The following is a 71216-nucleotide window of genomic DNA, read 5'->3' on the forward strand; positions in this document are numbered from 1 at the left end:
GCAGTGTGCATTGGGAACCTATCACTCGATTGAGCTTGACACCGTATCGGTACGACACGTATTGCGAGCATTAGATGAAAGGCTTCGGCCTAAAAGAGACCGGGTCAAGGACCGGACTATACACCAGACAAACCCAATGGAGATTATTCTAAAGTTTGGTGCGCACTATTCTACTCAATTGATTAAGGTCAAGAACCGGACCTCCTTTTCCCTTGGGGTTTGTTGGAGAATAGCAGAGAAGCTAGATATTGCCGATGAAGGACCACCGGCTACCCTCTCATAGGGAAATATAATAACACTCGTCACCTAGAATCAATTGTCAAGTAGTTATCGAGACGTATGGGTTTGCAAGTGCTTGCTTTACTAAATTATTCGAGAAATTCGACAGAAAGAGATTGGTTTGCTGATCTTTTTCTTTTCCTTCTGTGCTCTAATTAGGTTTTTGTCTCGAGTGTGGTTGATAGGGAGCGTTGGTGTGTGTGTGTGTGTCCTTTTGCATGCTGTATATGTTGTTGTTGCAGGCCCAGCTTGCCCTCAGGGACATGCAAAAGATCAATTTGTAGTGGGGAGGACCACAGGTGCACTAAATTTCCCAAGTTCAGTCGTCACCCTCCATCGACCCTGCTTGTCCTGCATGCAATTGGAGACTTGAGAAGGAGAGCAATGAATGTCATGTACATCAAGCTTTGTCAATGAATAATACTAAAATTCACCGCAAGGTAAATAGGTTATTGGGGAGGTAAAAAGGGGTCTGAAAATATTTGAACTCGGTTGCTCCTGCCTTGATAGAGGGAAGCGTCGAGGAGCTTCTTTCTCGATGTGAACTTAGTTAGCGATTAGACGAACAATGTTATGCATGTTAAGATCATTTGGATAAATTAGCATATCAAGTAATGTGCTAATCTATAACTGGGAATTAAATTTAAGTGGGTCATACTTAAAATCTCGTAAAAATATGTCACATGTCACGTGGCTTAATACGTATGCCGGTGATCAAGAAGGAAAGAAGATGGGCTCTTCTTTCTCTTATCGTAGCTATTCTTCTTCTACGTGCCGAAGAAGAAAACTTATATGTAGAGAACAATCGGTACGAGGTAACCCATCGAGGTTTGCGTCACGACTGGTTGCTCGGTGGGTTGCCATGTCGAAGAGTCGCACCAACTGCTTATCGATTTGTTTACGAACGTCATGGACATCATGAAGAAGGTTCCGATGGGGGGAATCTTTAGTTTAATCGCTACAAAACCCTAATCTTCCTGGCTGGTGAGCTGACAAGCGACATCCATGGTCAACACGCTTTCTTTTATGATAGGATTAATATCACGAAAAACTCCAAACTGGTACACCTATGATAATTTTACCCCGAACTAATTTTTAAACTACCAAAAATCCCAAACTATTACACATGTGACAAATTTACCTCGAACTATTTTTTTGACCACAAAAAATCCTACACTGGTACAGTTGGGACAATTTTACTTCGAACTAGTTTTTTGACCACCAAAAACCCCAAATTAATACACCTATGACAATTTTACCCCAAACTAATGTTTTGACTACTAAAAACCCAAAATGGTACATTTGTGACAAATTTATCATCCGTTAATGTCCATTAAATTAAATTAATATCACGAAAAATTACAAATTAGTAAACTTATGACAAACAGAGGGGTAAAATCCCAAACTGGTATACCCATCAACTATCACGTGCCATCAAACTTAGCAATTTGACAGTAAAATTTAACGGAAACTAACGGAGGGTAAATTTGTCACAGATGTACCGGTTTGGGGTTTTTGGTAGTCAAAAAATTAGTTCGGATTAAAATTGTCACATGTATACCAGTTTGGGATTTTTGATAGTTAAAAAATTAGTTCGGGGTAAATTTGTCATAAATATATAAGTTTGGGATTTTTCGTGATATTAATTGGACACTCCCATTTCAACCAGTCCTTTCCTCATTGGATGCTCTTTCCTTCCTAGCTCGAAGGCTCATTGAATGAGGAACAAGAAAGTGGAGATTGGAGACATTGGAGGGCATTGCCCAAGTCAAAAGAAGCAGGAGGGTTAAATTGGCATCGACGAAAGTGAAATCGGAGGGTTTTTGGTGCAGAAATCGAACCTCGCTGGTCTTCTTGACCAATGATGATTTTGCCTCGGCCGACAGTCACCCTGTCGGCAGTGGAATCATGAGGGATATTCATGGCCTTTGCGCCACACGTGGCCGGGCGGAGGGGGTCGGATTTCGCCATTTGTCCGTTTCTCGAAGCGTTCCATTCGCGAGCCCCACAACCAACGTCTTCATGTATTGATGGTGTTTTAGCAAACTGAATGTTTTCTCGTTTGACATATCGAAATGGCCCGTTTCGTGAAGCACGAAGGATCTGATTATGGCGCTAGCTACGAGGCGAAGAAATCCGAGCATTCGTCGTGTGGATCGTAGCGTCGAAATCCCGGTTGCGAGGGTCTTTGTCCGCTTATTAAAGTTTCGGGAAGATGAGCCCAAAACAGGAGCACCTTTCCCCGATTGTCGTCGTCACACTTGCAAATCGGGATCGAATAGATTTTTTTTGTTGGGGGGTTGATAGGGATCGAATAATTGAGTTAGGTGCTTTTTTGGGGACGATTATCTACGGAGCAGAATACAACGTAATTGGAGAGCATGTCTAAATCATGGAAAAATTGGGGGGTGGGCTCGTCATAAAATTTCCTAAACCCTCCCCAACCATCACGACAAGATAGCTCAACCATCAGAAATAAACAAATGCCATCGTTCAATGAGCAACATTCCTCCAAACTAGAGATTAGTCAGCAAAGACAAGAGCTTTGGAATAATTTAACAAGGGTTTGATCATCATCATCCATTTGGACGTAAGCCCTTTTGGAGCTTCTGATTTTATTTAATCGCGTGACAATTTGCGACCCATGGTGTCGGCCATGGAAAGAAGATTCAAAACGAAGAGGGAAAGAAAGAAAGAGTTGGGGAAAAAACAGAAAAGAGATTAGTTGGAAAGTGCCTGTTCGAGTGAGGCCCATTGGGACAAAGCCCATCACTTCCTGTCCCTTTCTTTCTCTTTCTATCCCTTTTCGATGTCAAATTTTTAGTTTTGGGCCATCGGACAGTGCTTTTCAAGACATTGAATTGATTTGTCTCCTTTCAAATGTTGGTCGATCGCAAATTTCATCACGGTGCCGAAGATACTTTCTATACGGACTCGGGAGAGTCCGTCGATCCCACGAGCCTCTCGTCCATTCTCGTTCGATCACGAGACATGTCTCTTTAGGAAACTCGGCGAAATAGCCCACAAACAATCGAAATTCAGTTTCTCGATCTGTATCTTCAATTATACTTCCATCATATAAAGCTGAAAATCAAGTGATGCTTGTACCTGGAGTCGTTGATTTGATTGTAGGTAATCCTCGATGGTAGCTTGCTAGGGGAGGAAAATGCAAAGGGACCGTGAGACTTATCATCGATAGGGGAGGAAAATACAAAGAGACCATGAGACTTATCATCGATGACTTTGGTGTACAAAGGAAAATGTTGCGCAAGGAAAATCGTTAGATGACATTTCACACTTGCCTTTCTACTTATTGAATTTGCACGGCGTAAATTTAGAGAAGTAATGACTTATGCGCTCACGCTTTGCACGGGCTCATTCCAAAATTTCGCTTGAAAAACGAAATCGACGTAAACAATGCCTCGACTTCTTGAATTTGATCTTTGTCCATTGAATTGGATGTTTATTGATATGAGTTGTCTTGTTTTCAGCAACAATTATCAATAAGGCCGCAAAGAGTATGTCTGAAGATGAGAAAGAGGAATTCTTTTGGGGAAAAATATCACCCATCTCGAACCTAAACTACAGGAATGCAACTACAACATTCGTGCATGGACAGCATTTCTATGTGGAATGGTGCGTCATTTGTACGTGGCCGATGATTTCTAACATTTACTTGCGCAAAATGTGCTTCCTACATGAATTGAGGTGATCTAATTATGTTTGGACTTTAAGCAAATTGGGAGCAAATTATATTAAAATATGGTGTTATAAGACGGGGAGGCAAAGGGAAAATCAAGCTAAAGCTACTCGTGATCGCACCACCGGCATTCGACGAACTGGATTGAAACGGGGCGATTCAAATAACTTGCGCCTCGAGTAAGAATTTTCAGTCGACTTTACTTCATAGTGATAAGGTGATCGTGTGCAATGTGCTAGTCACGTTTGTTCCGATTTCTTCTTTGATCGAACCACCATCCAACCGTCCGAACCAAGGGGCTCTACAAGCCTTTAGCTTGTCCAATAAAATACAGTCAAGAATTGGGTCGGACCATCACCATTTTTATAGAATCACCACCATCAATTGTCCCCTTTGTATTGTAGCATTATCTTCTTTGACATCAACAGCATACCAAAAGTATACGTCAAGTCAAATCCCGGGAAAAGTGTCAAAAAAGTCCTTACCTTTTGCAGTAGTATCAATTTAGTCCTAAACTTTTTTTTGGTGTTAATTCAGTCCTAAACCTTTTGTATTAGTGTCAATTTAGTTCTAAACCTTTTTTTGGTATCAATTCAGTCCTAAACATTTTTGTCTTTGTGCCAATTCAGTCCTTCCGGCTAATTTTGGCCAAATTTTGCTGACGTGGACACCGGTCGATCATCGGCGCTAACGTGGACAAATTTTAATAATACTTTTAATATTTTTTGAATTTTTATTTATTTATTCTTTTTCTTTTTTTTTTCCTCCCTCCTTCCTCCAGCCGGTCGCCGGACCGGCGACCGACCACTGGCGCGACCTCACCAGCCACTGGCGAGGCTCACCCTCGCCAGTGACGGCGAAGGCAAGCCTTGCCATGATTGGGCGAGGCTGGACCTCGCCGGATCTGGCGAGGTCTTGCCTTGCCTAGCGGTCGGCGAGGCTCAAGCCCTCACTAGAGGCCTTCGTCGCGGCCTCTGGTGACCAGTCGGCGTCCACTTCAGCAAAATTGAAGGGCAAAATTGACCGGAAGGACTGAATTGACACAAAGACAAAAAGGTTTAGGACTGAATTGGCACTAATACAAAATGTTTAGGACTGAATTGGCACCAAAAAAAGGTTTAGGACTAAATTGGCACCAATGCAAAAGGTTTAGGACTGAATTGGCACCAAAAAAAGGTTTAGGACTAAATTGGCATAAATATAAAATGTTTAGGAATTTTTTGGCACTTTTCCCGTCAAATCCCTTTGGCATAGCCTGTTCTGCAATGTGCATCCTACCAACTTTATTTACACCAAGCGATGTCCGGTATCTTTGTTTAAGGTTATCCACGATCAGTTCACAACATGAAGTTTCTCACCACCCTAGATGGAATTATGAAACAGCATAAATTAAATTTCTAGGAACAATATAGAAATGAGCTCGACGAACCACTTATTCACTCATAATCGCACTAAAGAGAACGACAATTGGAGTAGTCCGACTATAACATAATATATTTAGAAGGAAGGGAGGTGACCCCATGCTATGGTCATGGCATACCACATGCCTAAAAGGTCTTAGAGTTGATCTACAGGTCCTATAAAATATATTTCTAACTAACTGAGAAAATGGCTAATTTAAATTGAATCTTTTCGTTTCTTAACAATTTGAATTTGCTTCCTAGAATAAGGCAAAACCAATTATTAATTCCCTTTTTTTTTTTTTCGGTTTACGCACCCGGATACGTGTTTCCCATTTTTTGCTAGTCTATATAAATTGACTCGTTCCAAGGTAAACGAGACTATGGAGAAAGAAATTCATGATTGCATAAAGTAGCACTGATAGAAATAGGAAACGTTTGCATTAATCTCTCAAGTGGAGCTGGCTTTCCATCTTCAACTAGCAAGCATACTACATGAATTTCTTCATTCGTGTAAAATCAAAATATGTATTTCAGTATTAATAAGGAAAATGGGATTACCTCACATTTTCACAAATAATAAAACTTGGTGTGTTCTTTTTTAAAATACCATAATTTGGCCAAAACAAGAGGGAAAAAAAAGAAATTTAAAATTACTAATGAACAAGGTTCGGATAATCGCAAATATGTAATAATATTCATTTCATCTAATTCTTATATTACAGCTTAAGGTGATTTTTCTTTTGTTTTGTTTACGCTACTCTTCTATCACATTTTAAGCAATCAAACTTTCATTAATTATTTTACCTTTTATACGAGTTTGATACTCTAATGCCAATTTAGCTTTCTAGTATAAAAATTATGAAATGGATGAACTTGAAGATAGTCGTTCCGAGAACAAAAATTAATATTATAATAACTAGTAAATAAAATACGATGTTGAAGTACTATCTACTGGTATGTGAGTAAAGTTAATAAGAGATTTGTAAGCTCTCTTTTTCGCAAAGAGAGACTAACTTGATTTTTAATATGTAGATAAAAGAGCTTAGTTGTTGTGTTCGTGATCAGAAAACGTTAAAAGAATCGAAAGTACACAAGGCATACCTAATATTTACTTTTCTCGTTCATCAATGCTCAAATATTAATATTCTTTTCTCTCTCTCTCTCTTTTACTTTGCAATATTGACCTAAAAATTACGAGATATGAAATCGAACACGTTTGAAACTATTGTTTGATATTTAGGCTGCGCATGACAACGATTCTGTGCCCGGGAAAATATTCTGCTCAGAAATGATTCTTTTTGATTCTGTGCTCGGAATTGATTCTGAGCATTTTAAGGCGTTTGTTAACGGCCCAAAATTTCATCCCTGGAATAGAAAAAGAATAGAAATGCGTTTGGTAACGCCACAAAATTTCTTTTTATTAATAATATTTTTAAATATTTTAATATTTCTTTCTTTTTTTCTTTTCCTCCTTCTTGGCCATAGCCTGCTCGCCGGCCATGACCGATAAAATATTTTTTTATTAATAATATTTTTATTAAAAGTATTTTTTCTTTTTTTTGCCATGGCCCGATCGTCGACTATGATCGGTAAAATATTTTTTTATAATATTGTTTATTAAAATATTTTTATTAAAAATATATATTTTTATTTTTTTGGCCATGGTCACAGTTGGCCATGGCCGGTAAAATAATTTTTTTATTAAAATTTTTTTATTAAAAATATACATTTTTATTTTTTTGGGCCATGGTCGGTAAAATATTTTTTTTATTAAAAATATACATTTTTATTTTTTTGGGCCATGGCCGGTAAATTTTTTTTTTATTATTTTTTTATTAAAATATTTTTATTAAAAATATACATTTTTATTTTTTTGGGCCATGGCGTGGTCGCCGGCCATGGATGGTAAAATATATTTTTTATTAAAATATTTTTATTAAAAATATATATTTTTCTTTTTTTGGCCATGGCCTGATCGCCGGCCATGGCCTGTAAAATATTTTTTTTATTAATAATAATTTTTATTAAAAATATACATATTTATTTTTTTTGGCCATGGCCTGGTCGCTGGCCATGGCCGGTAAAATATTTTTTATTAAAATATTTTTATTAAAAATATATATATTTTTCTTTTTTTGCCATGGCCTGGTCACCGGCCATGGCAGGTAAAATATTTTTTTTATTAATAATTTTTTTAATTAAAATATTTTTATTAAAAATATATATATTTTTCTTTTTTTATGGCCTGGTCACTGGCCATGGCCGGTAAAATATTTTTTATTAATAATATTTTTTATTAAAATATTTTATTCTCGTCAGATCCGGCGAGGGCGGTCCTCGGGCCGGACATTAGAAGCTAAATTAAAAACCAAGAAAAGGAAGAAGAAAAAAAAATTGATTCTCAAAATTGTTCCTAATCAAGAAGCTACTTTTTTTTTATTCTTGATTCTGCTCCAAAACTGATTCTGGGAACAATTTTTGACAAAATTGTGCCCAGAATAAAAAAATTAAACAAACGCGTTTCTGTTCCCAAACTGATTCTGGGAACAAAAGAACAGAATCAAACACTGTTTGGCAAGTTGTCATGCGCAGCCTTAGAGGATTTGGCTAGCTTTGGTATTTACTGTTAATCTCAACAGTACGAAACTAATGCTCCGGTTGCCCACCCTAAGCAAAAGAAAATTTGTGGTCCTACTGGCACCATTACTATTTGTCGGTGATGATGCTGTTATGCTAGCCCATCCTCTATAATAATTCGTTGAAATATTTTTGTTTGATATGAATCTTCCTCTTTTAAACAAAAAAAATTCTCAGTTCATATTGCTAGTGTTGAGTGGATCAGAGAAGGTAGGGTTCCTCTACAAATTCAAGCTAAAATTGATTATCGTTCCCGGGACACTCCCCTGTCCTAAGCCCCAGGAATTCGGTTACCTTTGCAATGTAGAATATAAGGACTCGATGATGGTTAAATATTCATAATTATCGTTGTTATGTGGCATAAGAAGAATTCATATGCAATCAATAACATGCGTGTAATAGCGAGATAAAATAATAAAAATCATCTAAAGAAATACTCAATAGGAAGAGCTTGCAACATGAAAGCTCATTAAAACCAATGGGATTAAACGAGACAAGCACGTAGGGAGGGAGGAACCCTACTTATTATTATTTTTATTATTTTATTATTATTATTTTTGGTCCGTTGGCGGAACCCTAGTTAGAAATAAGATGAGTGGTGAGTGTAAGGAAAGTTCTCATTGCGAGAAGAATGATCAACATCTTGCAAATTATAGATTCAAAGTGGCACTCATCAAAGGTACCGCATGATAACCATTCTGGTTCAGTCCAGAACTGGTTTTTTGTTCCCAGAATCAGTTTTGGACCAGAAACCCGTTTGTTAACGCAATTTCATTTTTCTATTTCCGGGACAAATTTTTGTTCCAAAACCCATTCTGAACCAGAAATGAGAACAAAAAAAAAGTTGATTTTTCATTTCTTGAACAAAACTCAGAACCATTTCTGAGGAACAAAGTCAGAATCATTTCTTAAAAAAACATGTCTGTCTCTCGTCTCCTCTCATCTCTCTTATCTGAAGCCCGTCTCCTCTCATCTCTCTCTCTGTCGCCGTCGAGAGGAAGCCAGGGCCGCTCGCTCGCTCGCTCCGGCCGAGAGGAAGCCAGGGCCGCTCGCTCGCTCGCTCGCTCCTGCTCCACGTAAGCTTCGATCATGTGCTGATCTCCTCTCATCTCTCTCTTTTCTGGATTTGGAAGTCGCCGTGATCGGGAGAGTCAGCTTCGGCCTCGCCATGGCCGCCGGTCGACTTGGTCGACCAGATCTGGGCGACCGCGAGGTCGACCGCCAGCATTTCACCATTTCCATGGAGGTTTTTTTCCCCTTTATTTTTTGTTCATTGAATTTCGAAATCCTTAATTTTTACGAAATGGGTGCGTGCGAACGAGGTTGACGTCTTGAAAATTCGCCGGCTTTTTTACGTGGTGGGTTTTTGCTCGCGCGCAGGGCCTTCATATCTCCTGCAGGAAGAAAGATCGTGAAAGGGATAGTCGCCACCCCTACAAGGTTGTCGAGATCACCCCTCCTCCCGGGAGTCTCGGTGTCCGCTGCTTTCCCTCGGTAAGTTTGGAGAAAATTCGATTGTTTTTAGTGTTTGATTCGGGGGCTGATGCTGTCGTGATTGCTTTGCATGTGTCCCCTGTTTTTTCAGTTGATTGAATTGCTGTCGTGGGATTTTAGATCACGGGTTAGTTGACGTAGCAGATCTTTCTTATTGCTTTAGATCAGAGAGAAGGAATGAATCACCAGGGATGTGTTATCTTAGCTTCCATAATGACTTCCTGCACTTTTTTTGTATGGCTTCTATTGTTTATATGCCGTCTCTTTATGAACCTGGCAATTAAGGCCACTTTGTCTCTTTCTTGTGACATATGTAATAGCAATACTTTTGTGAGCTTCCACCCGGCGTCTTGTAGACCTCACTCTCGTGTAATGCTTTTAGAGTACCTGGATAGTGTAGTAAGTTTTAGTTTTCGTTTTATGTCTTCAATTTTGTGAAGTAGGTCTAAATGAGCTAAGAGATTAAGTCAATTCTGTACTTCCTTGTCAAGGTTGGAAGTTCTTATAGTTTGTGAGAACGTTTCTTTAGGTCCTACTTTTTAACTACTGATATCGATTTAAAGCAGCTTAGAAAATACTGTGGCTGAATTACATGATCTGTTGGGCGTTCGCAAGTCAAGGCGATTATTTAGTTGCAATTCTCTGAACTGTCTTGCCCCATGGATGGATCAGATGACAGTTGCAAATCCTAAATGCTGGTTTTCCTTTGAAATTTGGTGTGATTTTCAACAGTTAGTTTTGCTGTTTATCCCCTTTGTTGCAGTTGCTGCACTAGTAGCAACTTGCTGTCTATGCTTCGTCGTTTACAAGGACATCCAAGTCTTTTACCGGTGGATTCCGTTTTACTTATCTTATAGAAAATATAAACAAGAAGAAAAAGTTGGCTTTATGTGCAGAAGTTATTACTAGCTGCCATTGCAGAACTCTATTTGCCGCTGTAACTTTCATATGGTGCTGTTCTTATGGCATGTGAACCTTATTGAATTTCAAGAATGCTGAAATATGATTGATGACTAGTACTATGCCATTTTCTCTCTTATACTTTTCTGCGATAGTGCAACTGTAGCTTCATACTATAATTAAGCACAACAGGAGAGAGGAAAAAAGCAAACTTCATTTCTTGATCAGATACAAAAACTGATAGCTTTGACCCTTTAATTTGGCTATTGCCTATATTTTCACCCAGAGAGATTTTACATGTATCTTCAGTATTTTAGAGAGCCATCTAGTTATTTAAGGGCGTGGTTAGATAGGCTTATATTTTTTACCATTTGCTTAATCTAAATCTTACGGCGGACACAATTTGACTTTATCTTGGCTCCTTGAAACTTTTGCAATATACAAATGCTGACACATACATTTATTTATAATTATTTATAATTTCTTTAAAATTTGTATAGTATTTACGTTTTTGCTTGAAAATAAAAAGTTGCTACTTACTTTTAAAAAAACATAAACAAATAGGCCCTAGTCTAAACATCATTCTATAAGCCATTCTATGAAGTTTTTAAATTTTTAATTTTTAAAGGTAATTTTTTGTCCTCCCCTCTAGGAACTTCAAAGATTCAAGGTAATTTTTTCGACTTTTGTGAGTAACTTCAGGCTACACAATGAAGGCATCAACGCGGGACACTTCAGTCATATTTTCCTCGTCGATGCATCATCCACTTCTGAGCCAGAGGCAATGATTGTGCTAGCTAATTTGGCCAACGAGGATACAACTGTTATAGTCACTGGTGCGCAGGGAAATCGCTCAGGGTGGGTGCGATCCCCAATTGCTCAGAAGAATGGTCTCCGGATATCATACTTTGAGAGGCTCAAAGAATTTACACCGTACAAGAACCTCGACCCTGCATTCATCGCCCGATTGGACCCTGAGCCGGAATCAGACGAAACTAACAGCTATTGAGTATCAGTTGATGTTGGATACAAGCTCAATAATGCTCTCGATGTGCTTTGTTTTCTCATTTCCATGTTTGAGCTGAGTTGCATGAGAAAGGGATAAAAATTATGTAGGTATGAGTATGTACACAATTTGCCCTTAATAAATCGAAGCAGGTTGGTTTTCTGTTTGTGATTCAGTTGTAAAGGTTCCTTTTACGTAAATTTCACAGCTTCTCTTCTCCTATTCTCGAGTATCATTTAAAGTAAATAGCCGTTTCCTTCGAAATTTTCTCCTTTAGTTCTCCAGAAGCTGCCAGCACCTAAAGTTCGCATCTTCAAGTTGTTTGACGAAAGACAACAATGCATGTCTCGGGCCTTATAGCTAGGAATTGATACTACAATGTGGAGGAACAGGGTGATTGGATTGATTAATGGAAGATCACGGGATGATTCTGATGGCGCAAATGCACGGCACTTGGCTCGAACCAAATCAAAGGAGCTCCTTTAACTTATAGTGCGACATACAATCAAGTCTCGTGTTAATTTCGAGTGACAAGGACAAAAGATCTAAATCAAAGGCTACTGTCTGTACCTCTCCGTCTCATCTTGAGAGAAGTTACCGGTATCAGCTCCAGCACTCCCGTACTGAATTGGAGATCTAAATAACAGGGAGGATAACCGGAAAAATGCTAAAAGACACCAGAAAAATTAACAAAAGAAAAACATACTAAGGAAAATCACGAATGATTTTCGGACATCTAACCACTTCTAAATAAGAATGACACAGGATGAGCCGTAAGAATGATGCAGCACGAGCCGTAGATACATATTTTTCGGTTGAAATGAGCCGTAGAAATTTGAACAGCTGATATCCCACATCAAGACCTCTGCTTCAGCCCTTTTCTTTTACCTCGAATGACTTCAATCACTGTCCTAATGCACTAAAACTTCTGGGATAACCTTTGACCAAAGACACGAGCAGTTTTCTCCCGGCATAATCGAGATTCGCTGATATGCATAAATGACATGTTGTCAATCGGGCCTAACTTGTCGGAGATGATTGCTTCAACTTTGCTGGCAAGATTGCCCTGGCTTCACCTGCTATGCTTTTCTTCTTTGATGCAACCTGCCATGTCATTTTACGCAACAAAAACAGTCAAAGGAATGCTCAGCAGAGAAAGTGCATAAACGAACGAAACCAATCGATAAGTAATTCCATCAAGCAAATGCAATCAGAAGCATCGTGGGTGGCCACAGGTACCTAAAATTTTTTTTTAACTTTTAAAAAAAAAAAATTTTCGGTACCTAAAAAAATTTAAATTTCGCTCAAAGTGGGTAGCTACAGGTATTCTATAAGCCATTCTATGAAGTTTTGAAATTTCTAATTTTTTTATTTTTTTTTGGAAATCTCAAAAAAATTAAATTTCTCTTGAAATGGTTGGTCACGGGTATTCTAAGCCATTCTGTGAAATTTTGAAATTTTTAATTTTTTTAAATTTTTTTTGGGCATCTCAAAAAAATTAAAATTTACTCAAAAAGTGGGTGGCCACATGTATTCTAAGCCATTTTGTGAAATTTTGAATTTATTTTTATTTTTTTGGGCACCTCAAAATATTTAAATTTTACTCAAAGTGGGTGGCTACAGGTATTCTAAGCAATTCTGTGAAGTTTTGAAATTTTTGATTTCTTGATTTTTTTTGAAAAAATTCAACAAATTTCCTATTTTCCCAAAATCTGAATTTTTTTTTATTTTCTCGACATTTTGATGATTTTTTCTTGAATTTTTCAATTTTTTGGGATTTTCAGAATTTTTTTTGAGATTTTTATGAATTTTTCGGATTTTTTTAATTATTTTTATTTCATTTCTAAAAAAATGAATTTCTGTTCATGGAAATAGAATTTTCTGTTGTTTATCAAACGGGTTTTTGTTTCAGGAAATAGAAATTTTGTGCTGTTATCAAACGGGTTTCTGTTCTAGAAATAGAAATTTTTGGTCGTTATCAAACGGGTTTTTTTTCTCAGAAACTCATCCGGGAACCAGAAATAGAAAAATCTATTTCTGGTTCAGGAACTCATTCCGGAACAGAATGGTTATCATGCGGTACCTAACGGGGAGTACTTTGTAATGCTACGTTCATACACAAATGAAGGAATTGGAGTCCCCATCACCTAAGTAGTAAAGGTATCAGCGATATAGCGATACAATTTAAAGGGGTGATGGTGAGTGAGATGTTAACGCTCCATCATCAAATTGGAAATATGCACTCACAAAATCACAATGGGCTGGGCCCAACTATATCTTACCGAAACATTCATTTCAAGCTCAATGGACTCCATTGTCAACTTGCTTTGTACCTTTTCTTCTTCTTTTTTTAATTTTCTTTTCTGGGTGACATATGGCTAGTTTGGGATATCAATCAATTCTATATATCTTGATTTTTCCTATATGATGCAATTCTTTCCCGTGAGTCACAGAATAATATTTATACCCTAGGCTCTATTTGTTTTGCGAAAAATATTTTCCGAAAAAACATTTTCCTCGTTTTCCAGCGTTTGTATCGCTTAAGAAAATAAGTCAACAGAAAATCCCTATGTAAAAATTCAGCAAAATGATTTCTTCTTTCAAAAAATTAGGAAGTCATTTATTGAAATATGACTAAACTTCGGCACTTAGACGAAAGACATGGTGATTGGGTATGGGAATCCCAATGACCATTACTGGGACTTTGGTAGCGGGGCCGGGTCCATCGAGGCTAAGCTCGAGTCCAAAGAGGCTGGGTCCAAGGCTTCTGTGCCTATGCACGGCTCCCCGATGATCGGGCCCGGGTCCATAAAGGTTGGCCTAGGGACCTTGGCGCTCAAGCTCAGGAAACTGGTGTCTGTGCCTAAGACAAAGTCCATAGAAATAGGCTTAGAACCTTGGTGCCCATCTCCTGGACCCCAACGCTCGTGCCGGGGATTGTGGTCCATTGAGGCCGTACTTTGATCCTTGACGCTTGGGTCCAATCTAGTGAAGTCGGGCTCGGTTCCATGGAGTCCGTGCCTAAGTCCATAGAGGCCAAGCCTTAAACCCCAATGTCCGTGCTGGGTCCCCAACGCCTGGGCTCAAGTCCCTGGCACTTGAGCTTGGGTCCATTGGGGCTAGGCTAGGGACCTCAACGCCCGTGTTTGAGCCCCCAATGCTCGAGCCTATGTTGATCGAAGCCATGCATGGGTCCCCGATGGCCCAAGTCTCTAGCGTCTAGGCCCAAGACCTTGGTGCCTATGCTCGAATAGCTAGCGCTTGGGCCTTGGAACTAGCACTTATGTTCGGCACCTCGATGCTAGGGCTTGGTTAATCGAGGTTGAGCCCGGGTCAATAAAGGCCAAGCCAGGAACCCAATGTTAGTGCTCAAGTTCCCGGTGCCTAGGCTCAGGTTCTTGGCACTTGAGCCTGAGTCCATCGAGGCTGGGCCCAATACCCTGCGCCCATGTACATGTCCCCAATGCCTTGGTCCAGTTTCAATGGATACTACGACCCTAATGCCTGTACCCTAGTCCTCGGCTCTCGGGCTCGGGTCCTCGACGCTTGAGCGTGGGTTCGTTGAGGCCAAGCTTGGGACCCCAGTGCTAGTGTCTAGCTTCTTGGCTTCTGAGCCCAAGTCCATCAAGGCCATGCCCAAGTCCTTGGAGTCGGGCCTGGGTCCACTGAGGCTAGGCCCGGGACCCTAGTTAGTGCCCAGGTCCTCAGTGCTTGGGCCTAAGTCCTTTGAGGTAGGGCCTTTACCCTTATCCATGAGGGTTGGGCATGGGTCCACAGAATTCGGGCTTGTGCTCAGGTCTCCAACGCTCGGGCCTAAGCCCATTGAGCTCGAGTGTGGAATGCTCTTGGGATCTCGATAGGCCTCAATGGACCTAGGCCCAACCCTATGGACCCAGGTGCCACCTCAATATTCTCGAGCCCAAGCGCTAAGGTATGTAGGCTAGCCTCGATGGACGTGGGCCTGACCTTTGTGGACTTGGGTGCGGCCTCCATGAATAGGCTTGGGCATCGGGGTCCTCGGCGCCAGTGCTGGGGTTTCGAGCTCGGCCTCTGTGGACGTGGACCCATTTCCAATCCTTGGGCTGCCTTGCCTAAATCACTTTTACCTGAATAGTGCATGTCTATCTACAAAAATGAAAGTAATTTTTCCTTTTTATTTGACAAAAAACAATTTCCAGTTCTTTAGATTTTAGCAAAATATCAGAAATTATTGTCATTTTCCTAGAAAATGACTTATTGAAATACACTTTCAAGAAAATGTCAAATTTTTTTCAAATATTCCGTACTGCACTCACTTTGGTGCCAAAAGTTTTTTTAGATCATTTAAGTGCCACTTTTTAAAAGAAAAAAAATCGGGATAAGGACACTAGGAGTGCCATAACTTTTGTACGGCGCTCACTTGAGTGTCATAACTTTTCTTTCGCTCACTTGAGTGCCACATCGGAGTAAAATAGATCATTTGAGTGCCACTTCCGGCAAAAATAGATCACTTGAGTGCCATTCTTGGCAAATGAGCTGACGTGGATTTTTTAATTAATTTTTCATCCGACGTAGATTTTTTTAATGTTATTTTATTTTATTTTATTGATTTTTTTAAAAATTTTCTTTTTCTTTCTTATTTTTCTTTTTTTCTTTCAAGGTTGGTGAGGGTCGCCAATGACCCTCACCGGAGGCGTCGCCCTTTGCCAAACTAGGCAAGGGCCACCTCGCCATCGGTTGATATGGCCACGAAGGCCCTTGGCGAGGCCATCGCGGCCTTGCCGCAGCGAGCGAGGCGGCGAAGGCTCTCGCTAGATCCGGCGAGGCCGTCTCGCCAGCGGCCGCGAAGGCTCTTGCCAGATCTGACAAGGCCGCCTCGCCTGCGGCCGCGAACGCCCTTGGCAAGGCTATCGCGGTCTCACTGGCTGCAGGCGCGGCGGCAAAGGCTCTCGCCAAATCCGGCGAGGCCGCCTCGCCCGCGTCCACGAAAGCCCTTGGCGAGGCTGCCTCGCCTGCGGCGGTGAAGGCTCTCGCTAGATCTGGCGAGGTCGCCTCGCCCGCGGTCGGCGAGACGGCCTTTGCGACCAAGGGCAAGGCGGCCCTCCCAATCTGAGCAAGGCCTTCACTGCTGGCGAGGGTCGCTGGTGACCCTCGCCGGCATTGAAAAACAAATTTGCAAAAATAAATAAAAAAATTAATTACAAAAATTCAAAAATTCAAAAAATATATTAAAATATTGTCTACGTCAGCTCTGGCGAAGCCATGTCGGATTTTCCAGCTGCCAAATGGCATTTGGCACTCAAGTGATCTCTTTTTCAAATTTTTGGCACTCAAGTGAGCGAAAAAAAAAGTTATGGCACTTAAGTGAGCGCCGTACGGAAGTTATGGCACTTAAGTGCCAACTCCGATTCGAGTTGCCGAAAATTAGACGTTGTCATATTTTATTAATTTCTCTGACCGATTATGCCCAATCAGCATATATACTCCTAAATGACGTTGTCTACATATTTTGTCCCAAATATAAACCCTAAATCGCCATTCAATCAGTTTCCCAAATTTGAAACCCTAAATTAACCATTCAACCAATTTCCCAAATATAAACCCTAATTCGTTTTGGCAAACAGGAACGCGAGGAAAGGGGAGGTCGGGGTGCCGAGAGTGGCAGGGTTGTTTAATTAGCTCAAGCACGCCGAGATATCGAAAGGCACGAGATGAGGGGACTCGGGTCACATGTCGAACGGGAAAATTACCAAAAAAGTCCTAAACCTTTTGCAGTTGTGCTAATTCAGTCCTAAACCTTTTGCAATTCAGCCAATTCAGTCCTTTTGGCCGGCCGGAGCTTACGTGAACGCCGGCCGGCGCTGACGTGGACGCTGGCCGGTGACGTGGTAATATTTTAATATTTTTTTCGAATTTTTTTTCCTTTCTCTTTTTTTTTTCCTTTTCCTTCTTCCCCCTAGCCAGTCCGGCCAGAGGGAAGCTCGCCGGCGAGGTCCATTAGGGAGGCTCGCCGTCGCCGAGCAAGGTGAGGCGACCTCGCCCAGCCTCGCCACGGCTGTGCGACGGCGAGGGTGGAGCTCGCCATGGTTGGGCGAGCTCTGCCCTCGCCGCCGTTGGGCGAGCTCGGCGTCTCCCAGCGGCGGCGAGGGCAGAGCTCGCCCAGCCATGGAGAGCTCCGCCCTCGCCGGTCCTCGCCAGTGTCGACGAGGGCGAGCCTCGCCGTCGCACAGCCACGGCAAGCTCGACCTCGCCAGATCTGGGCGAGGTCGCCCTCGTCGGCCGCTCGCCATGGCCGGGCGAGCTCGACCTCGCCCAGATCTGGCGAGGACCGGCGAGGGCGGAGCTCGCCATGGCTGGGCGAGCTTCGCCCTCGCTGGCCCTCGCCGTCGCACAGCCGTGGCGAGGCTGGGCGAGGTCGCCTCGCCTTGCCCGGCGACGGCGAGCCTCCCCAGTGGACCTTGCCGGCGAGCTTCCCCCTGGCCGGACTGGCCAGGGGGAAGAAGGAAAAGAAAAAAAAAAAGAGAAAGGAAAAAAAAAAGAGAAAAAAATATTAAAATATTGCCACGTCATCGGCCGGCGCCGGCCGGCGTCCACATCAGCGCCGGCTGGCGTCCACGTCAGCTCCGGCCGGCCAAAAGGACTGAATTGGCTGAATTGCAAAATGTTTAGGACTGAATTGGCCAAAAAAAAGGTTTAGGACTGAATTGGCACAACTGCAAAAGGTTTAGGACTTTTTTGGTAATTTTCTCCATGTCGAACCTAACGGTCTTGCTCTGGTCATCGGTCTCAACTGTTTTCTTTTCTTCTTCCCAGAGTTTGATAAAAAAATGCTTTTTGTGTGATTCGAGCTCGTGCTTTTTGTGTGATTCTTGCTTTATGAAGTAGCGGAAACCTCGGCATTATTTTTTTTTGTTTTCTTTTCTTTTTTACGGCTTCAAAGCTGTGAAGTTGAAACATGGAGATGACTCCGCTGTCTCCGTCATCGTCATCGTCGCTAGCGTATCCGACCTTGATGGAGTTCTATGATGTCCTCGACATGATGTGCAACCTTGCTTCTCTCGATTTCGTTCGATCCATTAAGAGGTTCACCCCGGTCCCTCTCTCTCAATTCCATGGTAGTTTCAGCTCAATCTATAAAAACAACATCATTTTTAGGAAAGCTAGCCAGGTCGTTTAGGATGTCTACGTAGATTCGTTTTTAATATAAAAACGCCAACTTAGATTTAACTTTTTATTAAAAAATCCATACAATATTTTTTGCCGGAATTTGTTGCTGATGGCATTTAAATAATCGTTTTTTCTCTAATTTGGCATTTAAGTGAGTCGGCAAAAACTTTTGGTACTTCTAATGTCCTTATGCCCATTTCAGATTGGTGGCATTTAAGTAAAATGATTGACTTATACTCTAATTGGTTTGTGAAAAATGAATTATTTGAATAAATTTTCCTAAAAATGATGATTTGAAATAATTAGTCAATGAAAAGTATTTTTATTACCGACAGCAATTAATGTCTAAATATATTTGCGGATGATGAAAATATTATCTGTTCATTCATGTTTGTAAGCGATACAAGCGATTATTTTTAGGAAATATTTTCCAAATTATTCAATTTTCGCAAAACAAATTGTACCCTAAAAGAACAAATAGTTAAAGTATATCAAACAAAGTCTTCAAGTAATCGGGCTTTTGCATTAGCGCCCCGGAAAAAAAAACATATGTTCAGTGAATGGGGTACAAGTGAGAGCGACCCTCCCGATTTTGTTGCCAAGTACTCATCGTTCCTGCGACAAAGCTGGACGATGTCGGGGAGCTGTCCTTGTAGAGATGGCAACACGCCATGCGCAAAAAAACGATATAATCGATTATTTTTTGGAAAATATTTAATCACTTAATTTCTAAAACGAATGTAACCTAATGTATAAATAAGGGATTAGATTTGTGTGTATCCCTCTTTCTTTGGACCATTTCCTCTTTCCTGTGTACGTTATTAAGACAGGATGGCGACTGATATCATAGGAAAATCTTCCCCAAATATCTCTAATTATTTATGCTATGAATGTTACATCCATAGGAGAATGCATGAATTCATGATTTTTATTTTGTCGCTTGTGTGTTTGGGCATTAAGGCTCCGTTCGTTTGGCGGAAAATATTCTCATTTTGGAAAATATTTTCCCGGAAGTCATTTTCCTGGAATACAATTTTCTGGTGTTCGGCTAAAATCTGAAAAAGTCTCGGAAAATATTTTCCGTTGTTCGGTATAGAAATGATTTTCCTTCTTGCAATACTTTTAATATTTTTAATATTTTCTTTTTTTTTCTTTTTCTTTTGCTTCTTCTCCTGCAGGTCGCCGGCAACGGCTGCGGCCGGCGGCCGGCGACCGGCCGGAGGTGAGCTCGAGCATCGCCCTAGGCCGGTGAGGCTCGAGTTCGCCAGATTCCGGCGAGGTCGAGCCTCGCCAGCCTGTGACGAGGCTTAGCCTCGCTTGATCCGGCGAGGCCGGCGAGCTCGTCCTCGCCAGATCCGGCGACCTGGGCGAGGCTCGAGCCTCACCCGAGGTCGCCGGAGCCTCGCCGATGTCTGGCGACCTCGGGCAAGGCTTGAGGTCGCCGGATCTAGCGAGGCCCAAGTCGCCGCTGGCGATCAAGCAGCCCAAGGAGCCTCGCCCACGAACAAGAAGAAGAAGAACCCACAAACAGCAACACCAGAAAACAAAACAATCAAAGCATCAGCAGATCCGGCGACCTCGAGCCTCGCCCGAGGTTGCCGGAGCCCCGCCGATGGCTGGCGACCTCGGGCGAGGCTCGAGCCTCGCCCGAGGTCGCCGGATCTGGTGAGGTTGGAGCTCGCCGACCTCGGGCGAGCTCGGCCTCGCCGGATCTGCCCACCTGGGCGAGGCTCGAGACTCGCCCGACGTCGCCAGACAGCGGCGAGGCCGAGGTCGCCTGAGGCCGGCGAGCTCGGGCCTTGCCACTGGCCGGTTGCCGGCCACAGCGCTGAGGAAAGAGAAGAACGAAAAAAATGAAAAAAAAAATAGTGAAGAAGAAGAAGAAGAAGCAGCAGCTACGGAAAATGATTTCCGGTTTTGAAGAAGCGGAAGTCATTTTTCATAGACTTAGGCTATTTTGTGAGGGGGGAAGGAAAATGTTTTCCCACGGAAAACGTTTTCCGCCCCCCGAACACCAGAAAACCCGGAAAATATTTTCCGGGAGAATATTTTTTCGGAAACGAACACAGCCTAAGATATGAATCTTTCCTATCCTTTACGCGCGAGTTTCTCTTTTTTGTTTCCACTCAAATCCCGATATTTATGTTCTTGACTTTAGGGAATATTACAGCTAAAATTCTTCATCCACAAATTTTTTTTTTCTTATCTTATATTAATTGATGCCCATGACCGGCCAATTCAAACATAGGCCATGATGAAATTATAGTGTCCATGCAGCCCAAAGAGTTGCCTCTCGAACACATGCAAACAATAATTCACTGTCCTCTAAAAAACACCAACATGTAGAGGTAAGAATTGATCGGGCAAAGGGACGAAGATATCATCTCTTTCTCATCACTTCATCGATTAAGCTAGAAGCGACGCCGTATAGGTGAAAATGTGGCGAGTAAAAGTAAAAGATCTCATTGAATCAGAAAATTATGATGAAAGATCTAGCATGACTCCATAGATTATTAGTATATAGCCGATCCTCGATATGGCATAACCTTTTCTTTTTAAAAGAAAGAAGAAGAAGTATAATGTAATGTTCCTTTTCTACTTGCAATGGGGTTTGACTTTTGGTCTCGAATATTCCCACGTGATTATTCGTATATACCTCTCGTGCATGTCTACCAACCTTTTTGCCTCCACTTGATTTGAACAAGACTACACCCGTGTATTGGAATGACATCGTTGTCGATTCTACCTGATGACATGAACTAAGGAAAAAGTCAACGCCAACGAAGGTTCACAGAAGTTAGATCCTATTCAGTTGGGTTCAAAATTCTAACCCTAATAATAAAATGCTCTTGGTACCAAACTAGTGTTTTTTACTAAGCTCGATTATCTGCCGACACGTTGCTAAATGACGAAAGAAGTTGAAGTCATAATTCTTTGCTTTCCAAATGGAACCTTAAGAGATTATAGGCTCCGTTTTGAAGCAAGGAAGTTTTCTTAGCATTTAAGCTCTGTTTGTTTCGCAAAAAATGAATGATTTGTATATATATTTTCTTAGAAAAGATCGCTTGTATGGCTTGTACAAGTGAATAAATGAAAAATATTTTCATCGTTTACCAAAATATTTAGATATAAATTGTTATCGGTAATGATAACAATTTTTCATCGATTAATTATTTTAAATGATACATGCCATCACTTTTAGGAAAATATTTTTCGAATCATTTATTTTTCGTGAAACAAATGAAGCCTTAATTTTTTTTTTGGGTCAGAAAGCCTTAATTCGATTGTCGTTTTTTCGGACAAAACCAACTAAAAATGGGAGGGTAAAAAACACAATCTTTTAGTCACTAGGAAACTCTAGGATGAAAGCCGTGGTATTTCTTAGCTGGAACCGTAGATTTCAACGAAGTTATTAATTGTATATTCTTTGCCATGGTTGGTCCATGAAATCGATGTCTCTTGAATTCAAAATTGATGGCATTATCGTAACATTCAACGAGTTGGGTGCCAATGAAATGATGGATGAATTTCATTTCTACGCGATAGCTAGTAAGTTGTGCTTGCGATATTCACTAGATTCATGTCCTCATTTTTGTCAAGCCATAAATATTTGAATAATCATTTCTAAAATCTATCGGTAGAATTTTTGACATAGATGACGTGTTATTTGTTTCCGAACTTGTTGATTCTCAATGCAACCTCGTTAACCATCTTTCATTAGACAAATCATCATCTATATTACATTTCCAGTTGATCTGCCGTGTGTAATGAAACAGAATTGGCTCGAAAGCATAACTAGTGATAGAGCCATAACCGTACGGGGCTAAACACCGGTAATGAAAAAAGGGGGAATGCTCAAGGTATTAGTACTTATCGGAGGTTAAATACTATGATCGAAAACAGGGAATCTCGTTCGGTTGGATAAAAGGGAAATTCACCATTCGATTTCATAAAAAGCAATCTTTGACAGAAGCTATGTCTTCTACCTCTGCGCCCGTACAGATTGACCAAGACCGTCATCCCCTAGGAAGGAGAGGGGAGGATCATCGGCCAGCCAAAGGGTGTGCCTCTGTCTGAGCTGGAAGCCATGGTGGGACCCGCAACTGCACACGTGGGCCCACCAAACAGCGAAGGGCCAAGGGAAGAAAAGTCAAGGACGGCTGAGATTGAACCAATCGGGGGAGGAGGCATCATCGGATTTCTGTTCCTTGAGATCGTTCTGTGATGGCGAGTGCCATTGTTGTTACTTGGGCAGGCAGACATCTTTTCCCTTCTCCTTCAGGCAAATGGAATATTATTATACTGCATCGTCTCGTGGACAAGAGTCAAGATTGAAAACTTCAAACTTGGTCTTCAAGCTTGCCCTTCGATCAACCAGCAAGTTTCGAGGAGGGAGGGAGGGAGAGAGAGAGATCCATTTCCATGATGCTTCTCTGCATTGAAATAAGGAATAATCCAAGCAGGCTCAATGCCACACCACGCATCACCTGGACTTCTAGAACTCATGGACCAGAACCTTACTTAGTAGAAAAGTGAAGGGAATCTACTTTGGGAGAAAACAATTTAAAAAAAAAGGGACGAAAGTTACTATATATATTAATGATGTAGTAACGTGATATCACGAGATCAATTTGCATATATATATTTGTAGATTTTGCAGCTCACAAGGTATGTAAAACCTTTTAAGATATAAATGTCCAAGTGTAGCTTTTGGGTGCAATTTTTTCATAATCACTGAAAAACTTAAAATAATCTTAATTGCCAATATTATAATAAAAAAAGTAGGATAGTTTTAACATTCATCTGACTTCTCCGTTGACTTCTTCCAAATGGATCGTTTCGCAGAGGCAGAAAGCCAAGAAGATGAGGCCAATTTCTTAATTTTCACCAGACATTTGGTTGGGCAAATAGAACTATATAAGATGAGGCCAAATTTCTTTGTTTGGATTATGGAAGTTGATGCTAAAAGCTGGATGAGACGTTGGACGAGCGATTGAATGCCACGTGATAAAAATATTTTTCTCTTATCACGTCAATCGATTTCAATGACAGGTGCTATGTACGTGGATTTTTATTTTTGAAAAACTTTATAAAGCTTCTCTCCTTAGGCAAAAACAAATAAATGTATCTCATGAGAATTTTCAATCCATTGATGGATGGAGACGCGGAGATCTTGTAATGACCCGGTCCGGGGAGTGTTCGTCGAGGCTAGAAGGTATGGGCAAAGAGCGGCTCCTATAATAGGTTTCTAAGAAGGCGAATGAGGCAGAATGAATTGAATTGCGCATCATATAGTGAAGAGTGTTCTTGGAATATATATGTATATGTAAAGCTAAAATTAACTTATAAAAGATGCCATTTGACATAACAGCAACGCCTAGCATTAGACTCTGATGTTAAGCGTGCTCAGTGAGAGCGCTATCAGAATTGGTGGCCTCTTTGGAAAGTGGCCAACTGTAAGCCAAAGGACAAAGCGATGGGCCAAAATAAATAATACCTCGAGTGAGTTAATCACAAATCTTTCATTAGTTGTGTCCAGATTATAAGAGTGTATTGAAATGTCCAAAATGGCAACCTTAATAGTAGCATTTAGAAAGCTCCTCCCTAACAGGAGTAGTCGGCTAAACGACTACAGGCTTTGTTCCGGGATGCTCAAGCTCAAGGGAAAATTAGAGTAATCGTATGAGATATTATGTTATATTTGTATCACTAATGTAAAGAAGTCAACCATTTTCAGCAAAAGTGATCTAACTACTAACGTAAATGAGAAAATCGATATTTTAATTTCTAAATCTCGAAACTCTTATTGATAACACATGCTGCAACTATTTGATAACACATTTTTCGATTCCTTTTTAGGCTCTATGACTTGTGATTTTTTTGCTTACATATCAGGTCTAGTTATGGGAGATCTCACTCTATGTTGTTAGGGCGTGGTTCATATTGTGCTCAAGCTCAACTAGACGTAACTTTAATTTAAGAGTGAATATGGATAAAAACCTTGTGTCTCGATTTTTTTTACTCTCTATTTCATTATGTCTGTTGATAGTTTCCTTGTTAATGATTCAGCTAACTCGATAGGATTCCGTTTATTATGAATATAAGAATTTTCTTTTTACTCCAAAAAAAACCCGCTTGCAAATTTAATTAGTGGAAGAATATTTAAACTTAATACAGGAGTGATCATATATAATATTTAGGAACCTTACTTGGTGGTGCCCGCCGGAAAATTGCTCGCTCATTAACCATTAAAAGGAGACTTTTCGTTGGTCTCATGGCGTGTACTGTTCGGCTACTTCAGCTTTAGGACAGGCCATCCCTTTATAACCCGACCCCCCCAACTGCGACCACAACACGAAACCTCGTTCGAGAGACTCCCCCACTTCATTCACTTCATCTTCGTTCCTCGGAGAATTCCCATGTCGCATTCTGTTTCTCTCTCCTTCTTGTCTTCTCTCTCTAGCTAGCCATCTCCATTACAGACGCTCCCAAGAAGGATTCTACACTTGCCATCTTTTGTTAGAATTGGTCTTCGCGCCATACGCAACAGGGTTGACATGGCCGTGCTTGATCGTATGGTTGGATTTCCCGAATTCAGAGTCCCGGCGATCGTGCCAAACGTTCGTGGGTTTGCATCCGAACCGGCGACGCCAGTGTTCGAGGATAAGGTTTACGTTGCGGTCGGGAAGGATTCGAGAGAGAACAGAGCGAAGCTTGTTTGGACGGTGCATCAATCAGGAGGCAACGTAAAGATCTGCATCGTTCACGTTCTAGTTCCTTCGCAGAGGATCCCCATGGGTAAGTCAACGTTTTTTTCTCTTTTTCGTTTGCATATTATCTTCCATTCATGGACAATCGTTATGCAGATAAATCAAAGTTCCCTTTGAGGGTTTCGCTATGCCGGACCATATTGGACATCCTGTTGCTTTTACTTGTTATACTATTGCCGATTTTCATTCTTTTGGCGGCTTTCTTTCTTGGAACATATTCAAATAATTGTGCTGTTAATTTGCCTTTGGTTTGCAGGAGGTCTAGGTGCCGGAATCCCTGCGAGCTCGGTGAACGAGATAGTGTTGAGAGGACACAGAGAAAACGAGAGGATAAACATGCATAAAATCTTGGATAACAGCCTCCTTGTTTGTAAAGAAATGGGGGTATATTTACTTTTTTCTTCTTCTTCTTGAAGTGCCAGTGAATCGCAAAACATATTAATCATTGTTGACCCTTGGAATATATGGTTCTCGCGTGCCACAAGTTTACATGATTTTCTATATGCTTCTTCATTTAGAGATGAGAGATAATAATTAAGCAAATTGATTGATTTATTGGTTAATAGGTACGAGCAGAGAAAGAGTATATAGAATCGGACAGCGCTGAAAAGGGAATTGTGGAGCTCATACGTTTGCATGGGATAAGAAAGCTTGTAATGGGTGCAGCGGAGGACAGACGCTATTTCAAGTATGTACAAGAACAAGAAGACAGCCCCACATGGGCCGTGGGCTTGTTCATTCCGAATTGATCCTCTTCATGACTAAAAGGAAATGTTTGTTTGAATTATCAATGGGAAATTACACCAGTTGCTTATTTCTTTTATTAATCCTTTAAGATGTGTTGGACATGTCTGATCTTCGAGGAAAACTTGATAGCGCTTCTCAAACGCAAAGTCCTAGTTCGCCTGGAGTCCATCACTAAACATCATATATTAGGAATTGTCTTCTTTTCCTAGAGAGTGAAAAAAAAAAGATACAAAATTGGTGACGTATCGTTTTGAGAATCTAAAAATCTCGTGTTGTGCCTACCGTTTACGTTTGGTATTATTTCCATTTACACCAAATTAACTGACTGTCTTCTCTGGTTTCTAATTGGCAGGAGGATGACAGAACTCAAGTCCAGGAAAGCCATCTTCGTTCGCAATGAAGCGGACATTTCTTGTCAAATTAGGTTTATCTGCGATGGGCACCTCATTCTCACAAGGTCATCCTCCGACTCTTTTACTTTCAAATCTGTCTTCTTCGAAATTATTCAGATGCGCATGTGAGGATGTTAGTGAAAACAAGTTTTACATCAAATATCCGATGCGAAAGAAAAAATCAGCTGATAAATCTTGTTGCCATAGTTGAATGGATAGGAGACCTAGAAATTTTATGTTGGGATGAGGCTTAGACAATTTTTTTTTTAATGTTTTCTGTTTTATTTTCTTTCTTTGACTGATATAGCTAAATGCTTGGCAAATTTTGAGCTGGGGGCCGATGGCAACTACCTGTATTCCTAGATCCGTTAATGTCTAGTTGGCTCATAACACAGTACACCAAAATTTTGAACGAAATTGAGTACAGGTAGGAACGTTTATGAGGGCAACTTCGGCTTCACCATGAAGTTGATTTGATTCTTTGTCAAATCAGGGAAGCTCGGGAGGTTCAATCCGTTGCACCATTGCCGACGACTCCGACCCCTGGAGCCGGAAAGTCAGTTCTCTTGAAATCACAATCCGCCACACTGCAGAGGAGTGCTACGGCGAAGTTGAGCAATCCATTTCAAGACATTCTGAAAAGAGCGTTCTCGGATCGACGTGCAACGATGCCGATAGCTTCTCCTCCTTCCCCAGAGAGCACTCCTTCAGTGCAGCCTAGTGCGGTGAGCATGCCGGAGAGGCAAGACATTTTCCAAGAACGTGAATCGTTTTCAACGAGTCTTTTCCATTGTCCGCAGTGGAATCAGTCGGTCTATCATACAGGCCGTTCATCACTTACCAACACTCTGGTATGTGCAAAATATGACAATGGATAATCATTTTCATGTTCTCTAGCCGGGAGGTCATGTCTCTAGCTTCGCTTGTCCAGTATTATAGCTAAGAATATCTTATTCTGAGTCATTGAAAGCGATATTGAAAAGTTTAGCTAATTGGAACAGGGTGTGAATGAAAACGATGGGCGAGAAGTAGATATCATCGAAGATAGGCAAAAGGATCCCAGGAAGGTAAAACTTCGATATAATATCTGGACGAGTTTGCTATATATCGATATCGACCTAGACGCACTGATTTATGTAAACTGCTCATCTTAAAAATGGAACATTTTTACTCAAGTCTGATTGTTGAGGACCATCCCCAACTCCTTGGAACAGGGTATGAATAAAAATGGAACATTTTTATTCCAATACATCACATAAATAGCATGTATGACACAATTTACATGAAGATGAGAGGTGATTTATTGACTTGTGGAATAAAAAAAAATATGATCTATTGAATGTAGTATTATGGGTAAATTTTCAGATGAAGTATCTACAGAGATTATATGCTGAGAAGTTGGAGGAAGAACTTGAGAAGGTCAAGAATCAGCTAGACAAAGTGATGGAAGAACTCCACATTGCCCAGGATCAGAAATCTCAACTTGAGAACCAATTCGTTGAGACCGACCAGAGCAGAAAAGAGTTGGAGATGAAAATCATCATGACCGAGGAAATGTTGAGGACTTATAGACAAGAGCGAGAGCTGTTGCAGATCGACCTCGACAACGCGCTCCAAAAGGCCGAGGAGGTGAGCAGAAGACAAGGAGATTCCTCGGGCACAAGGTACTTCTCTGAGTTCTCTATGACCGAAATCAAGGAAGCTGTGCGGAACTTTGAGCCGTCCTTGAAGATTGGAGAAGGCGCTTCCGGGATCGTGTATAGAGGTTTCCTTCGACTTACGCCGGTAGCTATAAAGATGATGAAATTTCATAGCATGCAGGATTCACAACAATTTCAACAGGAAGTAAGAATTCTTTAATATCCTCTACTAATTTTCATGTTTTCTTTAAAACAAAATTAAGAATGGTACGAAGATGTAATGAGTCGGTTTGTAACAACATAAATTTTTCTTTTCACAGTAATATCATTGCGAATTCACAGTAAGGGTACATTAGTCACATCGGTCGAAAATATCATTGCTGATCATCGAATTCTTGATTGAATGTATCACAGGTGGATGTGTTGAGCAAGGTGAGGCATCCTAATCTCATCACGCTCATAGGCGCTTGTCCGGAGCCCTGGACTCTTGTTTACGAATATTTTCCCAATGGAAGCCTCGAAGACTGGCTCCACAACAGCAACAGAGCGAAGCAACTGTCGTGGCGAGCCCGGATACGCATCGCTATGGAGCTCTGCTCCGTCCTAGCCTTCCTCCACTCTTGCAAGCCTCACAGCATCGTCCACGGAGACGTCAAACCGGGGAACATCTTACTTGATGCGCACCTCGTGTGTAAGCTCAGCGATTTTGGCATCTGCCGACTGCTGTCGCGTGGCGAGCGGTCAAGCAACGACACCACAGTCCTGTACCCGACTGACCTGAAAGGGACACTCGGGTACTTGGACCCCGAATTCCTCGTCACGCGAGAGCTTACGACAAAGTTTGATGTTTATTCTTTCGGGATTATACTGCTGGAGCTATTGACTAGGAGGCCCGTTCTAGGACTAGTGAACGAAGTGCAAAAGGCAATCAATGCAGGGACTTTGAAGGCCATCTTGGATCCTTTGGCTGGAGAGTGGCCCTATATGCTGGCCAAGGAGTTGACTCATTTGGCTTTGAGGTGCTGCGAGATAAGCAGAAGGAATAGGCCGGATCTCCGGTCAGACGTGTGGACAGTGCTGCAATCGATCGGAGCTTCCTGTCGGTAAACCTAGCCTTCCAAATACCGGGTCGTGTGTGGCAGTTGTCAGCGAGTACCGGCTCGTTTGTGTGTATATTTGTACATATTTTTTGTTACATCGTTTATTAAGTCATCTTGTCGAGAGTTCTTCCTGCATGTACCTATCATTGTTCTTATGAATAGATTTTCTTCCGCATTAAGTACATGGACAGCGGGATACCACTGGTTAATTATACGCCGGATCAGATCCACGAATATAGCAGCAAGCAAATCAATGCCTTGTTATGCTGTTCAGTCCTATTAAACTCACTTCACTTCCACAAACAATTCTCATCGAAGAGATACAATTCTCTGAATCCTTCCCATCCTTTACGTGCTAGACTTTTTCTCTCTTGTCTCCACTTGATTTTCTATCTCTATGTTATTGACTTTAGGGAATAGTACAGTCAATATTCTACACCCACTTTCGTCTCCCCCATATTTAACACGAAGAGTCTTGTCAATAGTTACATGTTACTATTATGTTGGAGCGGGCGAGTAGATTTGGCCTACCTAATCTTATGTCAAAAACGAAAAGATGATTAAATGCTCTTATATCTATGTTACTTAATTTTCATGAGCAGTCAATTCAAACATAGTTCATGATAAAATTCCAAGTGTCATGCAGCCCAAAAGAGTTACCTCTCAAATGCATGCAAACATTAATTCACTTTCCTCTCGGAAACAACAATATTTAGAGGTAAGGGTCAATCGTGCGAGTGAAGGAGCTAATGGAATTGGAAAACTATTTGATATGGCATTAACTTTTCTTTAAAAGGAAGTATATGGCGTTTGACTTTTGGTCTCGAATATCCCGACGTGATTATTCGTATATACCTCTCCGAGTTCATTTGCTTAGGAATCTCGTAGATGTAAAATACGTTTTAGCTTAGCAATCATTCTTTAATGATGTCTGCCAAGGCCGGCAAAGGATAAGGTACGCATGTGTACAAACCTCTTCCTCCATTAACTGGACTACAAATGTGTACTAGAATGACGTTGGTGTCGATTTTCTTAAACCAGGAAGAAGTCAATGTTTTCTAGGGGATCGATCGCTCTCTCTTTCTGAAGTCTCGTTTCTTTTAGCCTAAATAAATAAAATTGAGATGAAGATTTATTTGGAGTTTTCCTAATTCCATCCACCAACCACCGATTTTTTTTTGGTGAAAAATAAATTCTACGAATTAATTCTAAATTCATTTGGTGGCCCAAGCAAGGCGGTGTCACAGTTAGGGGATTGCTTTATGAACTCTTGTTGTATTTTTTAACCTGAACAAACTCGTCCAGCTATTATATCGAAATAAAAAAAAATTGATCTTTTTATATTTAATTTTTTTCTTTTTTTCCTTCTTCCTCGGCCGGTTGCCAGCCATGCCAACGACCGGTGATTGGCCACATGCGAAGGATGAGCTTGCCCAAAGCCAGCAAGGTTGAGATCACCTGAGGCCGGCGAGGCATCGAGCTCGTAGATCTAGTGTTAGATTTGTATACATCTTAGGAACAATCTCTCCATTCTCCTCTGACACGCAACAATGACTCCTCATTTCTTCTTCCCTCCGAATCTACAGGATCTCGAAGAGGAACTAGAAGACAATTGGCTCTATGCACAAAACCCCGTTGCATCGCTTCGCTTCGCTCCTCCAAACTCGAGCTCTAACGACCTTTGATGAGCTTGATCTCGTTGGATTTGGCGAGGTGGAGCCTTGCCCAAGGTTGGTAAGGCTCGTCTTGCCATAATTTGGCAATCTCGAGCCTCACCGAGCTTTGGAAAGCTTGTCCCTCGCTTGTGGCCGGTTGCCGGCCGTTGCCGTGGTCGGTGACTGGCCGAGAAAGAAGGTAAAAGAAAAAGAAAGAAAAAAAAGAAAAAGAAAACTAATTAAAAATTTGATTTAAAAAGATATTTTTATAAGAACGAACGTTTCATTAACTAAAGACCCGAGTTCAAGTGCCAATGACCCGCACACGACCTTTGAGGTACATTTGCCACAGGTGTACGGTTTGGGTTTTTTGGTGATCCAAAAATTATTTTGGGGTAAATTTGTCACATGTATACTGATTTGGGGTTTTTCATGGTATTAACCTCATATAAATATATAACATAAAGTAAATTATTCACGAGAAACACCAAAAGAACAAAATTATAAGACAACGAAAAGTAAAAGCCTTGACCTTGGGCACGTCAAAATTCAGATGATGAGAAGGCCCGCTTAAAGCTAATGCTTCCCTATATGAGTATTTAATCTTTCCTTAAGTACTGCCATCATGCCTGTAATGGATCTCTCCCCATTGCAAGAAAATGGTGCTTTCTTCTTCGCACAAATAGCCAGCACTAGACATGCATTGCATTATGTGTATCCGATTGATGTTCTTTTGGCCACTTTATGAATTTATTACTTTCACATGGACGTCCATCACGGACGTTTAGAGTCTCCGATATCAATTTTTTTCATTCTATCCTCTCCTACTTGAAAGGTTTGCACGTATAATCTCAAGAGAAACCTCACTTGAGGACGGACAAAAGGTGATGAATGTGTGGATTGATTTCATCATTTACCTTCGCTTCGCTTCTCCTCCAATGTCCAAGGTCTCCATATTGTTTTGTTTTTATTCCATCATTTTTTCTTAAGCTTTAAATTTTTACTCCAGGCTATAATGATATGTTTTTTTTCAAACTGATAATTACTTTAAATATTTTCCCCTATGATCTCTAAGTAATTTGTGATTCATATTCGCATGTAGTCTTTTTTTCAAAAATAAAAGCACAATCCGAAATCATATCTTCTTATGCATTGAGATCACCACACTCACTTGAAATTAAGATTTTTCTTCGAAGATCATATCCTTGCTCAAATTGTTACCTTATAATATTTGTTTATAAAATCTATCAAAGTGTGTGACACAAGTAATAATTTTAGGTATTTTATCGATTCTTACTATTCGATTCGATTATTTTCATGATATGTACAAGTATGATAACTTTACTCAAACTAACTTAGTACCATAGAAGGATTTAAGAAGAACCAATATGTTCTATCACATATAATTTACAATCCTCTTGGTGAGCGATTCTAATTTCTCATATGCACCCGATTTGCTTGAGCCAAATGCATATGCAAAATGACCATCAATAGAAGTTTACTTGATCCAGTTTCCCAAAATGACACAAAATAGGTGGGTAGCAAATGCTTAGGGGTGAGAGACAACTTCCTTATGCCACTTCTCGTTCCCTCTAGCCAAATGGCTGCTGGCACAGGACTTAACAATAATTCCTGGGATATTCCAAATTACCATTAAAGTTAAATTATTAAGTATCATTTGGTAAATTTTCTTCACAAAATCAAATGGGATTGTGCATTGGTTCGCTGTTGGCGTCTCAACTAGCGAATTTCTGTTTATCAATCTGACTTTTTTTTCCAAAAAAGTTCCTTAAAATTTTGATACATCATGGTTGTGTAAATTCTCAAATATGTTTAGCACTCCCTAACAGTCAGAAAATGCGTGGCATCTGTGAAGTGTAATAGTTTCCTTTTCTAGACAAAAGCTATCACAAAGTTGTATTCGCTTTCTCTCCTTTAAATAAGCTATACATCGGATGTTCTACTTGATTTGTAACTGATTTTAGGGCAATTTTTATCCCAAAGTAAAAAAGAAGAAAAATAAAAGGTAATATGAAATTCTTATACCAGAGCAAAAGGTAATATGAAAATTCTTACGCAGGCTATAAAAGAAGGAAAAAAAAAGGTAATATACCAATTCTTATACTAAAGATCAGTGAATGCATGTGCTGCCAAAATGGAAACTTCGATAAAAGGAACAAAAATAAAGGAAAGAATATAAAAGGTAATATGAAAATTCTTACCTAGACTATAAAAGAAGAAAAAAAAAAGGCAATATACCAATTATTATCCCAAAGATCAGTGAATGCATGGCATCTGCCAAAAAGGAAACTTCGATAAAAGGAAGAAATGAACAGAAATAAAAAGAGTATGGCAACTATTATCCAAGCGAAAAAAGGAACAAAAATAAAAGGTAATATGGTCATGGCAAGACCGCGAGATAAGAAATTCTCCGTTCTCCATTCTCCATCCTTAAATAGTTGAATGATGTTAATATGGGAGCCATGATATGCACCGATGATGAATTCATTAGCTAAGCTCATAGTTATTTTTTCTGATGATGAATTCATTGGCTAAGCTCATATTTATTTTTTCTTTCTTCCTAGCTAGTTGTGCAGGAAACTTTTGGGGCAAGAAATATGTTGAGATCAATAACCATTTGCCAGCCGGAACTACTCTAGCAGTTCATTGCAAATCCAAGGACAATGATCTCGGAATCTATGATATAACAACATGCGGTTGGAGATTCACATTCCATACCCATGCCCTTGGGAGGACGTTATTGTTTTGTAGCTTTTCGTGGTCAGATCAATTTAAGTGGTTTGATATATTTGTGCAATACAGGGACCATCTTTGCGACAAGTGTATTTGGAATATCTTGCCAAATGGTCCTTGTAGGCTTATGGAAGCTTCCAAAGAAATTGATGTTTGTTATCCATGGAATCCTCCTACACAATTTGGGAGGAAACCTCTTATTTGATTGTATGATTGAGAAAGATAATATTATGAACTAATACATTACAATTTAAATGAAATAAAAATTATCTTAGTTATCTTTCAAATATACATATACACAGCATGTGTGTTTCTTCTAATAGCCTTATTATTTAAATTTCGATGGGCATCTCTTTCTTTATAGTGTTGTCTCTTCATTTTGTGTCATTCTATCTGTCCTCAGTATTAGTATCATTTTTTTTTTATCGCTGTCAGAGTGTTTCAATGTAAATCTTTTTCAATTAGAAAAAGGTTAACAAGTTTTAAGCCGTGTCGATTTCGAATTTGTAATGCCGGTGTTGTATAGAGAATTAATAATCTTGATTTCGTGATGAGAGCACAGTTGACGGTGTATTCGGCCATTGATCTTGGAGTAATCCTAAAGCAATCTGGCAAAAGAGATTTGCCATGGCCAGTTCAGGTGTGGGCCATTGGAGAAGAATAATCACATTCTTAACCTTGACTTCTAGTAATGTTTCTGTTCCAAACTTTTTTTTTGGCCTAAAACCTGTTCCGACTTGAGGACGCTCAGATTGTAGGCCATATTAGTCGGAATTGGCAACAATGTTGTGCCTCTAATTGAGAAGGGTATGGCACTGCCACTATTGTACGCTAAATAGAAACGATGTAGCTCTTGACTCAAAGGGTTCGATTGTTGCCTATTAGAGATTAGTTTCTTTTCTTTTCAGACTATAATGGTAACAACTGAACATGAAAGGGTGTGCTTGAAATTGTTTTGAGACTATCAGAATGGTAGTTTTGGAAAATATGAAGATGTCCCGAAACAGGGTGGTTTCGTGCTCGAGTTCTCTTCAAGCCTATCAATTGCAGCGCCATCGCCACTCCTTGCCTCTTTCTTTGATCCATATCACGGGAAGCAACCAAACTCCCTTCATTTGCTTTCTCCACTAGCTTTAAATGGAGCCAATCTGCAAAGAAAAACATGGTACCCCCAACTATTTTCATGTCGAGTTTCAGTTTGAGCCTTGTGAAATGAAGCAGTGTTGTAAGACCTACAGACGATTAAGAAAACAAAATTCTGAGATCATTTTGCAAAGATATTCTATCCCACAATCCCTCTTGGACATCTTGTTGCATGACTAACTAATTTGAATATTGATATGGACATCACGTTGGTTTTGAGGAGAAATGATAACAATTCATTAAGGCTGCGTTTGATCGTCCAGATTTGGATTGAGATAAGATAGGATAAAGTGGAATTAGAAATCCTTCAAATATCCTCCAGATTGTAAAAAATCATTTCCCATTTTTGGTGAAATCCAAGATAGGATTTAAATTTTTGAAAATCTCACTTGCTCACAAAAGTGATACTTTCCAATCTAAGGCAGCATCTTCTTGATGTAATCTCGTATGGACGAGATTTGCACCATTTTGAGCGATCACCATTTTCACCGGTCAAAACTAGCTAGATGGAATGAATCGGAACGAATGCAAAAGATTTAGTACTTAATTGGCAAAAAAGAGGATTTAGTATTTAATTGACATAATTATAATAGATTTATAACTATTTTGGTAATTCTTCTGTTAAATTAGAAGCGACGACGGATAGGTGTGTACGATGCATCTAACCTTATGTTTGATGTGGTATGAACTTTTCTTTGACAAGAAGTATATTATAATTCTCTCTCTCTTTTTGCAATTGCGTTTGACTTTTTGTTTCGAATATTCCCACGAGCTTATTCGTATATACCTCTCGGAGCACCTTTGCTTAGGAATCTCGTAGACTTTCAATATAGTTTAGCTTAGTAATAATTGACCCATGATGTCTGCCTAGGCCGGCATAGGATATGGTACACGTGTATACTTCTCTTAGGGTGACATTCGTGTCGATATTTTTAATGACACAAAACCAGGAAATAGTCTATGCTTCTTAGGGGATTGCTCTCTGATCAATTATTGTTGTTTCTTTTAGCCTAAACAAATTATAAAAAAATGAGATGAACCTTGCTTTCGTAATTCCACCTACCAACGGTCGATTTAGGTGAGAATAAAATTCCAGGAATTAATTTGGTGGTCCAAGAATAGGGAAAATAGTTGGAACTGGCTTCTTCTTTGAAGACTTGGGGACAAATGACAATGTACCCTTCATGCAATGGCCCCCACTAGGGAAGGTTCACAGAAATTAAACCCTAACTAGTTAAGAATAATAATGCACCGAATACCAAACTTGGTTTGTACTGAGCTCGATTAATCTGCCGACACATTGCAAAATGACAAATGAAGTCAAAGTCATCGTTCTTTGGTTCCAAGTAGAAAAGTTGTCTTTGCATTAAATACGGTCGTGTTTTCGTTAGGACAAAACCAACTACAGAAGAGAGAAAAATCCGATTATCTTTTAGTTACCAGGAAACTCTAGAACGAGACCCCTCGTGTTTCTTAGCTGGAAATCGAGGTTTCCACGAAGTTATTGGTTAGATATTCTCTGCCATGGTACGTGAAGTTAAATCTAGTTGCCAATGAAAAATGAAGGAAGTTAATTTCTACATGATAGCTAGTAAGTTGTGCCAGTGATATTTACTAGATTCATGTCCTCATCTATGTCAGGCCACAAATACTCGATCAATTATTTCTAGATCTATTGACCAGCTTTCAATTTTTTGTGCAATTAAAGAGTGCAAACACAAATGATGTGTCTTACATTATTTTCAAACTTGTCGGTTATCAATTTAGTCTGGTTACTCATATTCCATTAGACGAACCATCCTCTATTCAACTTTTTGGCCCGATTAGTGACCTTATTACATGGAGAATGGAATTGAATAGGCTCGATAGCATAACTCGTACTAGGACTATAACTGTACGGGATTAAACAGAGGTACCGAGATAGGGGGCTCTCAAGATAAGATTAATTGTAGGAGGTTAATCACTATTACCATGAAAAGGACATCTCTTCTAGTTAGATGAAATGACAATTCACCATGTTGATCTATGGTTTATCTGTCGTGAATGTGAATAAATCTTTCTTAATTAGCATCACCGATGATAATATAGCTCTAAGTGAAGCATCCGCCGCATATCCTTCCATCATTTTGAACTTCCCTCATCTTTCACATTAAGGATATGACTGCTAAAAGGAAGGATATGTCAAGTGAATCAATAATGATCGCAGAAGAAGGCATTAAACATGTGCTTTTGTATGGAAATATTTTGAAAGCCTTTATTTCTGTCATGATTGGTTTGATTGACATTATTACACAACCAAGTCTTCTAGAAACAGACCGGATCTTTCCATCCAATGCCAACATCGTTAGAATAAAAAGGTTAGGCGGGGGACTATTCCCTTTGGCATAGTTCCAGTTAAATCTATCAAACGGGTGGGTCGGGTAGAAAATTATCCGACCTAAATCGATCAATTTAACTTGTTTTAATTCATTTCCATGCAATAAAAATCTAGTGACTCATACACAATGCATACCCGACCCGTATCACCGAAACACTTATTTATTTAACCAAATCTAGGAAAACTCATATTCAAACTAAAGTGAGAGCATAGAGTGAGCGAGGGCAAGCTAAGGGGGCGAGAGAGAGTGAAGAGAAAGTCATAGCGGTGGATTGGATCAAAGTAAGTTGTGGATCTATTTAACACCCATACTATTTTAGGCCTTATCATTTTAAACCTATTTACTGGATATAATTAACTCATCCCATAAAATATGGATTAAGAAATAGGTTTATAACTCATTTTGACAGGTCTAGTCTAGTCTTGATCAATGGAAAAGGGGAAGAAATTCAGCATGAAGTCAATAGACAGGTTCCCAACCTTCCCCTTTTTTAGGCAAAAAAAATTTACACTTCATATTTCCAATGTCAGGACCTGATCAAGTCCTTAAAAAGCTCCATCTCGGTCCTTGTCCAGACCTCGGGATCACCGGGATATAAAACCTCTAGAGGGTATTCCCTCTCCTTAGAAAAGACAAAGATACATGGGGAACTTGGGGACGTAGGACGTGTGGTCATCGACACGTTAAAATAAGGAACGCATCCGTGGAGCCCGCCGTTCCAATATATCAAACGGACAGGCCACGGAGGCCCTTGTGGGAGCTTCGGCTTCTCTTCTGTGATGAGGTTAACTCTTAACTGAATACTTAACCGAACACGAAGAACCACAGGAGAGAAGACCCTTGATTAAGGTTAATCAAGATAGAAACTTCAAACTTAGGCTCCAAGCTTGCCCTTCAATCCAAATCAAGCTTCGAGGAGAGAGAAAGAGCTCCATTTCCACACGATATGATGCTTCTGCATTAAGCAAGAAAAAACAATCCAGCTACCCTCGATGTCCCACACGCATCCACACAGGTGCATTTGACTAGTAGACCTCATGGAGTTGAACCTTCCCCGCCAAAGATGGCAGTAAATAGCAGACAAGTGAAGGCAAGTTTACTACGAAATGGCGTTCTGGGGAGAAAACTATAAGAAAATGACGTGAAATACTACATATATGATTTATAGGGAAATGATATCAGGAAACTGATATGGTTGCTTTGAATATTCTTATATATATATTTTAGATTTTGCAGCACACAAAATACATAAAACCATTTAAAATGAAAATATCCATGAGTAGATTTGGGTATAATTTTCCATTGTTATTTTAAACTTACAATATTTTAAATTCTTTGAAAATTTTATCGCGATTTTGACTTTATTGTCGACTTCTTGCAAGTTGAGCGTTACGCAGAAGCAGAAGCCAAGAAGATGATGCCATCCTCTTGATTTTCAGCGGATGTTTGCTCAGGTAATATAGAATAGATCAGGCCAATGTCTTTGATTGGATTAAGGAAATTGATACTAAAATCTGTTAGGGAAATCAGAAAAACGATCGAATGCCACGTGACAATAATATTTTTCTCTTATCACGTCAATCGATTTCAATGATTGGATGTTACCTATGTAGAATTTTATTTCAATGATTGGATGTTACCTATGTAGAATTTTTTCATTTTAAAATATTTTATAATGCTTTCTCTCCTTCGAGAAAGCAGTTTTCAAGAAGCTCCTCCTCACTTGAAGCAATTCGGGGAAACCAATGCTTTCTCTCCTTTGAAAAAGGTAAGTATTTGCGTCATTGGTGATGAACACTCCCTGAGTTGTGATCACTATAAGCAATGCAAGGCACAAGCTTATTCGAAGGATGCTCAACCTCATTAAAGAACTAGAGTAATAGTATGGCGCGCGCGCGCATATATATATTTATATATATATGGAAAATACCATCTTATGTAATTTTGGTATGTCTAACAGAAAGAAGTTAAACATCTTCAATAAACATGATACATTTGAATTTTCAAATGTTGAGACTCTTCTTATTGATGATAGGCAAGGCAACTATTTGATAAAATGTTTTTCGGTTATGTCTGCTAATAATTTCCTTATTAATGATTCACCTAACTCTACAATATCGTGCATTTTTTGATAACGACAGTTTTCTTTTAATCCAAAAAGACCCCACTTGAATTTAATTACTAGAAGGAGACTTAAACTCCGCATGAATGCTTGCTTCCTTGTTTAAGCTCGGACACTGTTCAAATAGCAAAATAGTAATGTGAAAGACCGACCATTGGTATGGACATTTCAAGACCAAAAGTGCGTGTACGACTATGGAGAGTACAAATTTCCACTCATGCCTTCTATATGAGGAATTCTTCTCTTGTAATTTTCACTAATCACTAGTGGTGGATGCAGAAATTAAATTAGGGAGGTAAGGCGACAAATTCTGTAAAATATTTGTTGCGGGAGAGAGGGTTAGAGTGAAATCTCATAAACCACAAGTCCATATAAAATAATTACTAGAAACAGAAGCATATTATATAGCACCTAACTTGATGGAGCCCAACGAGAAATTGCTCACTCATTACCCATGAAAAGAGAGTCTTCGTTGATTTCATGGTATGTACTGTACGGCCTGCGCAAGCTTTAGAGCAAGCCTTCTCTTTATAACCCAACCGAATCCCCCTCAACAAAAAACCTCGCTTGAGACCCTCCCCGCTCTACTTCATTTTCGTTTCTCAGAGAATTCCTACGTCTCGCTTTCTGTCTCTCTCTCTCATGTCTGCTCTCCCTAGCTATCTATCTGCATCATAGACACTCCAGACTTTGCTCAATTTCTTTTTTGTTAAGATCGTCTTCGTCGCCGTACTTAGCGCATGTCGATATGGCCGTGGTTGACCGTATGATTACACTTCCCGAGTTCGGAATCCCGGCGATGATGCCAAGCTTTCGCAGGGTCGCACCTGAACTGGCGATGCCGGTTTTCAAAGACATGATTTATGTCGCAGCTGGGAAGGATGTGAAAGAGGGCATAGCGAAGCTTGTTTGGACGGTGCGTCAATCACGAGGAAAAGTCAAGATCTGTATCATTCATGTTCTAGTTCCTTCACAGACGATCCCCATGGGTAAGTCAACGTTTGTGCTTTTTTTCTTTGCATATTACCCTCCATCGTTCGGTTATCTTTTTTTATTGTACGAGTGTTTGTTAAAAGAAAAAACGAAAGCTTACCAACTTCCCATGGATATAACACAGGGATCTTCCATGATGGACAATCGATATGTGAAAAAAATTAAATTTCCCTTTCAGGGTTTCGCGATGTAGGACCATATTGGATATCCTATTGCTTTTACTTGTTCCTTTTATTGTCGATATTCGTTCTTCCGGTGACGTTCTTTCTTGCAACTGATTAAATTTTATGTGCTTTCAATTTGCCTTTGGTTTGCAGGAGGCCTGGGTGCTGGAATGCCGGCGAACTCGGCAAATGAGATATTGTTGAGAGAACACAGAGAAAAAGAGAGGATAAACATGCATAAGATCTTAGATACCTACCTGCGCGTTTGTCAAAAACTGGGGGTATATTTACTTTCTTCTTCTTCTTCTTCTTCATCTAGATGATTAGATATCCTGGTCAGTGACTTCTTAACAAAGTGCCAGTGAATCGAACAAATATTAATCATTGTTGACCCTTGATATAGACGATGCTCACATGGCACAAGTTTACATAATTATATATACAAACACACTTCTAAGAGACGACGATAATAATGAAGCAAATTAATTGGTTTATTGGTTCATAGGTACCGGCCAAGAAAGAGTACATAAAATCGGACAGCGTTCAAAAGGGAATTGTGGAGCTCATACGTTTGTATGGGATCAAAAAGCTTGTAATGGGTGCAGCAGCAGACGGACGCTATTTCAAGTACGTACAAGAACAAGAGGACACACCCACATGGGTCGTGGACTTATTCATTCCAAATCTATCCTCTTCATAACTAAAAGGATATGTTTGTTTGGATTCTTAATTACAACATTAAACTAGATACTTATTTCTATGTTAATCCTTAAAGATGTGTTGTACATGTCCGGTCTTTGAGGAATACTTGGTGGCGCTTCTCAAATGTCTAGTTCGCATCGAGTCCATCACTATACATAATGTATTACGAATCGTCTTCCTTTCCTACTGAGTGAAACAATAAAATAAAAACCGGCCACATATCGCTTTGAGAATCTAAAAATCTCGTGTTGTATCTCCCAACTTATGTTTAGTATTATCTGAATTTCCACCAAATCAATTCACTGTCTTCTCTGATTTTGAATTGGCAGGAAGATGACTGAAATCAAGTCCAGGAAAGCCATCTTCGTCTGCGATAAAGCGCACTTCTCTTGTCAAATTCGGTTTATTTGCGACGGGCACCTCATTCGCACAAGGTCGCCCTCCGATTATTTTACTTGTGAATTTGTCTCCTTTGAAATTATCGAATGCGTATGTGAGGGTGTTGTGAAAATAAGTTCTACAACAAATAATCAATTTGAAAACCAAATCAGCTGAAAATCTTGTTGCAATAGTTGAATGCCATAGGAAACCCAGAATTTTGGGTTGTGATGAGGCTGGGACAAACAAATTTATTCATGTTTTCCATTATCTCTTCTTTCTTTGAATAAGATGGCTAAGAATTTTGCACTACAAATCTTTTAGACCATCCCGGACAAATGAAATATTGGCTACTATATGGAGACTCTCTCACTTCATTTTTTCGTGATCTTAGTTCTATTTGTAATGTTGGGGAATGTCCCTAAGTCTCTGTACGTCAACTTATAAATGCTATTTACATTTTACACCAAAAAAAAAAAAAGATGGCTAAATACTTGGGAAATTTTGCACGGGGGTCATGGCAACTACCAGTGTCCCTAGATCCGCTAACTTCTAATTAGCTCATAACACAATAAATGAAATTTCCGAATGAAATTGAGTGCAGGTAGGGATGTTTACGGGGGCGGAGTCATAGCGGACGATTAATTTATGAAGTGATGCCACAATTTTCGCTTCACCTTGAAGTTATTTTGATTCCTTGTCAAAATAGGGAAGCTCAGATGGTTCAAGCCATTGCAGAAGTTCCTACTGATGCACCATCACCGACGACTCCAACCCCTGGAGCTAGAAAGTCCATTCTCTTGAAATCGCGATCCGTCACACTGCAGAGGAGTGGTATGGCGAAGTTGAGCAATCTATTTCAAGGCATTCTGGGAAGAACCTTCTCCTCAAACGCCGACCGGCGTGCAGTTATGCCAATAGCTTCTCCTTCCCCAGATAGCACTCCTTCCGAGCAGCCTAACGCGCCGAGCATACTGGAGAGGCAAGACACTATCCAAGAACTCGCAACAAGTCTTTCCCATTGTCTGCAGTTGATTCAATCAGTCTATCTTACCAGCCACTCATCGCTCTCCAACACTCTGGTATGTGCAAAATAAGACAACGATTGTTGTTTTCATGTTCTCTAGCGAGGGGACCATGTCTCTAGCTTAAATTTCCCTGTTTTAGAGTCAAGAATATCTTAATCTTTGTCCTTTAAAGGAATATTGCAAAGTTCAGCTAATTGTTACAGGGTATGGAGGAAAACGATGCGCGAGTGCTTGAGGAGGGAGTGACGACTTGTGCTGAAGCAGAAGTTGATATCGGTGAAGGCGGGCGAAAGGATCCCAGGAAGGTATAATCTCAATATAATAACTGGACGGCATTGCTATATATTGACCTGGAGCCCTGATTTATGTAAATTGCCGATATTAAAAATGGAATATTTTTACTGATTGCTGAGGACCATAATGAACTCCATGGAAACAATTCATCCTAAAATGTAACACAAAAATAGCAAGCATGACGTATTGTTAACATGAGGATGAAAGATGATTTATTGACTTGTGGCAAAAAAAAAGAGGATGATCTATTGAATATAGTGTTATGGGTAAATTTTCAGTTGGAGGAAGAACTTGAGAAGGTGAAAGATCAGCTAGACAAAGTGATGGAAGGACTTCGCAGTGCCCAGGAACAGAAATTGCAGCTCGAGAGCCAATTCGCCGAGACCGACGAGAGCAGAAAGGAGTTGGAGCTGAAAATCATTGCGAGTGATGAAATGTTGCAGACTTTTAGACAAGAGCTAGAGCTGTTGCAGATCGAACTCGACAATGCGCTCCAAACGGCCGAGGAGGTAAGCAGAAGAAAAGGAGATTCCTCGGGTACAAAGTACTTCTCCGAGTTCTCCATGACTGAAATCAAGGAAGCTACACGGAACTTCGACCCATCCATGAAGATTGGAGAAGGCGGTTGCGGGAGCGTGTATAGAGGTTTCCTTCGACATACGTGGGTGGCCATAAAGATCATTAAATTTCATAGCATGCATAGTTCACAAGAATTTCAACAGGAGGTAAGAATTCTTGAGTATCCTCTACTTCTCTTCAAATTTTTCTCTGAACCAAAATTAAAATATAAAGACTCGGTTCATTAATTCCTATGTCTTCACTGTAAGAGTACATTGATCACAGTAATCGAGAATATCAAATGCTGATCATCGAACTCTTGATTCGATGTCTCACAGGTGGATGTGTTGAGCAAGGTGAGGCATCCCAATCTCATCACGCTCATGGGCGCTTGTCCAGAGCCCTACACTCTTGTTTACGAATATATTCCAAACGGTAGCCTTGAAGACTGGCTCCGCAGCAGCAACCGGGCGAAGCAGCTGCCGTGGCAAGCTCGGATACACATCGCCACAGAGCTCTGCTCCGTTCTGGCCTTCCTCCACTCTTGCAAGCCTCACAGCATCGTCCATGGTGACGTCAAACCAGGGAACATCCTACTGGATGCACATCTCGGTAGCAAGCTCAGCGATTTCGGTATCTGCCGACTGCTCTCCCGCGGGGAGCGGTCTAGCAACAACACCACAGTCCTGTACACAGCCGACTTGAAAGGGACGCTTGGGTACATGGACCCCGAGATCCTCGTCACGCGAGAGCTCACAACGAAGTTCGATGTTTATTCTTTCGGGATTATACTGCTGCAGTTATTGACGAGGAGGCCCGCCTTTGGAATAGCGAAGGAAGTGCAAAGTGCAATTAGTGCAGGGGCTTTGGAGGCCATCTTGGATCCACTGGCTGGAGAGTGGCCCTATATGCTGACCAAGGAGTTGGCTCATTTGGCTTTGAGGTGCTGCGAGATGAGCAGGAGGAATAGGCCAGATCTCCGGTCAGAAGTGTTGACGGTGCTCGAATCGGTCGTAGCTTCCTATCGATAAACCTAGACTTGTGAATACTAAGGAACTAAGCGACACACATGTTTGGATGTGTACTTTGAACTTCAAGTAAATTGACTTTCCGGGTCATGCGTGGCGGTCGTCGGCGAGTACCGGCCGGTTTGTGTGTATGTACATACGTAGATCTTTGGCTGCGTCATGTATTGAGTTATTTTGTTGAATGTTCTTCCTGCATGTACTCACCATTGTTCTTAGAGTTTCTTCTACATTAAGTACATGGACAACGACTCATTTTTCCTGCGACAGAGTTCAATGAATTCGAGGAGCTGTCATGTCTTTGTTGAGATGGCAATAAGCCATGCCCAAAAAACGAAAAAATAAAAATAGACTTATAATAACAAGGATTATATTTTTGGGTATCCCTTTTCTCTGGGCCTTTTGCTTTCCCCTGTGTTTGTTAATATTAAGACAGGATAGCGACTGATATCATAGGAAAATCTTCCCAAAATATCTTTAATTATTTCTACTATGAATGTTACGTCCATAGGAGAATGCATGAATTAATATTTTTTTTACCGCTTACGTGTTTTGGTATTTAGATCTAAATCTTTCCCTGTCCTTTACGTGTTATTTGGTTTGGTTAATCGATCCAAATTGAAAATCGCCCCTCTTCAAGTGGAAATAACTTAATATTAAATGCCAAAATAACTTAATTTTTCCACTTGAATTTCTACCTTTCGTGCTCTTGATTTTAGGAAAATATCACAGCTACTATTCTTCAATCCACTTCCATCTCCTGCATATTTAACCCTAGAGTGTCGTCGGTTTTACATGCAACCTATTTATTGGAGCGGGCAAATAGATTTGGTCTTGCATAGAAAGTATATGTTCTTGACGACATCAATGTTCTTGACTTTAGGGAATATTACAACTACTATTCTTCAATCCACTTCCATCTCCTCCTTATTTAACCCTAGAGTGTCGTGGATTGTTACATGCAACCTTTTTATTGGAGCGGGCAAGTAGACTTGGTCTTGCATGGAAAAACTAATGAATGTGAATATCACCTAATCTTATTTTAAAAACGACGATATAATGAAATGCTCTTATCTTATATTAGTTAATACCCATAAACAGTCGATTCAAACATAGGTCATGATAATACTGTAGTATCCATGTAGCCCATAAAGTACCCTCGCAAATACGTGCAAATAATTATTTACTTTCCTCTAAAAAACACCTATATTAAGAGGTAAGATTCCATTTGGGCAACACGATGACGATATCATCTGTTGCTTTATTACTTCATTGATTAAATCAGGGGAAGATTATCAAAAAAGCCATAAACATATTACAATTGTGTCAATTCAGTCATAAACCTTCTTTTTTTTTGGCCAATTGAGTCTTAAACTTTTTACATATGTGTCAATTTAATTCATCCGGCCAATTTTGACTCGAAATCGCTAACATGGACGTCGGTTGTAACGACCCGGTCCGATGAGGGCAGGGAGTGGTCGCCGGGGTTCAAGGACCTGGACAAGGAGCGGCTCCTGGCAGGCTTCTAGGATGGCAAGGGGGGCATCTCTTTGTCCCACATCGCTTAGGGGGGGAGTCCTAGGGTTGCTTATAAGGCCTGGGTGGCCTATCCTGTGTAACGCGTTTTAAAGCCGTGAGGGTCAGTGGGCCCAAAGCGGACAATATTACACAGTATAGACCCGGGGTGTTACAAGTGGTATCAGAGCTTACTCCCGACCGCGTGTGGGGCCACAGCGAGGACGCTGTGCTCGAAGGAGGGGAGAATGTAACGACCCGGTCCGACGAGGGCGGGGAGTGGTCGTCGGGGTTTAAGGACCTGGACAAGGAGCGGCTCCTGGCAGGCTTCTAGAATGGCAAGAGGGGCATCTCTTTGTCCCACATCGCTTAGGGGGGAGTCCTGGGGTTGCTTATAAGGCCTGGGTGGCCTATCCTGTCACACCCCGAACCCCAATGGGCACGTGACGCCCCTTACCTGGTCGATGAGTGCGACGCCCCAGGAATGTCGCCGACCTCAAATAATCATCAGAGATTTACAACCACAGCGGATATTACAATTAATCCCGGACAATATAAAAATTGGGGAGGCATTAAGGGAGAATATACATATCCATATCTCATTTCCAAACTTATACCAAAATATTTACAATTACAAAGCCACCCCAACACGTACAAGCCACCATAAATACAAGTACCCGCCACACCATTACGGTCAGTAACAAAAAGGGCCTATGACCTGGTCAACTTTCCATCCAAAAATGGTACTCGCAAAAACCTATTCCATATCCGGATATTACTCCCTACGCCCCTTACTAGGCGTCCATTCTGAATCCGATTCTTCGTCCTCTGAGTCGGAATCCCCTTGTATCGTCCCATCTACTGAGGGTTCCGAAACGTTCTGGTGGCGGCGGCGGAATATTCATCGCTCAGGCGGGGGATCTGAAATGGTTTGGTTTATACAACCATGAGACACTTCTCAATAAGTTGTAACCTAAACCCTACCTAGGCTATCACGTTATTCCAGACATAGATAAACACATGACCAAACAAACCACCACAAAACACACGAATACACATACCTGGGCTCTCGACACACGCAGCCTGCACAATAGTCCACTTATAAAAATTTATTTTGAAAACACAAGACACAACATACAAATTTTCCACAAATCACTCGCCCAACGAACATAACACGATTTCGATCCACTCAACATACGCCCATTCCACCTCCACTTTCTCATTCTTTCCATTCTCAATTCTTCCTTCCCATAATACTCGCTAGTGACCCGCGTAAACGTACACGCCTCAGGTACACTGCGACCATTCATTACTTCCCACATCACTCGCCAGTGACCCGCGTAAACGTACACGCCTCAGGTACACTGCGACCAACACTCAGCCCGCACCAAATGCGACAGGCCTACATGATGGGAACCCGAGCTTATAATGCCTCGGTCCAATCCCGGTCTCACCCGAGCTGATCGTGCCTCGGACCGCACTCAATCATGCTCTTTCGAGCCTCAGCCTGTGCCAAATGCAACAGACCTACGTGATCGCTGCCCGAGTTTATGATACTCGGCTCGATCCCACCTCACTTTCTCATGCCATTGCCTCAAATTCCGTGCACACTTGCACCCCACACTTCACCACATCACCATTTTCACACAAAAACACATTCTCACGTAAAACAGTATTTTTCTTTGTTCAAATGTTTTCAAATCATTTTCAGTCCTTCACGGGATTTTCATAAAATTCCAAGATGGACCTAACGGCACCAATTACGCGTCAAACGACTCACCACAGCACAGTGTACAGTACACCCACAGCTCGTGAACAGTAATTTCTGCACAGCTCGTGAACAGTAATTTCTGCACAGCTCGTGAACAGTAATTTCTGCACTCAAACCATAAAATCACACTTCCGACTCTTCACGATACTTACATAAAACTCCGAGCCGGACTCAACGGGACCATTCTCGTACCCAATAGCACACCACAGCACACTAAACCCCAATTCACAGCATTGATCGGCCCCAAATTTTCCACCAAAATCCTCGAAATTCAAACCTAGGGCCCGTAATTCAACTTAGCCCGCAAAATCACAACAACCCGCGTCTATCTAAACCCGAAACAACCCGATCTACTAGGCGAGAGCTTAGATCACAACTTACCTCGTTCTAGACTCTCTCGGCTAGAACAAAAGCGGCGGTAAAACTTGAAATCCGACGAAGGCTTGCGGCGGCGGCGACAATCGGCGACGATCGGCGAGCGGCGGCTTGCGGCGGTGTCCACGGCGGCTAAGAGGGCCCACGGCCAGAGATGGAAAGAGAGAGAGAGTGTCACGGATGGGTGGGGATGAGGCGGTGAGGACAGCGGCTTGGGCGCGGCGGCGGTCCGGCGGACGTATGGACGGCGGCTTGGGGCGCGGCGGTGAACGGCGGAGGGAGAGGGAGAGTGATCGGTGGAGGGGGAGAGGTCTCACGGTGGAGGGGGGGAATTTCACGATGGGGGAGAGAGAAGAAATGAGGGGAGAGAAGAGAGAGAGAGAGAAGAATGGTCTAGACATGAATAGTAGCTTTGACCCAAAATATCTAGGGCACAAATGACCAAAATGCCCCTTGCCCCTAAAACTACCCTTTCTTTAATACTCAAGGGTAAAATGGTCCAATTCTCCGTTTCTTGCCCAAATCGAATTTTTCCGAAGGATTTAAGCGCACCAAAAATTCACACGTGTCACGTGCAACGTTGTCCTGGCGTTCCGTCGTGACTTCCTAATTTTCCGGTGTCCAATTTGGGCAAAATTTCAATAATTAAATTCTATTAAACGCAACTCGAGCATTTCTCGAGCTAACGGGCGGCTTGCTGGGGAAATTCGTGAAATCGACTCATGACTGATACTAAATCGAGTCACGTGCAAGTCCGTTCGGTACGTGACGACCTCGGTTGTCATTAAAATCGCAAAGATCAATCACTTGATCCGAGGGGTACGATCGTTCGGTATAATTTCGGAATCATTCGTCAAGTCGCTTCGTGGTCCAACGGAATCACCCGCGATCCACTACTAAGACGATGACGAACTGACCCCTAACTATCCTTGGATCGGCCAACAGTGGCTCAAAATATCACTTCCACGATTTAATGGTCGAAATCCATTCACGATCGAATTTTGTCTAGTCACGCAAATTTAATTCCCCTATTAGCCTTTCCCTAATGGTTAGCATTCCCAGGAATGATCAGTTCCGGGCGAGAATTTACTGCGAGCACATCTCATAAAACTCAATTATTCAATAAATTCCAATTGGTGGAATTTCGGAATGTCACATATCCTGTGTAACGCGTTTTAAAGCCGTGAGGGTCAGTGGGCCCAAAGCGGACAATATTACATAGTGTAGACCCGGGGTGTTACATCGGTCGTCCTATGTGGCACGGCCGGCTCTGACGTAGATAATTTTTAATAATATTTAATATTTTTCGAATTCTTTATTTTTAATTATTTTTCCTTTTGTTTCTTTTCTTTCTCTTTCTTTTTTTTTTTCTTTCCTTCTTCCCCTAGCCAGTCATCGGACCTCGGCGACTGGCCAGAGGCGAGGGCCGTCGAGGTTGACCTCACCGATCACTAGAGAGGCTTGCTATTGCCAAGCGGGTGAGGTCAACCTCGTTGGCCCTCGCCTCTAGCCGGTCAGCAAGGTTCGGCGATCGGCTAGAGAAAGAAGGGAAGAAAAAAAAAGAGAAAGAAAATAAATAAATAAATAATTAGAAAAATTATTAAAAATTATTAAAAAATATCTATGTCAGAGCCGGTCACGTTACGTAGGACGGCCATCATCCATGTTAGCGATTTCGGGCCAAAATTAGCCAGATGGACTGAATCGGCCTAAATGCAAAAGATTTAGTACTCCATTGGCAAAAAAAAATATTTAGAACTAAATTTGTATAATTGCAATGGATTTATAACTGTTTTGGTAATTCTCTCATTAAATCAAAAGTGACGATGTACAAGTGTGTGCGATGGATCTAGTAACCGGCATGAACTTTTCTTTGTCAAGAAGCATATCATAATGTCTTTTCTTTTTCTTTTTCTTTTTTGCAATGGCGTTTGACTTTTTGTCTCGAATATTCCCACGAGATTATTCATATATACCTCTCCGGATCCCCTTGCTTAGGAATCTCGTAGACTTAGCGAAGTAATAATTGACTCATGATGTCTGCCGAGGCCGGCATAGGATATGGTACACGTGTATACACCTCTTGGGAAGACGTTCGTGTCGATTTTTTTAATGACACAAAACCAGGAAACAGTCCATGCTTCTTAGGGGATTGCTCTCTGGTCTATCATTGTTGTTTCTTTTAGCCTAAACGAATATAAAAAGAAAAAGAAAAAGAGATGAACCTTGCTTTCGTAATTCCATCTACCAACGGTCGATTTAGTTGGACGTGGCTTCTTCTTTGAAGACCTGCGGACAATGTCCCCTTCATGCAATAGCACCCACTAAGGAAGTTTCGTAGAAATGAAACCTCAACTAGTTGAGAAAAATAAATGCTCCTAATACCAAACTCGATTAATCTGCCGACAAATTGCAAAATGACAAATGAAGTCAAAGTCATGGTTCTTTGGTTCCAAGTGGAGAAGTTGTCTTTGCATTTAATGCGGTCGTGGTTTTATTAGGACAAAGACCAACCACGATAGAGAGAAAAGTCCGATAATCTTTTCAGTCACCAGGAAATTCTAGGACGAAACCCGTCGTATTTCTCAGCTGGAAATCGAGGTTTCCACGAAGTTATCGGTTAGATATTCTTTGCCATGGTACGTGAAATTAAATGTAGTTGCCAATGAAACAATGGACGGAGTTAATTTCTACATGATAGCTTGTAAGTTGTGCTCATGATATTTAGTAGATTCATGTCCTCATCTATGTCGGGCCACAAATACTTGATCAACTATTTCTAGATCTAGCGATCGGCTTTCATTTTTTTTGTCCAACTAAAGAGTACGACCATAAATGAGGTGTCTTATATTGTTTTTTAAACTTGTTGATTATCAGTATAGCCTTGTTGCTCATATTCCATTAGACGAACCATCCTCCATTAAACATTTGTAATCTGATCAAGGCTTTGGTTGATTTAACAAACAACCATGGTCGTCCTCGGCGATGACCTTCAACTTTCCCAAGAAAATTAAACATTCCATCTAGTTAAATTAACATACGACGAATGAATCTAAATCATGTGAATCCACCACGTACAACTCATTGCTTAGAGAACAACTTTGCGGTCTTCCAAGAGGAGGCTATATTGAATTTATTACCTCTTTGGTATAGTCGGGTCAATAGATAACGGGGAACAAGATTCAGCATGAAGTCAATAGAAGGGTTCCTAGCTTTCCCCTTCTTTAGGCAAAATAAAAATTTATACTTCATAATACCATCCTCGAAAGTCAAGATAGAAACTTCAAACTTAGGCTTCAAGCTTGCCCTTCAATCCAAATCAAGCTTTGATAAGAGAGAGAGAGCTCCATTGCCACGATACGATGCTTCTGCATTAAGGAAGAAAACAATCGCACTCGCATCACACAACTGCACTTGACTAATACGTAAAACCATTTAAGATACAAATATCCATGCGAAGATTTGGGAATAATTTTTTCCATTATTATTATTTAAAACTTACAGTATTTTAATTGTTAATATCTTCATTAGAAAAATTAGTCACGCTTCTGACTTTTTTGTCGACTTCTTGCAAGTTGAGTGTTGTGCAGGGCAGAGAGCCAAGAAGATGAGGCCAACTTCTAGATTTTCAGCAGACATTTGCCGGGGGAATAAAAGATAATATAAGATGAGGCCAATTTCTTTGATTGGATTAAGGAAATTGATTCTAGAAGCTGGATGAGACATTTGACAAATGATCGAATGCCGTGAGAAGATAATCTTTTTCTCTTATCACGTCAATCGATTTCAATAACGGATGTTACCTAACGACAATTTTTTTCTTTTGAAATATTTTACAATGTTTTCTCTCCTTCGGGAAATATAAATGAATCTGCCCCACAAGATTAATTAATTGATTGATGGATGGAGACACAGAGTTCTCTGGTTAGCTGTGCCTAGGAGTCCAAAATGACAAACCCTAGCAGCTGTTTTCCAAGAAGCTGCTCCCTGGAAGGAATTCGGGCCAATGAATGTGCTCAAGATGACCGCCAAAAGCTTTGGAAAAGCTAAGCACTTGCGTCATCGGTGATGGACACTCCCCCGGCTGTGATCACTAAAAGCAGTACAAGGCACAGGCCTATGTTATTTTATGTTATATATACACCAAACTCGATGGATCACAACGAGAAATTGCTCACTCATTACCCGTGAAAAGAGAGTCTTCGTCGGTTTCATGTTAAGTACTGTACGGTCTACGTAAAGCTTTAGAACAAGCCATCTATTTATAACCTATGTTGCACCGGCATCGACACCGATACCGATATTAACATATGACACAACACGACACGTCATTTTTCGAAAAGTAAAGAATTCCGATACGTTGGGACACGTTATATATTAAACGTATATTTTTATATATACATGATAATTATCATTTTCTTAATTATTTTAATCAAATTAATTTGATACAAATTCACAAATAAATAAATAAAAAAATCAAATTAATTGATAAATTATTTATGACATATTTTATTATGTCATGTTATATAGTAAAAATTCCTTTGTTTGGCCATATATATTTTTCTCTTGGAGTACCCATTTTCGTTTTTATTTTCTGCCCGTCCTTTTTATTATTCCTCTTTCTCCATCAATTTTTTAAAGCTTTTAAGAAGCCATCTTCGTCCTTTTTATTAAGGACGGGCAGAAAGCTTTTATTATTCCTCTTTTTCCATGGAGTACTCTCTTGACTCTATCTCTCTCTCGTCTCTGCAACTGCAACAATCCCTCCTTCTCTCTCTTCCTCTCCTCCGATCAGATCTCCGACAGCTCTCGCCGCGGAAACTCCGTTTCGCTCAGCTCGCTCATCCATGACGCTCGGCTCGGGAGGATCGGGGGTCGTCGGTGAGTTCTCAAAACCCTTCCCGACCTAGATTCCCATATCCTCGCTCCCCGGGCAAATTCTCTCCGCCGATCCCGACCGTTCCCAGATCCCCCACCTCCCCCACAACACAGAACCTCACTTGAGACACTCCCCACTTATTGACTTCATTTTCGTTTCTCAGAGAATTCCCATGTCTCGCTTTCTGTTTCTCTCTCTCTCTCGTCTGCTCTCACTAGCTAGCCATATCCATTATAGACGCTGCAGAGTTTGTTCGCTTTGATTTTTTGTTAAGAGCCGTCCTCGTCTTCATACTTAGCACGTTCCAGTATGGCCATGGTCGATCGTATAATTACACTTCCCGAGTTCGGAGTCCCGGCCATCATGCCGAGCTTTCGCAGGATCGCACCTGAACTTGCGACGCCGGTGTTTGAAGACAAGATTTATATTGCAGCTGGGAAGGACGTGAAAGAGGGCAAAGCGAAGATTGTTTGGATGGTGCATCAATCAGGAGGCAATGTCAAGATCTGTATCATTCATATTCTAGTTCCTTCACAGACGATCCCCATGGGTAAGTCAACGTTTTTGCTTTGTTTTCTTTGCACATCAGCCACCATCGATTTTCGGTATCTTTTCTTGTTCTACGAGTTTCTGTTAACGGTAAAAATAAGAGCTTACCAAGCTCCCATGGATATAATACACGGATCTTCCATGATGGACAATCGATATGTGAATAAATTAAATTTCTCTTTGAGGGTTTTGCGATGTTGGACCATGTTGGATAATCCTATTGCTTTAACTTGCTCTATTATTGCCAATATTCGTTCTTTTTGCCGCGTTCTTTCGTGCAACGGATTAAAATAACTGCGCTTCCTTTGGTTTGCAGGAGGCCTAGGTGCCGGAATGCCCGCGAACTCGGCGAATGAGATAATGTTGAGAGAACACAGAGAAAGAGAGAGGACGAACATGCATAAAATCTTGGATACCTACCTGCGCGTTTGTGAACAAATGGGGGTATATTTACTTTCTGCTTCTTCTTCATCTAGATGATTAAATATCCTGGTCAATGACTTCTTAACAAAGTGCTAGCGAATCACACAAATATTAATCATCGTTAACCCTTGATATATGTTCTCGTGTGGCACAAGTTTACATGAATATATATAGATATATATAATTCTATATTTAGAGACGAGGATGATAACGAAGCAAAATTGTTTAACTTATTGGTTCATAGGTACCGGCAGAGAAAGAGTACATAGAATCGGACAGCATTCAAAAGGGAATTGTGGAGCTCATACGTTTGCACGGGATCAAAAAGCTCGTAATGGGTGCAGCAGCAGACAGACGCTATTCCAAGTACGTACAAGAACAAGAAGACACGCCCACATGGGCAGTGAACTTATTCATTCCAAAACTGTCCTCTTCACAACTATAAGGACAAGTTTGTTTGGATCCTTAATTACAAAATTAAACCAGATACTTATTTCTACGTTAATCCTTAAAATGTGCTGTACCCGACCTGTCTTTGAGGAATACTTTGTGGCGCTTTTCAAACACGATGTCTAGTTCGCCCCGAGTCCATCACAATACATAATGTAATATGAATCGTCTTACTTTCCAACTGAGTAAAATAATAAAATAAAAACTGGCGACATATCGTTTTGAGAATCTAAAGTCTCTCGTGTTGTGTTTTCAAACTTATGTTTAGTATTATATGAACTCAGACCAAATTAATTCACTATCTTCTATGGTTTCGAATTGGCAGGAAGATGACAGAAATCAAGTCCAAGAAAGCCATCTTCGTTCGCGAAAAAGCTGACATCTCTTGTCAAATTCGGTTTATCTGCGACGGTAACCTCATTCACGCAAGGTCGTCCTCTGACTATTTTACTTGTAAATTTGTCGCGTTCGAAATTATCGAATGCGCACATGAAGGTGTAGTGAAAATAAGATCTACAACAAATAATCAATTTGAAAAACAAATCAGCCGAAGATCCTGTTACAAAGTTGAATGCCATAGGATACCAAGAAGTTTAGTTTGGGATGATGCTGAGACAAACAATTGTATTCATGTTTTCCATTATGTCTTCTCTCTTTGAATAAGATGGCTAAATACTTGGGAAATATTGCACTGGGGGGCCTTGGTAACTACCAGTGTCCCTAGATCCGATAACTTATAATTGGCTCTTAACACAATAAATGAAATTTCGGAATGAACTTGAGTGTGACTAGGGATGTTCACGGGGGCGGAGTCATAGCAGACAATTTTTGCTTCACATCAAAGTTGTTTCCGACTCCTTGTCACAATAGGGAAGCTCAAACAGTTCAAGCCATCGTTGAAGTTCCTACTGATGCACCATCACCAACGACTCCAACCCCTGGAGCTGGAAAGTCGGTTCTCATTAAATCGCGATCAGCCACACAGCAGAGGAGTGGTATGCCGAAGTTGAGCAATCCATTTCAAAAGATTCTGAGAAGAGCGTTCTCCTCGAACGCTGACCAATGTGTAGTGATGCCAGTAGCTTCTCCCTCCCCAGATAGCACTCCTTCCGAGCAGCCTAATGCGGCAAGCATGCTGGAGAGTCAAGACATTCTCCAAGAACTTGCAACAAATCTTTCCCATCCTCCGCAGTTGATTCAGTCGGTCTATCATACCGGCCACTCATCACTTTCCAACACTCTGGTATGCTCAAAATAAGACAATCATTGTCGTTTTCATGTTCTCTAGCCAGGAGACCATGTCTCTAGCTTAAGTTGTCCTGTTTTGGAGCTAAGAATATCATATTCTTTGTCCTTTAAAGGAATATTGCAAAGTTTAGCTAATTGTAACAGGATATGGATGAAATCGGCATGCGTGAAGTGCTTGAGGGGGGAGTAACGACTTGTGCTGAAGCAGAAGTAGATATCATTGAAGGCGGGCGAAAGGATCCCAGGATGGTATAATTTTGATATATATCGACATCGACCTAGACCCCCTGATTTATTTAAATTTCTGATATTAAAAACGGAATATTTCTACTGATTTTGCTGAAGTCTGATTGTTGAGGACCATCCCGAACCCAATGGTATAATTGAAACAGATATAAAGCATGCATGATATAATTAAAATGAGGAAGAAAGATGATTTATTGACTTCTGGCAAAAGAAAAGAGATCATTTAAGTGGGGGTTCTGGCGGTGGGTTGCTGGGCTAGTCTCCCCCGAGGTATAGGCGCCCCGATTACCTGTGCGGGCTCGTCCCCAGGGAATGGTGGCGGATCCTCGGTTACCAAAAAAAAAAAAAAAAAAGAGAGATCATCTATTAAGTATAGTATTATGGGTAAATTTTCAGTTGGAGGAAGAACTTCAGAAGGTGAAGGATCAGCTAGACAAAGTGATGAAAGAGAAATTGCAGCTCGAGAGCCAATTCGCTGAGACTGACCAGAGCAGAAAGGAGTTGGAGCTGAAAAACATTGCGAACGATGAAATGTTGCAGACTTTTAGACAAGAGCGAGAGCGGTTGCAGATCGACCTCGAGAATGCACTCGAAAAGGCTGAGGAGGTGAGCAGAAGAAAAGGAGATTCCTCGGGCACAAAGTACTTCTCCGAGTTCTCCATGACCGAAATCAGGGAAGCTGTGCAGAACTTCGCCCCGTCCTTGAAGATCGGAGAAGGCGGCTGGGGGCGGGTGTATAGAGGTTTCCTTCGACATACGCTGGTGGCTATAAAGATCATGAAATTTCCTAGCATGCAAGGTTCACAAGAATTTCAACAGGAGGTAAGAATTCTCGTGTATCCTCTACTTGTTTTCATGTTTTCTCTAAATCAAATTAAGAATGATAAAAATGTATAAAGACTGGTTCATCACTAAGTAAATTTGTTTTCCACAATAATACCACTATGGCATCAGGAATTCACTGTAAAAGGACATTACTCACAGTGATCGAGAACATCATTGTTGATCATCGAACTCTTAATTGAATATCTCACAGGTGGATGTGTTGAGCAAGGTGAGGCATCCTAATCTCATCACGCTCATTGGCGCTTGTCCCAAGCCCTGCACTCTTGTTTACGAATATATACCAAACGGTAGCCTCGAAGACTGGCTCCACAGCAGCAACAGGGCGAAGCAGCTGCCGTGGCGAGCACGAATACGCATCGCCACGGAGCTCTGCTCTGTCCTGGCCTTCCTCCACTCTTACAAGCCTCACAGCATCGTCCATGGGGACGTCAAACCGGGGAACATCCTACTGGATGCACACCTCGTGAGCAAGCTCAGCGATTTCGGCATCTGTCGACTGCTGTCCGGCGGCGAGCGGTCGAGCAACAACACCACCGTCGTGTACCCGACCAACCCGAAAGGGACCTTCGGGTACATGGATCCCGAGTTCCTCGTCACGCAAGAGCTTACGAAGAAGTTCGACGTTTATTCTTTCGGGATTATACTGCTTGAGTTATTGACGAGGAGACCCGCCTTGGGAATAGCGAACGTAGTGCAAAGGGCAATTCGCGCAGGGACTTTGGAGGAAATCTTGGATCCATTGGCTGGAGATTGGCCCTATGAGCTGGCCAAGGAGTTGACTCATTTGGCTTTGAGATGCTGCGCGATGAGCAGAAGGGATAGGCCGGATCTCCGGTCAGACGTGTGGACGGTGTTCGAATCGGTCGGAGCTTCCTATCGATTAACCTAGACTCTTGAATACTCAGGAATTGAGCGATATACACATTTGGATGTGTACTTTGAACTTCATGTAATTTGACTTTCCGGGTCATGTGTGGCGGTCGACGGCGAGTACCGGCCAGTTTGTGTGTATGTACATACATAGGTCTTTTGCTACGTCATGTATTGAGTTATCTTGTTGAAAGTTCTTCCAGTATGTACCCACCATTGTTCTTATGAATAGATTTTTTCGTGTGCATCAAGTACATGGACAGTGAGTTGGGATTTTGCTTAATTATATGCAGAATCAGATCCACATATAGAGCAGCAAGCAAATTTAATGCCCTCTTATGCTGTTCAGTCCTATTAAATCCACTTCACTTCCATGAACAATTTCTCGTGGAAAATATACAATTCTCTGAATCTTTCCTATCCTTTACGTGCTAGACTTTCATTCTCTTCTTTCCACTTGAATTTCTATCTCTATGTTCTTGACTTTAGGGAATATTATGGCTAGTATTCTTCACCCACTTTCGTCTCCTCCATATTTAACCCTAAGAGTGTTGTCAATAGTTACATGTTAATATATTGTTGGAGCGGGCAAGTAAATTTCGCCTACCTAATCTTATGTTAAAGACGAAAATATGATTTAATGCTCTTATCATAGATTACTTATTTAATACCTATAAGCAGTCAATTCAAACAAAGGTCACGATATAATTCGAATGCCCATGCAGTAGGGGTGAGCGGTTTCATGTTCCTTACAGGTTCCTCATTTTTTGGAATCTGAAACCTACCCATTAGAACGTGGAACCTGGAACCTAAATTTTCAGGGTCTAACGGGTTTTTTTGTTTTTTTGTTTTTTAGTTAAACAAAACGAAAATGAACGCAACAATACTGAACAAACTTGTCATTCACCAAACAGAATACAAAATGCTAGTTTTCCTAGAATTACAGTTCAAATAAATACAATTAAAATGAGAAGTCATTGCATGAATCGATACACAATATAATTCACGAGGGACTAGTATGTCGATCAAGACAATATCCAGGACCACAAACAAAATGGGAAGCAGGAAAAAGGAAAGAAAGATGAACTTTTGGTCCTCAAACATCCACGAAAATTTGTTCCAAATTCAGACCAACGGAAATCAAAAGAAACAACAATCATAGTTAATAACTTAATAATAGTTTTAAATTTAAAATTGAAGTGTCACCATCCATTATCACCGAGGTTCTAACTATACAACCATCAAGCTTACGATTTTTCTTGAAATAGTGAATGACGAAAACAATCGAACCTCACTAAAGAATAAAAACTTGGCACAGATGCATGACAATGAATATCCAAATATGACAAGTCAAGCAAAGCAATGAGCCTGCAAATGGTATGTACTCCAAAACCACAATAAACCAAAGGTCTGAACAAACTTTAGAAAATATTCTACTTGCCCCTCTAAAGCATATAGCTACATTCCCAAATTCAAGTCTTCACAAGAAACAAAGTTGAATATCAACCTCTCAGTGAATCGGTAAATCATTCTTCTCCGATGGATGAGAAAGACATCTGATCAAACCATGCATGCGTAGTGATGGGCTACAATTTTTCTGCTAGACCTCTTTGAGTCGATCATTTAAAGAAGAAATTTGCCCTTTATTTCACATGGTAATGGTCCAACTCTTTGGAGAGACAAAACAAAAAAAAAAACTTCCAACCACTAAGAAAGCAAATTAGGGATTTTAAATTTAGGGTTCCCGATTCCAGTTCCGGCTCCCGATTCCGGGAACCCGGAGCCGAACAGGGAACCGGCGGTTCCTAAAAAAATGGAACCGGGAACCGGAACCTCCCTCTCTAAAACCGAGAACCAAACCGGACCGGTGGGTCCGGTTCTTCGGTTCCCATTCTACCTACCCTAAAACCGTGCTCACCCCTACCTAGTCATGGCCACGAGCTGGTTTTGGCCCGGAACCGGCCCGGTCAAACCCGGGCCCGGCCCGTTGATCGGGCCCTCGGTTCGGAACTGGAACCGGCCCGTGGCCTACTGGCCCGGTTCCGGTTCCAATAAATAAATTTAAAAAAAAAAAAAACCTGCAGCAGGGCCTGCTGTCGCGACCTCCCCGAACCGGCCCTATCGCCTAAGGGGTTTAAGCTAATGGATTACTAAGTTAAACCTAGCTCGAGCTCTCCCAAACCCATACCAATTCGCGACTTAAGTTTAAGTTGTTAACATGCAAATCAATTTTATCTAGGAGTCGCCACTAATCGATTTTGGTGGGCCGATTAGACACCCAAATGAAACACAGGAGGAATGCTTCACTTCTACGAACTAGAGATTCAATGGGTACGGAGACTTGATTACACTAGCGATCTACTAGTGCCCTTTCGGTACCTAAACTTGATTACTTGCAAATTAACGTACTAGGCAGCCTATCAAAAAAGCTAAAATTCCGTCTAACCATGCTAAAAATAGAAAATACCAACCAATAAATTAAAGGCGCGCAACCAAATAATCACAAGGAAAACAAGCAACCAGTGACCTAGCATCGTCTCTAAAAAAGAAAAGGCAATCAAAAGCCCTAAAGTAAAGCCCTCATGGCTTATCCGATTTTTGGGAATTTTTTAGAGGGTTTTTTCTCATTTTTTCATTTTTTTTGTTTTGAGTTTTTAACCTAAAATCTAGTGAAATTAAGCTCAAACTGATTTCTGAACATCTCCTAATTTTCTGATTTTTTTTTTGAATTTTTCTGAATTTTTTAATATTTTTTAATTTTCTGAATTTTTTAATGTTTTTCAGACTTTTAATATTTTTTTGGGTTTTTAAAAATTTTCTAATTTTTTGGAATTTTTAATATTTTAATATTTTTTTGAAATTTTGAATTATTTAGTATTTTTTAATTTTTTAATATAATAATTCCGGACCGGGTCCCCTGACCCGATCCGCCCGACACATGACCCGGGATCCCCATTCCCTGCTCCTTTCTATTTTTTATTCTTTTCTTTCGGTTTTCCTTTTTTCTTTTTCTTTCCTTTTCTTTTGTTTCTTTTTTCCTTTTTTATTATTCTTCTTTCTTCTTCATCCCCTCCTGCGCGTGACCTTCCTGCCCAGAAAGCTTCCCTGCTTCCTACTATTCTTCACCGAGAACTCCTATTCTTCAACCGAGACCTCACCAAGAACGCTTTTGGGCCTCCGACCGACGACGCGGGCCGCCAACGCCGACTACCCACACTGGGCCTACGCTCTCACCATCGACCCCCCCATCCGCCAAACCTTCGGCTAACTCCGGCCGCCGAACGACACCGGCAGCCAAGATTCATTCTCCGATCCCCAAACTTTCGGCCACAAGAAAACGTAAAACCTAAACAACCAAGCATACACGACATGGAAAAGAGCGAACTGACAGTGGCGGCTTCGAGCCACAGGTGTCACTGGGCAAAGGAGAATGGAGCTCCGGCGAAGGTCACGTCCATGGCCGACTCGAACGATGCAAGATATGCCACAAAACCGAAAGAAACCACAGAGAAAACACGAAGTCAGACACCATTCGACCAATATGGGAACCAATCAAGCATAAAAATCGAGTTTCAAGCACTGATTCGCAAAAAATAACTCGGACCTCCATTTAGGCATTTCGTCGAACATGTGATGTGCGAGTTCATAAAAATGTTCTAGAGTGAGATTTGATGCGGTTTTCAACTCAAACGTGAAGTGAGAAGACCCATACAACTGTTTTTTGCCACAATAAGGTCTCAGTTTGCACAAAAACGACCTGAAAACGCAAGATCAAACTCGGGGTCATAAACTCAAAGAACTTCGTTGAAGCATTTTGGCAAACAGGTGCAACTTGAAAAGGGAGCTAAATGCCTAAACTCGACACGATTCGTAGTCTTTTTTTTTTTGACACGTGATGTTTGGAAAAGGTTCATTGAGTGTCAAAAACGAGTTAGCTTCCTTCGACGGGGCCGGGCGACCACCGAATAGGCTCGGTGCGCCTGGCACCCCAGAGGCAGGGGAAAGGGGACAAAAACAGGGGAAGAAAAGGATGCAAAACCCACCTGGTTCGGGGTTGACCGAAGAGAGGCGCGACAACTGGGGCCTCGGCGGTGGCTCAGGCGACGTTCCGGCGAGTGGGTGAGAGTCGGATCTCTCCGATTCCCCTCAACTCTCAGTCGGTCTCCGTTTTTTTCTTCTTCTTCTAACTCTCTCTGCGTTCTTGGCTCCCTCGATTCTCTCTCGGTTTTGGCTCCCCCTCCAGTCTATTCTCTCCGGAAGCTCTTCAAGTTCTCTTCTCTTTTCCCCTCCCGTTCTCTCCGCTTTGCTCTCTCGTTCTCTCCTCTCTCTCGGCTCTCTCGCTCGCAGTCCTCCCCCTCCGTTTCTCTCTCTCTCCTCGGATTTAAGGACGGCCAGGGGCGCGAAGCCGGCCGGCAGACGTGCATGGCCCCTGCCACCGCCAGCCTGCCGTGGCCGGCCTGCCCCCCGACCCGAGGATTGCGCCAGTGTCCCCCGCGCCCCTCTGGCTTCCGTGCTCTGTGGCTGTGGCGTTCTGCCACTGTTCCAGTCTTCTCCCCCCGTACGCTCAGAAATGTTGAGTGGGGGGAGGTTTGAACAGTGCGCGGGTCGGGCCGTGGGAAATGGGTCGGCCCGCGCGAAAATAGAAAAGGGAGCATGGGCCGCGCGCAATAAAAGAAAAATAGGGGGAAAAAGAATGGGCCAACGAACCCGGCCCGGAAATCTTTTTTTTTTTTTAATATATGAATATGTCCTAATATGCCATATTAATGCAAATGCGCCTAATGTCTATATGCCATGGAATTTAATGAAAATGTTTTCGGCTTAGGGGTCAAAAATTAGACCCTAATGTTTATGCGATAAAACCCTAAATGATTTGGGCAAAATTTAGGTGTCAACACCTGCACGTCTGCAGGCCCTGCTGCGGCCCGTTGCCAGGGCAGCCTTTGCAGGCTGCCTTGGCAACGGGCAAAAATAAAAAATAAAATAAAATAAAAAGATAACCGTTGCAAATTGCAACGGTTATCTAGCTTTTTTTTTATCCTAAATTTTCTTCTCATTTTTTTCTTATAAATTCTCTCAAATTCTCTCAATACTCTCAATTTCTCTCAAATACTCTAAATTCTCTCAAATTCTCTTAAATTCTCTCAATTTTCTCAATCCACGCAATTCTCTCTTAATTCTCCCAATCAATCCGCTCAATTCTCTCAATCCACTCGGAAAATGGCAAGTGGAAGTCGAGTACCAACTGGCAAAGGTAAGAATATCATGACGGAATCCCATCATTCTTTTGATCCTCGTGATATGTAGATTTTCAAGATGATGAAATCAATATTTTTCCCGATGTGGAGCGCGTCCCGACGCAAGAAAGTCTTCATCGTCCTGCCGAAATATCTACAACAAAGGAGGCAGAGCGGGAACTTACATCTGACATTTGGGATCACTTCACGAAAATGGAAAGGTTTGATATTGATAAAAAAATGTATGATATAATTTGTAAACATTGTGGGAAAATATATAAATATACAGGTGAACAAGAATATGGAACATTCAAACGACATCTTAGGAGCAAACATCCAACCCAAGCGGGAATCGATATCAAGCAACAACAAATTTCCGAGTACGTCAATCCTAACACTTCCCCTTTATTTCGTTTTAATGAAAAAACTTATAAGGAAGAATTAGGTAAATTTATTTCCGTTGAGCATTTATCATTTAATTTTGGAGAAAGATTTGGTTTTAATCAATTTGTACAAAGAGCATGTGCTCCACAAGCAAAACGTGTTCCTAGAAATTCACTTAAACGAGTAATTAAAGATCTTTACAAAAATGGAAAAAAAGATTTACAAAACATTTTTATGCAATTTAATGGATGTGTGCATATAGGTAGTGATATTTGTAGTGATCATTGGCAAATTCATTCTTATATGGGCATAACATGTCATTAGATAGATGACGATTGGAGTATTCAAAAAAGAGTTATTGCATTTAGAGTTTTTGATGGTAAGCATACGGCAAATAATATTTATAGAATAATTAGGCAAATTTTAGAAGAATATTATTTGCTTAACAAAATTTTTTCAATTGGTTTTGATAATGTCGCAGCAAATACCGCTTCAATTGCCGATTTAGAAAATATTTGTAAACCTGCTTTTGGCGGAAATTTTTTGTCACGTTAGATGTGCTTGTCATGTTTTAAATTTATGTGTACAAGATGGTTTGAAAACTCTTGATATTTTTCTTGAACCAATAAAAACGGCGATTCAATTTTTATGGAAACATCCCCAAAAAATGAAAGAATGGGGTAGATTTTGTAGAGAAAATGACAAAAAGCCAAAAAGATTTCCAAGAGATGTTCCAACTCGTTGGAATTCTACTTTCCACTTGCTTAGTGAATCTTATGAATATAAAGATTTATTATGTGCATTCATTTCTAATAATATACCTCAGATTAATTTATACCCACAAGAGTGGGGTATTTGTACAATTTTTTTAGATATTTTAAAGGTTTTTAATGATGCAACTTATACTTTGTCCGGTGTTTATTATCCTACTACGCATTTATTTTTAGTAGAGTGTATTAATATTGTCGGAGTTTTTGAGGGATATGAAAATGATGTTGAATTACAACATACTATAGTAACAGTGAAAATGAAGTGGCTACATTATTATAGCGAAATTTCCATTATTTATTTAGTTGCTTGTGTTTTTTATCCGCGTTGCAAATTAGATGTTTTAAGTGATTATTTGCATATGTATTATCAATGTTTACATTATGATACTGTAAATGTTACAATCATACTAAGTGAGGTTAAAAACGTAGTAGTAGAATTATATAATGAATTTTATACTAAATATAATTTAGGTGATATTGGATTTTCTCAATCTACCGAGACACAAAGTGAGAGTACAGGTAAAATTAGTAGAGAGTATCAACTTTTATTACATAGACAAAAAAAAACAAAATGGAGTAATAGGAAATATTTCTGAATTAGAGATTTATCTAACCGTTTCCTTTGAGTTTACTAAATTCGAAGGTAGTACAGGTTTTTTAATTTTGGATTGGTGGAAGAGGCACGCAAGCCAATACCCAATCCTTTCTCTTATTGCAAAACAAATTTTTGCAACCCCTTGTTCCACAGTTGCGGTCGAACAAGCATTCAGTGCCGGAGGTAATATTTTGGACGAACATCGTTCAAGATTAGCTCCAGAATCAGTGGAGGCTCAAGCTTGTGTCGATGATTGGACGAAGGCTCAATACCGACAACAAGAGATAGATCGGAATAATGAATCTGAATTCTTTAACGACGGAGATACCACCGGTACTGGTACCGCTACCGGAACAGGTAATGACGATTGAGGGTAAAAGAACGGTTGGAGTTGGCAAATATTTCGGGGACCCTTATTTCTCATACTGGGCACGCTCACGTGAGCTTAGGGAAACCGAAGTATAATCCGACGACATGTGACCCCTGCGCACGAAATGCAGGGGTTCGGATAGGCTTAGGTTTTGGGGTCATTTTAGGGCATATATATTGTGCTCCTTTTTTTTTATAGATCATTGTAACGAATTATAAGGCGCTTAATGATAATTTATTAACTTCAAGCCCCCTCTTTCTCTCTTTTTGTCCTCAAATTTGATTACAATTTACATTTTGATTACAATTTATATTGAATAATTCATTATTTCATAATTTCATAATTCATTATTTTTTTATTTCATAATTTATTTTTCAAAATTTTAAATTATGAACCGGAACCGGCAGGAACCGGAACCGGAACCGGAACTGGCCCGGAACGGGAACCGGCCCGGAACCGGAACCAGACCGGAACGGGCCCGGAACCGGCCGGTTCCGGTTCATACATGGCCACGAACCGGAACCGCGGGTTCCGAACCGTGGCCATGACTACCCCTACCATGCTGCCCAAAGAGTTTCTTCTCAAATCCATGCAAACAATAATTCACTTTCCTCTCAAGAACACCAATTTTTAGAGGTAAGAGTCAATCGGCCGGGCAAAGTAATGGAGATATCTTATGTTTCTCATTACTTCATTAATTAAATCAAAATTAATGCCTTATAGGTAATTGTGGAAAGTCATTGTAAAAATCTCATGGAATTGGAAAACCATGATGAAGGACCAAGTATAACTCTACAGGATACAGTATTTAGCCGATATTTGATATGGCATAAACTTCAATATTTTTTTTTTTTCTATCGAAAAGAAGTATGTTGGGATGATTCTTTATTGCAATGGCGTTTGACTTTTGGTATCGAATATACCCACAAGATTATTCGGATATACCTCTCGGAATTTCCTTGCTTAGGACTCTCGTAGACATACAATGTATTTTAGCTTGGTGATAATCCTCTCGTGATGTCTGCCAAGGCCGGCAGAGGATGAGGTACACATACATACCAACCTTTTCCTCCACTTAATTTTAACAGGACTACCAATGTATATTTCAATGTCGTTCGTCGACTTTCTTTTAATGACATAAAATAAGGAAAAAGCCAACGCTTTTTGGGGGTCGCTCTGTTAATTCTTGTTGTTTCTTCTAGCCAAATCAAATAAAAATGAGATGAAGATCTATTTGGGGCTTTCCTAATCCCATCCACCAACAATCGAATTCGGTGAAAATAAAATTTCCCGAATTTATTGTAAATTCATTTGGTGGCCCAAGCATAGCTGTGCCACGATTAAACGAAGTCAAGGTCATCAAAGATTCTTTGATTGCAAAGGGAATCTAAAGAGATCATGGGCTCCATTTTCGTATAGAGAAGTTGTCCTAGCATTTCTCGGCCAAAAAAAAGTTGTCTTGGCATTTAATGCGGTCGTGTTTTTATTAGGACAAAACCAGCCACAAAGGAGAGACGGAAATCCAATGATCTTTCGTTCGCTAGGAAACTCTGGGATGAAACTCGTCGTATTCCTTAGCTGGAAATGGACTTTTCCACGAAGTTATTGGTGATATATTCCTTTCCATGGTACATGAGATATTATTGAAAATGACAGATTTATTAAATCATAACATTTAAAGAGTTAGGGGCCAACGAAATAATGGACGAATTTAATTGTTATGTGATAGCTAGTAAATCGTGTCTGAACAATTATTTCTAGATCTATCTGTCGGCTTTCATTTTTGGTCCAACAACCATAAATCGGGTGTCTTACCCCTGCTTCTGAACTTGTCGATTATCAATGTAGCCTCCATACTCATACTCCATTAGACAAACCATTCTCTATTTAGTCTCCGTTTGTTTTGCAAAAAATGTGACATTTACGGAAAATATTTTTGGAGAAGTCATTTTCGAGGAAAATAACAATATTTTCTGGTATTTAGCTAAAACATGAAAATGAACTAGAAAATATTTTCCGTTAATTGGTGAGGAAAATCTCTTTTGATTTTCCTAAATAGATATATAAAAATTCGGGCGCTAGTGACTTACAGGGTAGCCAAGGACCCGGCACGGGCAACGAGGTCTCAAGCCCAAATCCCGACACCCAAGCATGATCATGAGCACGAGCACTAGTCTTGGATCCACCGAAACCAAGCGAGAGAACTCGGTGCCCGTGCCCGGCACCCCAGCCTTGGTCTATAGCTCCCAAGCCTCGGTAGGACCTAGTTATGGAACCCCAGAGCCTAGGACTGAGACCATGACTCCCGGGCCTAGGTTAATTGAGGCCGAGATTGGGACTCCGGTACCAATGCCTACGCCTAGTTCTGTCGAGGTTGGGCCCCAAACCCGACCCTCGCTACCCGGTCCCCTATGCCCGGAACCAGGACTCGGTGCCCTGGTCCCGGACCCAGGACCCAAGCTTGAGCGCTGGGGTTCGGTTCCGGTCCTGCTGCTAATGGCTAGGAAACAAGCATTGGGTTCCTGTGTCAAATCATTTTGAAGAATGATTTTCTATTTTTTAAAGAGAAAATCATTTTTCTGAATTTAAGCTTTGGTAGGAAAATATTTTTTGTCAACTAGGAAAATATTTTATGTTGACTCATTTTTCTAAACGATCCAAACGCTAAAAAAAGAGGAAAATGTTTCAAAATATATATATTTTCCGCAAAATAAACGAACTTTAATATTTTGGGTTTGCTTTGGCGGTCTTATTCCAGAGTAAATGGAATTGGATTGCCTCCAAAGCATAACTAGTGATAGGACTATTCCTGTAGGGATTAGTTACCGGTGATGAAAAAGGGGTGCCATAGGTATTAGTAAATATAGGAGGTTAATACTGCTATCGAAAAAAAAGGAAATCTCTAGTTGGATGAAAGGCAGTTCACCATTTGGATCCATGATTCATCTTCCATGGATGTTAGAAACCTTCCTTGATTAGCAGCACCGATGATAGTACGGCCCTAGGTGAAGCATCTATTGAAGATATCACCGCCTTATCTCTCTAGATCTTTCGTGATTAGTCTTGACCTTTCGTATTTCAATGACTAGTTAATGTGATTGTTTGTATTTGGTCTTGACCTTTCGTATTTCAATGACTAGTTAATGTGATGTTTGTATTTGGTCTTGACCTTTCGTGTTTCGATATCTAGTTAATATCAGATACATGTATAGTCATTTATGAGTCATATCAAGAGTCATGTATTATGCCTATATAAAGGCAAGTCCAGTTGAAGTATTTGTAAGGTGAATCAAGTCATAATAAAATAGTTTATTCCTCTCCTCTCCTTGTGTGTTTTTCTTCGAGAGTTGTCGACGAGAGTTATCGACGATCGAGGCATTCACCTTCAAGAGTTGTCGACGAGAGTTATTGACGATCGAGGCTTTCACTTTTGAGTGTTACGCCTTTAAAACTCAACAAGTGGTATCAGAGCCCAGGAGCCGGGGACCGTTGTACGTGAGCAACCGGTCAGGGACCAGAGAACGCCGAAATTCTGTCATTGCAAAGACAGGGACTGTGATTCATTGGTCTGGGACCAAGCTGAATTGGTGTAGTGCCAGGCATTATATCCAAGTTCGATGGCGGATATTTCAAGTTCGATGAACGGGGTCGAGAAGCTCAACAGCTCCAATTATAATAATTGGAGTTCCCGCATGCAATTTTACTTGCTGGGACAAGATTTGTGGGATATCGTTGGCGGGGGTAACACCACACCACCTACGAACGATGGCGAGTTAAGGAGATGGAACATCAAAGCGGGTAAAGCTCTTTATGCTCTTTCTGTGACTGTTGAAGATGAATTAATGCAGCACATAAAGAGCGCGAGGACTCCAAAAGAGGCATGGGATAACTTGGCAGCGCTATTCGCAAGGTCGAATGATGCCAAGCTACAAAGGCTGGAAAACGAGCTGCTGTCGATGTCACAACAAAATATGACGGTGAGTCAGTATTTCTCCAAAGTTAAGTCTATTTGTGACGAAATTTCAAAGTTGGATCCCACTAATGCCATCTCAGAAACAAGAATGAGAAGAATTATTATTCACGGGTTAAAGCCGGAATATAATGGTATTATTACGGCTACTCGTGGATGGGCAACTCAACCGACGTTGACCGATCTGGAGAGTATTCTGGCTAACCAAGAGACTTTAGATAGTCAAATGTCTAAAGTTTCGATTAAGAGAGAAGAAAGTGCCCTCTTCAGTGATAAAAGAGGGTTCAAGGGTCAGAGGCGAACCGGTGCTGACAATAAAAATGGCAAGTCAAGGAAAAGCCATGTCGAATGGCAAAAGCAACCAGCTCGTGAAGAATGGCAAAAACGTCTAGGAGAGACGAGTCTTCGACCAAGGGGAGCCTGGCGGGGCGATGGCAAAAGACGTAGTGGACGATGTTACGTCTGCGGCAAGGAGGGCCACTTTGCCAGAGATTGTCGAGCGAAGAAAGTTGAAGGAAATGTCGCAGCATCATCGAAGAAGAATGATTTCGATGAAGATGAGGAATGAGATTTCCAATCGTCTGTTGCAATGGTGGTATCAGACGAGCTCGCTGCCTCTTCCACATTCAAGTCAAACGATGCGATGGCATTAATCTCTGTAAGTGAAAAGTCGATTAATTATGATTTCGACTGGATTGTTGATTCAGGGTGTTCGAGTCATATGACTGGAGATCAAGACAAGCTGTCGAACATGCGTGAATATACCGGAGGACGTGTTGTTATTACTGCAGACGGCTCGAGGTTGCCGATTACTCATATCGGCAAGACGATGATAACTCCTCGATTCCATTCACAGCTAGTTGAATTGAAAAGTGTGTATCACGTGCCGGGAATGAAGAAGAATTTATTGTCTGTGTCCCAGCTCACAGACTCGGGTAATTATGTGGTGTTCGGTCCACGAGATGTTAAGGTGTACCGAAGTGTGAAGCCCACTGGTCGACCAATCATGGAGGGACGTCGGCTGGAGTCCGTTTACGTGATGTCTGCTCAAACGGCATATGTAAACAAAACTCGAAGGAATGATACACCTGATTTATGGCATGCGCGGCTTGGGCATGTAAGTTATCACAAGTTGAAGGTGATGATGCAGAAGAACATGCTGAGGGGTCTTCCCCATTTGGAAGTGCAAGAAGATGTGATTTGTGCCGGGTGCCAGTATGGGAAGGCACATCAACTTCCATATGAGGAATCATCGTTCAAAACTCGGATGCCTCTCGAGCTCGTTCACTCGGATGTGTTTGGTCCAGTGAAGCAGTCGTCTGTTAGCGGATTCAAGTATATGATCACTTTCATCGACGACTTCTCAAGGTATGTCTGGGTTGTTTTCATGAGGGAAAAATCCGAGGCGTTTATTAAATTTAAAGTGTTTAAGGAGAAGGTTGAAAGTGAAGTAGGCAGAAAAATCCATTGCCTACGCACCGATAACGGGGGAGAATACACTTCCTACGAGTTCACGAAATATTTGCAAGAGTGCAAGATACGTCGACAGTATACTTGTCCGTATACGCCGCAGCAGAACGGTGTTGCCGAAAGAAAGAATCGGCACCTAGCTGAGACATGCAGGAGCATGTTGCACGCGAAGAATGTTCCACCGAGGTTTTGGGCCGAATGTATGAAGACGACGGCTCACGTGATTAACAGGCTGCCACAAGCAAGGCTTGGTTTTATGTCACCATACGAGAAGCTATGGAATCGCAAGCCTGTGGTAAGTCACTTTAGAGTTTTCGGATGCGTATGTTATGCATTTGTGCCTGATCATCTTCGCAGCAAATTCGACAAGAAGGCGGTTCGCTGCATATTCGTGGGATATGATGATCAACGAAAGGGGTGGAAGTGCTGCGACCCTACAACAGGGAGGTGCTATACTTCAAGGAATGTGGTGTTCGACGAATTGTCGTCTTGGTGGTCACCTCAAGCTGTTGAATTGCCAAATTCACAGCATTTCGACGAAGAGGTTGAAGAAAGGCTAAAAGAATTCGATGAGAATCAGCCTGTTGAAAAAGATGTCGACACACAGTCACCAAGATCGACAAGTTCATTTGATGAGCGTCCAAGGTCGACAGAAGAACTTCGACCAAGTCAGGTCGAAGAACTTGAAGAGGAGGAGCCTCAACTTCGGAGATCAACGAGGCAAAGGAAGCCAAACCCCAAGTATGCCAATGCGGCATTAACCGTAGATGTTGGCATGGTCGAGCCTTCGACATATGAAGAAGCCTCGAAAGGAACAGAATGGAGGAAGGCCATGGAAGA

General features: G+C 41.0%; 3 protein-coding genes across 5 annotated transcripts; all 3 read left to right on the forward strand.

Annotated features, from left to right (window-relative positions):
* The first annotated feature begins 24909 nt into the window (after window positions 1-24909).
* On the forward strand, window positions 24910-29309 carry LOC115691755 (U-box domain-containing protein 33-like). Its single transcript, XM_030618478.2, has 8 exons — window positions 24910-25363; window positions 25592-25719; window positions 25902-26023; window positions 26435-26539; window positions 26968-27325; window positions 27476-27541; window positions 27840-28319; window positions 28529-29309. Exons 1-8 carry the CDS (start codon window positions 25123-25125, stop codon window positions 29219-29221), a joined length of 2193 nt encoding a protein of 730 aa, XP_030474338.2. The 5' UTR covers window positions 24910-25122; the 3' UTR covers window positions 29222-29309.
* Window positions 29310-39756: 10447 nt separating this feature from the next.
* LOC115691758 (U-box domain-containing protein 33-like) lies at window positions 39757-44610 on the forward strand. Its single transcript, XM_030618485.2, has 8 exons — window positions 39757-40255; window positions 40577-40704; window positions 40929-41050; window positions 41455-41559; window positions 42213-42585; window positions 42735-42836; window positions 43104-43550; window positions 43722-44610. The coding sequence occupies exons 1-8, from the start codon at window positions 40015-40017 to the stop codon at window positions 44412-44414; spliced, it is 2211 nt and encodes a 736-aa protein (XP_030474345.1). The 5' UTR covers window positions 39757-40014; the 3' UTR covers window positions 44415-44610.
* An 8167-nt stretch (window positions 44611-52777) lies between these two features.
* LOC130134488 (U-box domain-containing protein 33-like) lies at window positions 52778-57834 on the forward strand. 3 transcript variants are annotated; one of them, XM_056304568.1, is made up of 9 exons: window positions 52779-53498; window positions 53814-53941; window positions 54165-54286; window positions 54696-54800; window positions 55241-55365; window positions 55468-55613; window positions 55763-55867; window positions 56261-56686; window positions 56901-57834. In XM_056304568.1, exons 1-9 carry the CDS (start codon window positions 53258-53260, stop codon window positions 57597-57599), a joined length of 2097 nt encoding a protein of 698 aa, XP_056160543.1. In that variant the 5' UTR covers window positions 52779-53257; the 3' UTR covers window positions 57600-57834. The 3 variants fall into 3 exon arrangements, with proteins under 3 accessions (XP_056160544.1, XP_056160543.1, XP_056160542.1); XM_056304567.1 differs by having other exon boundaries at window positions 55241-55613; XM_056304569.1 differs by lacking the exon at window positions 55763-55867 and having other exon boundaries at window positions 52778-53498; window positions 55241-55613.
* Window positions 57835-71216: the final 13382 nt, after the last annotated feature.

The sequence above is a fragment of the Syzygium oleosum genome, unplaced genomic scaffold (assembly GCF_021117445.2).
Source record: "Syzygium oleosum isolate NSW1041296 unplaced genomic scaffold, Sole_v2.1 Sole_v2.32, whole genome shotgun sequence".
In the NCBI taxonomy this organism is placed as follows: Eukaryota; Viridiplantae; Streptophyta; class Magnoliopsida; order Myrtales; family Myrtaceae; genus Syzygium; species Syzygium oleosum.

Bases quoted from the DNA above. Each gene is read 5' to 3' on its own strand.
- LOC115691755 (XM_030618478.2), top strand. From the start codon at position 25,123: ATGGCCGTGCTTGATCGTATGGTTGGATTTCCCGAATTCAGAGTCCCG. The intron at 25,720-25,901 runs GTATATTTACTT...ATTGGTTAATAG, and splicing joins TTGTTTGTAAAGAAATGGGG to GTACGAGCAGAGAAAGAGTA. The intron at 28,320-28,528 runs GTAAGAATTCTT...AATGTATCACAG, and splicing joins CACAACAATTTCAACAGGAA to GTGGATGTGTTGAGCAAGGT.
- LOC115691758 (XM_030618485.2), top strand. From the start codon at position 40,015: ATGGCCGTGGTTGACCGTATGATTACACTTCCCGAGTTCGGAATCCCG. The intron at 40,256-40,576 runs GTAAGTCAACGT...TTTGGTTTGCAG, and splicing joins TTCACAGACGATCCCCATGG to GAGGCCTGGGTGCTGGAATG. The intron at 43,551-43,721 runs GTAAGAATTCTT...GATGTCTCACAG, and splicing joins CACAAGAATTTCAACAGGAG to GTGGATGTGTTGAGCAAGGT.
- LOC130134488 (XM_056304567.1), top strand. From the start codon at position 53,258: ATGGCCATGGTCGATCGTATAATTACACTTCCCGAGTTCGGAGTCCCG. The intron at 53,942-54,164 runs GTATATTTACTT...ATTGGTTCATAG, and splicing joins GCGTTTGTGAACAAATGGGG to GTACCGGCAGAGAAAGAGTA. The intron at 56,687-56,900 runs GTAAGAATTCTC...AATATCTCACAG, and splicing joins CACAAGAATTTCAACAGGAG to GTGGATGTGTTGAGCAAGGT.